The 72089-nt window shown below is 45.0% G+C and overlaps 1 protein-coding gene across 2 annotated transcripts; it reads left to right on the top strand.

Moving 5' to 3' along the window:
* Positions 1-22683: 22683 nt before the first annotated feature.
* Positions 22684-32920, top strand: PCDH18 (protocadherin 18). Of its 2 annotated transcripts, none has more exons than XM_029593181.1 (4): positions 22684-25465; positions 26057-26145; positions 26267-26433; positions 32010-32920. In XM_029593181.1, exons 1-4 carry the CDS (start codon positions 23006-23008, stop codon positions 32675-32677), a joined length of 3384 nt encoding a protein of 1127 aa, XP_029449041.1. In that variant the 5' UTR covers positions 22684-23005; the 3' UTR covers positions 32678-32920. The 2 variants fall into 2 exon arrangements, with proteins under 2 accessions (XP_029449041.1, XP_029449115.1); XM_029593255.1 differs by having other exon boundaries at positions 22685-25465; positions 26060-26145.
* The last annotated feature ends 39169 nt before the right edge of the window (positions 32921-72089 follow it).

Below are 72089 nucleotides of genomic sequence, written 5' to 3'. Positions count from 1 at the left end.
ATAAATGACTGTTCATAAAGCTAATTCTCACTATGACGCAAGACTGGTGCGAGACATAACAGTGGGGTGGGGGGGGGGGGGGGAGCACGCCACAATAGTGATCATAAGAATCAAATTTTACATAATCATTGAAGGGAGTACATTAAGTAAAACTATGAGGATACTAGGAAAAAAAACTATAGGAAACTATAGGAAGTTTGCAAAAGGGAGCGGGTGCAAAATGGTTGCTGCTCAAAAACACCATCTTGGAAGACCAGATCAGATGTATTACATGCATTAGAAAATGTAGAAAGAAGACCAAATGAATGTCAGCAAGGTTAAAGGGCAAAATGAGAGGCTATTAGAGCCAAAAAGATGTTTTTCAAAAACTGGAAGGTGGATCCAACTGAAGAAAAAAGGAAAGAGCATAAGCACTAGCAAGTTACATGTACCGCATTAATAACACAGGCCAAAAAAAGTGAATTTGAAAAAAGCTTGCCAGAGCAGCAAAAACTCAAAATAAATACTTTTTCCAAGTGTATTGAAGCAAGCAGCCTGTGAAGAAATTGGTAGGCCCATTAGATAAGCGAAGGGTTAAAGGAGTGCTAAGAGAAGACAAAGCCATAGGAGATGAACTAAACAAATTCTTTGATTCAGTCTATACTGAGTAGGGTATCAGAGAAGTACTTATACCGAAAGACAGTCTTTGAGGGCAGTGATTCAGAGGAACTGAAGCAAATCATGATGAAGTGGAAAGATATAGTAGTGTAGATTGGCAAACTAAAGAGTAACAAATCACTGGGACCAGATTATACACAGCCCAGAGTTTGAAAGAATTAGAAAATTAAACTGCAGACTTATTACCAATAATTACTAAATTCTCATTCAAATCAGCTACCTACAGACTGGAAGACGGCCAATATAACACTCATTTTAAAAAGGACTCCAGGGATGATTGGAAAACTATAGACCGCTTAGCCTGATTCAGTGCCAAGCAAAATGGTAGAAATTATTCTGAAGAATAAAATGAATGGCCATCTGGATAGACACTGATTAATGGGGCACTGTCAATATGGCATTAGATTTTCTTGATTTTTTTTTTTTGAAAGGGTTAATAAATATAGCAAGAAGGGTGAGTTGGTGTCCCTGAATTTTCAGAAGGCGTTAGATAAAGTCTTCATGAGAAACTCATCAAAAACTTAAAAAGTCATGGGAGAGGAGCAATATCCTATTGCAGATTGAAAACTGGCTAAAAGATAGGATAGGACTAAATAGTCATTTCTCTCAGTTGAGAAAGGTAAATAGTGGGGGTTGTCCCAGGGATCTGTATATTTAAATTTATATGAGCTAGAAAGGGAGCGCCGGGTAGACCATGCACATGAACGCGCTCACTCACCTTTTAAAATCTGCCCCTAAGTGAAGAGATCAAGTTTGCAGATGAAACAAAACTATTCACGGTTGGTAGTTCACACAACAATTGTGAGGAATTGCAAGAGGACCATGCAAGACTTGGGGACTGGAATTTAATATGGACAAGTGCAACGTGATGCATACAGGGAAGAATAATCCGAGCTATAGGTGCACGATGCTGGCATAGGCATAGTCTGGGGGAGTAATGGGGGGGGGCTGTGACCCCCCAAATGTTCTAGGTACTGGTGCTAAATCAGCCGTTCCCCTGCCAATATGACTTCCCCCACCCCAACCCTAAAACTAAATAGGCAAACTACACCTATGGGTGCTGGAGTTCATACAATGATTTCGGACTCGGTATGGACAATACTTTGAAATCCTCAACTTAGTGTGCAGTGGTGGTCAAAAAATGCAAATAGAATTTTAGGTATTGCTAGGAGATGAATGAAAAATATAACAGAGGGTGTCATAATGCCTCGGTACTGATCCATGGCGTGATCTCTCGTGAATACCACGCGCAGTTCTGGTCACCACCATCTAAAAAAAAGATAGAGAAGAACTTGAAATGGTACAGAGAAGGGCAAACAAAGTGATAAAAGGAATGGAACAGCTCCCCTATGATGAAAAGTCAAACTGGTTAGGGTTCTTCAGCTTGGAGGAGGGATATGATAGGGGTGTGTGAGACCTTGGGTGGGGTGGAAAAGTAAATAGGAAAAGTTATTAACGTTTTCAAATAGTACTAGGACTGAGGGCTGCTTCACGAAGCTAATAGCTAGCACATTTAAAACACTGGCGAAAGTATTTTATAATCCTAGCGCACCGTTATACTGTGGAATCTGTCGCCAGAGGATCTGGTGAAAGCAGTTAGTATAGTTGGAATTAAAAAGAGTGTACACAAGTTTCTGGAGGAGAAGCCCGTGAACCATTATTTGCCATGTAGACTTGGGAAAGCTACTGCTTACCCCTGGTGATAATAAGGAGGACTGGATCTGCTCTTTGGGATCCTGATGGGTACTTGTGACCTGGATTGGTCACTGTCGGAGACAGGAGGATGGGCTTAATGGACGTTTGGCATTTCTTATGTTCTTGGCAACATTTGCATTATTTTGAAACATTTGGTTACTCGTATTGTCTAATGCATCTTTTTGTTTCGGCCAATGTACAGGGTCCTTCATTTTCGGTTTAAATCGACTTCCACCCAAAAATTCCTGGATTTTTCCAAAGGTGAAAAAAAGGTCTAAACTGGTTTTCTCCCTAATTCTATGTGACTTGGAGAGCTGCAGATGCAATGCTTCAACAGTTTCCGAAAGCCAGTGCAGGCGGAAAAGCCCGCTGTGTTTAAGGCCCGCTCCCCCCAAGCAGCCAAAATATGCCTCAGACCTTCCCTCGATCGCGGTCGCGCTCTCCCACAGGAGCCTCGCCTCCGTGTGCCGGCTCCCCCAGCGCGCAAAGGTGACATCACACAGAGCTGGACCCTGCGCGGCTTCCTCTTGGGACTCCTTCAGGAGAGCGTGGCTGCCCTCGAGAGTAGGGTCGGGTCGCTGGCATACTGCCAGAAGAGGGTTGGAGCTGAAGCGTCAGCCAGGGCATTGTCCCACAGCCACCCACCCAAAGACAGGCCAGCAGCTGCCTCTCCCACCGGAGAAGCTCCCCCCGTCAGGCGCCCTGTCACTCTGGCCCCCGCACAGACCCAGACGTACGGGAAGCGGGCCTGCGCTGCAGAGCACGGGAACGTGAGCATGCTGCCGAAAATGAAGGGGCAAAGATGAATAATGTTTGGGGGAAAGGAGATTTTGCGATGGAGAAAAAGAGGGAGATTTTTGTGAGGCGAAAGGGGAGAAGGGAGATTCTTGAGGGAGAGGGTGTTTTGGAGGATCTTTGGGATGGGGCAAAAGAGATTTTTGGAAAGAAGGAAAGCAAAGAGTGGAGGGAGAGTGGAAGAAAAAAGGGGAAATGCTGGAGAGAGGGGTAAAGGGATCAGGATCACCTGAAGAATCATTTGAAGGGAGGTTATGCACTGTTGGTGAGTTGGGAGGGAATGGGACGGTGAGAATCTTCTGCCCAACAAAATTAATTCTGATATTCTTGCAAAAAGAAATGATGAATACTTTTTTTTTTTCGCTGATTTGCTCCAGTGTTTTGTTAAAATAAATCCTGATAAATACCTGGGAAAATTAAAAAACTAAAATGAAGGTCCCTCCCTACGAATGTATTGTTAGAACATCTATTAAGGCACGTTAATGGCTGCCATTAATGCGGGCGTTATCTCCTACAGAGTGACGTGTTAAACACCCGATGTACTAATGAGCTTTAAACCTGGTGTATTGTGGGAGTTCAGCATCCCTTTAAGGCTTCTAGGAAAAGTAAAAAGTCATGGGATAGGTGGCGATGTCCTTTCGTGGATTGCAAACTGGCTAAAAGACAGGAAACAGAGAGTAGGATTAAATGGGCAATTTTCTCAGTGGAAGGGAGTGGACAGTGGAGTGCCTCAGGGATCTGTATTGGGACCCTTACTGTTCAATATATTTATAAATGATTTGGAAAGAAATACGACGAGTGAGATAATCAAATTTGCAGATGACACAAAATTGTTCAGAGTAGTTAAATCACAAGCAGATTGTGATAAATTGCAGGAAGACCTTGTGAGACTGGAAAACTGGGCATCCAAATGGCAGATGAAATTTAATGTGGATAAGTGCAAGGTGATGCATATAGGGAAAAATAACCCGTGCTATAATTACACAATGTTGGGATCCATATTAGGTGCTACAACCCAAGAAAGAGATCTAGGTGTCATAGTGGATAACACACTGAAATCGTCGGTGCAGTGTGCTGCGGCAGTCAAAAAAGCAAACAGAATGTTGGGAATTATTAGAAAAGGAATGGTGAATAAAACGGAAAATGTCATAATGCCTCTGTATCGCTCCATGGTGAGACCGCACCTTGAATACTGTGTACAATTCTGGTCGCCGCATCTCAAAAAAGATATAATTGCGATGGAGAAGGTACAGAGAAGGGCTACCAAAATGATAAGGGGAATGGAACAACTTCCCTATGAGGAAAGACTAAAGAGGTTAGGACTTTTCAGCTTGGAGAAGAGACGACTGAGGGGAGATATGATAGAGGTGTTTAAAATCATGAGAGGTCTAGAACGGGTAGATGTGAATCGGTTATTTACTCTTTCGGATAGTAGAAAGACTAGGGGGCACTCCATGAAGTTAGCATGGGGCACATTTAAAACTAATCGGAGAAAGTTCTTTTTTACTCAACGCACAATTAAACTCTGGAATTTGTTGCCAACGAATGTGGTTAGTGCAGTTAGTATAGCTGTGTTTAAAAAAGGATTGGATAAGTTCTTGGAGGAGAAGTCCATTACCTGCTATTAAGTTCACTTAGAGAATAGCCACTGCCATTAGCAATGGTTACATGGAATGGACTTAGTTTTTGGGTACTTGCCAGGTTCTTATGGCCTGGATTGGCCACTGTTGGAAACAGGATGCTGGGCTTGATGGACCCTTGGTCTGACCCAGTATGGCATTTTCTTATGTTCTTATGTAATTAGTATAGTAGCACTATTTTTCTGCTTTTTTTAACATTTGGATTTTCTTTTGAAGTTGAGGGCCAAAAACCGAGCACTGTGATGCCATAATGGTCTGTGAATTCCTTGTACTATATTTAGAATGATATCTTTATTCTTTGCTTCTAACCAATACATGCCAAGCTACCTCCAGGTTTGGCTGCTGCTGCTTGATTTTGCACACTCGTGCCCTCCCAGATTATCAACTAATATAATCTCTTTTTTTACTGGCTAGGGTTAGTAGGTATTGCCGCATTGCTCCTGCCTATTCTTGTGCCCCCAAACATATTGCTCAGCACTTGTCCACAAGGACCGATTGGCCTATCGGGGGATAGGGCATTCCCTGGTAGGCTGGTCACCCTGGTCATGCGGTCTTCATCTCAGCTCCTGCTGAGGGGTGCTGGGTGTGGAAGAAGTCTCAGTGGAGTCGTCACGGAACTGAACCCACCGTGGCCCAAAGAAAGGTCTAAGGGGTCAGAAGAAGGACACATCTGGAAGTTGCAGGGCCACCAGAAGCAATGTCCTCCTCTCACCTCCCCTCCAGCAGGGCCAAGGCCCAGAAAAAAGGAGGCAGTTTGAGAGGTGTGTGTGTATGTGTATGAGAGAGAGCATCTGCATATCTTTGTGGGCACACATGCAGAAAGAGAGCCTGCATGGGTGCATGATAGAGAGTGTGTGTGCGTGTGTGTGTGTGTGTGAGAGCCATATGAGTATAAGAGTGCCTGCATGTGTGTATGCGAGCGAGAGCACCTGCATGTGTGCATGAGAGAGAGAGCCTGCATGTGTGCATAAGAAAGAGCGCTGCATGTATGTGAGAGCTGTGTGTGTATGAGAGAGCCTACATGTGTGTAAGAGAGATAGAATCTGCATGTGTTTGTGAGAGCCTGCATGAATGGATGAGAGAGAGTACCTGCATGTATGTTTGAGAGAATGCATCTGCATGTGTACATTGAGTGTATGAGAGAGAGAGCCTGCGTGTGTGTGAGAGCTACATGTATATGAGAGTGCCTGCTTGTGTATATGAGAGTGAGAACCTGCATGTGTATGAGAAAGAAAGAGATAGTGCTTATGTGTGTGAAGGGGGGAGAGAGAGAGAGTGAGGGGATAAAGATTGTGTGGCCTCCTTCCTCCAAATCCACAACAATCTCTTGGTAACTGGAAATCAAAAGTTCCCAGGTACTTACCGTATTTATTTATTTTATGGTATGGAGAGTTGGAGATTTTTAAATCCTATTTATTTTAAATTTGGGGGGTGTTATTTCATGCGTCTGCTGTTCTAAAATATTTTTTGATGTTTGGGAAATATTAGAACAAATTTATGTGACTTTTAAAATTAGATGTTTGTCAGCTGTTTTGACATATTCTTTTTATTAGTATGTTTTTATTCTTATGAATGATGTTTTATATTTCTTGATTTTATCGCTTGATGTTTTGTGAGGAGTGATGATTCTGTTTTTCCATTGTTGCACTGCATAACACAGTTAGGCTTGTTGTGGTTTCCAGACCAAATATGTGAGTGAGAGCATGGGAGTCTGTGAGTATGTTTGTGAGGGAGAGAGAACGAGTGAGTCAATGAGCATATGTGTGAGCAAAATGACTATTCAAATTGATGGGCCTGTGTGTGAGCATAAAAGAGAGCGAGCGAGCCAGTGAGCATGTGTATGAGCAAGAACAAGTTAGTGAATATGGGCCGGATTTTAAGATTTACACGCGGACGTAGATTTGTGTGCGCAACCTGGCGTGCACAAATCTACGCTCGATTTTATAACATTTGCGTGTAGCCGCACCCATGTTATAAAATATGGGGTCGGCGCGCGCAAGGGGGTGCACAATGGCGCACCTTGTGTGCGCCGAGCCGCGCAGCCTTCCTCCATTCCCTCTGAGGCTGCTGCGAAATCAGAGCCGCCTCGGAGGGAACTTTCCTTCCACCCCCCCCCCCCCCACCTTCCTCTCCCTTCCCCTACCTAACCCGCCCTCCAGCCCTACCTAAACCCCCCCCTTACCTTTAACTTAGAAGTTGCGCCTGTCTCTAGGCAGGTGTAGGTTGTGCGTGCCGGCCGACGACCAGCCCGCGATCCCGGGCATAGCGGCAAATGGCCGCTGTGCCTGGAGGCTCCAGCCCTGCCCCCGGACCACCCACTCCCCGCCCCCTTTTTGAAGCCCCGGGACATACGCGCGTCCTGGGGCTTATGCGCGTCGCCGAGCCTATGCAAAATAGGCTCGGCGCATGCAGGAGGGGTTTAAAAGGGCTACACGCGTATATTACATGCGTAACCCTTTTAAATTCCGCCCCTATGTGTGTAGGTCAGTGAGCATGTATATGAGAAAGCACAAGTGAGCCAGTGAGCATGTGTGTGAGCAAGAACATGAGAGAGTGTCAGGCCGATACAGTACAGTGCACTCCGCACTGTTAACCCGCGGTTGGACGCGTGTTTTCGACGTGCTAGCTTTACTCCTTATTCAGAAAGGGGTAATAGCGCGTAGAAAACGTGCGACCAAGCCCCCAAAACTAATAGCGCCCGCAACATGCAAATGCATGTTGCGGGCGCTATTAGTTATTCCCGCGCGATTCAGAAAGTAAAATGTGCAGCCAAGCCACACATTTTACTTTCATAAATTAGCACCTACCCAAAGGCTGGCGTTAATTTCTGCCGGCACCGGGAAAGTGCACAGAAAAGCAGTAAAAACTGCTTTTCTGTACACCCTCCGACTTAATATCATGGCGATATTAAGTCGGAGGTCCGAAAAGTAAAAAATAATTTAAAATTTAAAATTGGCCCCCAGTTCGCAGGTTGAAAACCGGATGCTCAATTTTGCCGGCGTCCGGTTTCTGAACCCATGGCTGTCAGCAGGTTTGAGAACCGACGTCGGCAAAATTGAGCGTTGGCTGTCAAACCTGCTGACAGCTGCCTCTCCTTTTACCGTGGGCCCTAATTAGCATATTTTTATTTACAGTATCGTGTGCATAGGTCACTGGCCTGTGCGCTCTCCCACGTTTCTTTCTGTATCGGCCTGTGTGTGAGCCAGTGAGCATGAAAGAGAAAGCACAGAGAGCATGCGTGTAAGAGAGAATAAAAGGGCGTTTATGTGAGAATGAACATGTGTATTACAGAGGGGAGAAAGTTTATGCATACCTACTACCCCTTACTAATCCATGACAATCTGCAGGTGACTGGAATCTAAAGTTCCCAGGTGTAGAGAGCAGGGGATTTATTTTAGCTTTAATTTTAATTATTGTTTTGTTTGAGTGTCTGCTATTTTCAAATATTTTATTGATATTTGGGAAATTAAAAAAAAAAACAATGTATATCACTAGATGTTTTATCATCAGCTGTTTTGAAATATTTATTCTTTTTATGAGTTTGGTTTTACTGTCATGATTGATGCTTTATATTTCTTGATGTTATTGTTTGATGTTTAATGAGCAATGGTGTGCTCTACTTCTTAGTTATTGTTGCGTCCGTCGTTTGTAGAAGGCTGTGACCGCTCTGCCTCACCTCTTTTTTGCCCTTCTCCTCCTCCTCCATGGGTAAGCTGGCTGCCTCCGGTGACGAGTGCCGAAACCCTCGGCGTCTCCAACTCAGCATGGGCGTCCCCGTCCGCCATGCTCCTTCCCGTGGCCTCCTAGGGCGCGCGTGTGCACGCTGCCTACGCTTATGTACACGTCATGGCGGGAACCTAGGGGGGCATCCCCACCGCATGACGTCAATACCTCCAGGTATTTAAGCCTCCGCTTCCAACGAACGAGTTAGCAAGGACTTCGGTTTAGCTACTCTGACCGCTTCTAAGCTGCTTGCTTAGACTCCTCGCTACCCTCCGGGGTATCTCGCTCCTGAAGAAGCTCTGGGTACCTGCTCTTCGGGGGCATCTCGCTTCCAACTACCCTTCGGGGTTTCTACTACCTAAGTCAGACAACCGCACCTCAGGGGTCTTTCTTCTCTTATCAGGATCATCTGTGCTCCTAGGTACTCGCTCGAGGGCCTAACCAGCTCAGAGTATCCTGCACCACGGACCTCGGGTCCCACCTTCATATATAGAAACATAGAAACATAGAAACATAGAAAAGACGGCAGAAGAAGACCAAACGGCCCATCCAGTCTGCCCAGCAAGCTTTGCACTTTTCTTTTCCTCATACTTCTGCTACTCTTGGCTCTTAATAACCTTTTGGTTCTATTTCCCTTCCACCCCCACCATTAATGTAGAGAGCAATGTTGGAACTGCATCTAAGTGAAATATCTAGCTTAATTAGTTAGGGGTAGTAAGCGCGGCAATAAGCAAGCTACACCCATGCTTATTTGTTTATCCAGACTACGTATGTAATTCAGTCCTTGTTGGTTGTTGTCTGTATATAGATCCACTTTTCTTCATTCCCCCTGCCGTTGAAGCAGAGAGTTATGCTGGATATGTGTGAAGTATCAGACTTTCTCCCCTGCCGTTGAAGCAGAGAGCTAAAGGATCTTGACCCGTACGGGGATCGAACCCGCAACCTTGGCATTATCAGCACCAGGAGGATTCCTGCACTACTCTTCAGTGAATACCTATATGATGCAGCTCTCCATTTCCACCCACTGGTTCGGCTTATCCCGCTCTGCGGAACACTACCAACCTTGTACATCTGGGTGAGATTCTCCATCTGAGGCTGTCTGAGCGTATTGGCACCTTGCTGGACTTCAGTGCCATCTCTTCCTGCACAATTACCATTTATCTACAGCAGTACAATAAAGCTTTCCATCTCCAGTGTCTGCTCTCTGAGTCTAGCCTATTGCTGTGGTTCCCCACGGGGCCCCTCCCCGTGGGAGGAGTCATCGCCACTGCGACTAAGAGTCCACACTATGCCTCAAACCCAACAGTTATTTAGGAAAAAAGTGAAATTGATTTTGGAGATATTTGGGCTTAATTTTGCCAGGTTCCAGAAATGACTTGGCATGCTTTGGGGAGCTGTTGATGCATGGGCTGCAGAGAAAGTGCACGAGAGAGTCAGATATCCTGTGGGATGGTTTTGAGAAAATCCTTCGAGCTGATATTTTCCTGCAGTTCGCTCCTGCTTGTCCTCATGAAATCCCATTGCCTTCTCTCCTCTCTGTTTATATATGTTCCTCATTGCACCCCGCTCTGAACGTAGGAAGGGTGGGTAATAAGTGCCTCTAAATAAATAAATGCATCTTCCAGTTGTCTGTATCTAGGAACCTTTGCTTTATTTTTAGTTTATTTTTCCCGGGAATTTATCACTGTTTATTATAACAGCCAAAACATGGGAGAATATCCGTGGAAAAAATGACTATTTTTTTTCCTACTAATTTTCTCCCATTTTTGTTTAATAAACACTGGAAAATTCCTGGCAAAAAAATACAATAATAACTGGAAATTAAGTTTCCCTATCTGTATCTAATTCCTTCTGAAAAATCAGTGAATCCTTGCAGTATTTAGCAATATTTCTTCATTGTTAATCTCAGCTTGCTTGATTACTCTCTTACTCTCTGAGTGGCTTGCTCTCTAGTTTTGGAAAGCTTTCTATGTCTCTTTCTCTTTCATCATTTTAAAATTCCTCCCTTTTTCGCACATATTTTCCTGACCTCTTGGCGTAACCTCATACAGTATACCTTTTTATTATATCTCCCATGGGTATACGTACTTTTTGTCAACTATGAAAAATCTTCATAATGCCTGCCATTACCAATAAATTTCTGCTCCCAATTGACCCTGTCCAGAAAATTATGTATAACCTCACCACAGACCCTTTGAAAATGCAGTATCTCAGCGTTAGCTCTGATCTCATACGATACCACGGTGTGGTCACTGTTCTCCGAGTGTCCTGTAACCTGCAGGAAATTCCCAATCCTTCCATCCTGTGTGATTTATACTCTTATTCTTCTTACTCCTCATTTCTACCCATAAGTCCTTCCTCCCTATACCTGAGTCTGCTTAAATATCCATAGGATGGGCTGTGGCCCAGACACTGCCACTTTTACTATGCCAGCAATTTTTTTTTTTCATAAGAGTATATAATTTGCTCTATTTATACAACTCAGCCTTGAGAATGCTTCTACCTAGTCTCGGTGATTCCAGTCATGTTGTATTCATGCCTGGCTGGGATTAATTCTATCTCTGCAGTTTTATCTGTCATGCCTCTGACATTTGCCTACAAAACGTTTAGGTTTTTATTAGAAATGGTAAAGTTTCATTATTCTCGTGTATTTGAGTCTCAGCCCTACCGTCTCCATTTATCCAGAGCATATTGGAAATATGCTAAATTGGTTTCCTTTTTTTTTTTTTTTTCCAACTATGTGCCCAGCCTGTTAGACTGCATTAATGGTAATGCAAGCATTAACGTGCATTGCATGCCTGTGTTCTCTCTCACAAGCTGTTCATGGGCATTAACACTGCTGTGAGCGCACATAGACTGGCTTGCCTTAGTGGTGATCCAAAATCTGTGCTAATGATTAACCTATTTCCTTGTACTGTTCCTGCCATAAAACCTCAGGGTGGCGTACAGCAAAAGTATGCAAAGGAGTTCATTACCCATTAATGGGACAAAAAATGCTCCAAATGTAGCACAGACGCATTAAAAAAAAACCCCAAAACCCTCAACAATTTGGGGAAGTGTAGCTAAGTTTTTGCATTACCATCCATATGGCAATCAGCAGATCCAAACTTTCTCAGCACAGGAAAACTTATCCCGAACAGATACAGGAAAATAAAATAGAACCACAAACAGTAGGGAATTGCAGCAGATTTAAGAAAGAGCCAGACTAAGCAGATGTGATTCATTTCATGAAATCACAGTTTGCATGGGTTTAGCATGAGTGTCTATATTATAAAATTGTAAGGCGCTCTGGGTGAGGATTATGGAATGTGCGTGCACACCCCACAGCGAGGAGGGACAGGGCAGCCTGCCCCCCCCCCCCCCGGGAGGTGTCAGGCAGCAGAATGCGGGCAGGAGGGATCAGTGCCGAGGTGGGAGCAGCAGTGGCGGAAGCAAAAAGGCTGGTGAGGTTTCCCAGTGGTAAGAAGACAGATGCATGAAATGGGAAGGGTTGGGTGAGAGGTGAGTGGAGGGAGAGGGAATCACCTGGTCAGGGGAGGGGGGGGGGAGAGTGAGAGGGTAGGGAAGACAGAGGGGAAGAATGAAGGCAAGGGAGGGGTGAGTAAGAGGGGAGGGGAGGGAAGGGAAGACGGGGAAGAGGGAGTGAGAGGGGAAGGCTGAGTGAAGGAAATGGAAGAGGTTGAATGGGAGGAGCAGGAAAAGAGGTGAGAAGGAAAATGAGAGGAAGGGAAGGGACATGGGGAGGGGTGAGTGAGAGGAGTAGGAGGATAGGGGAAGGGAGGGAGGGAATCAGGAGAGGGGAGGAGTGAGTGGGAGAGTCAGAGGGGATAGAAGACAGGGTGGGGGTAAGTGAGAAGATGAAAGAGAAAGGAGGAGAGGGTTGTGAGAGGAGTGGAAGGAACACAGGAGTGGGGGTGAGTGAAGGGGAGAGCAGAAGAACGGAAGGAGAGAGATAAGAGGTAGGTAATGGGTAGGGGGACAAAGTGTAGGATGGAAGGAGGAAAGAGTGCACGCTGACAGGACTGACCCGCAAAGAAAGCAAGGGAGCAACCACTAGTGCTTTACATCTGTACCCATCTCTCATCTGCAGTATTAATTGCTGAAATATCCAGGAGCTCCTGACAGAATAGACTACAACTGAGATTTAAGAAGGAATACATTTACTCTCTCTCTCTCTCTCTATATATATATCTGCGATCATAAAGAATCCAACATTTCATAATGACCAATGACTGCACTAGGCAATATAATTACTTCACAGTTGAACAAAAATAGCCTGAAACAGCTAATTTAGCATCATGATAAACAAATGTTATTTAATCATTATACCAGAATGCTTATTACTTTTGTACGGTGCTATATATGTACAGTAACACTATAAACATATTAAGTAAAAATAAGTATCAAATGAGATCAAGAGAAAACAATTTACCATTAGATGAGGGGTATATTATTATTAAAACATCATGAAAGGCGATGGATTTTCATAACTAACTTCTAGCTTTGATTCCCCTCTATTATACTTCTACATATTAGGGATGTGAATTGTTTTTGAACGATTAAAATTATCGTCAGATAATTTTAAAATCGTCCTAAATTGTTAGAGTGCATGATACAATACAAATGCCCCCGATTTATCGTCAGGGGCATTTGTATTGTATCGTTAAATAGGGCACGGGAATTATTTGGGGGAGGGCGGGAAAACCGGCACACCAAAACAACCCCTAAACCCACCCCGACCCTTTAAAACCAATTCCTTACCCTCCCCCACCCTCCCGAACCCCCCCAAAATGTTAAGTTACCTGGTGGTCCAGTGGGGGGGGGGGGGGTCCCGGTGCGATCTCCCGCTCTCGGGCCATCGGCGCCATTTTGGCTGCCACTAATTAAAATGGCGCCGATGGCCTGATAAAAAAAAAACCCACCCGACCCTTTAAATCGACCCCCCTTGGGAGGCCCGCGCCGCTAAAAAAAACAACCCACCCGACCCTTTAAATCGACCCCCCCAAAACCTTTTAAAATTACCTGGTGGTCCAGGGGGGCCTCGGGGGGCCTCGGGGAGAGATCCAGGGGGACCTCGGGGAGAGGAGAGATCCAGGGGGGCCTCGGGAAGAGATTTCCCGTTCGCAGGCATCAGCTGTTCTAAAAAAAAATGGCGCCAATGCCCCTTTGCCCTTACCATGTGACAGGGTATCCGTGCCGGCGCCATCTTTAAAGATGGCGCCGGCCATCCAGTGCTCCTACCATGTGACAGGGGCCGGCCAATGGCACGGATACCCTGTCACATGGTAAGGGCAAAGGGGCATCGGCGCCATTTTTTTTTAGAACAGCTGATGCCTGGGAACGGGAAATCTCTTCCCGAGGCCCCCCTGGATCTCTCCTCTCCCCGAGGCCCCCCTGGACCACCAGGTAATTTTAAAAGGTTTTGGGGGGGGTCGATTTAAAGGGTCGGGTGGGTTGTTTTTAGCAGCGCGGGCCTCCCTAAAAAAAAAAAATTAGCGATGTGAATTGGAATCGGAAACGATTCCAATTCACATATCTTAACGATCAGATTTCCCCCTCCCCCAGCCGAATCTGATCGTTAAGACAATCTGGCACACGATTCACATCTCTACTACATATCCTGATATCCAATGGATTCTAAGCTCTTTATCTAATGTGTGTGCATGCATGTGTATATATATATGGCTTGTGCTGGTCAGTCAGTTGTGTCGGTCACATATTCTGTGAAGCCCTGTCTCTCACGCTAACACATGCAGGGACAGGAAGGCATAGGTACACATGCATAGGGGCACACAAGCATGTACAAGCATGCACACAAGTTCGCACAAATTCATGCAAGCGCACACAAGCACACATGCAAACTTGCAGGTGTGCATGCAAGCTTTGTGCTAGCGCACAGAAGTGCGCTGCACAAAGCTCACACAAATGCATACAAGCTCGAACAAGCATGCATGCAATCAAAATCTCATATAAGCTTGCCCACGTGTACAAGTTCGCACAAGCATGCACGCAAGCTCCAGCAAGTGCGCAGAAATACACAGAAGTTGGCAAAAGCGCACACACTCTCCCACTCATGCACAGACTTGCTCACACATGCACAAGCTCACACACTCGTACGAACACACACAGAGGCAGACGCATACATAGGCACAGGCTCCCCAACATATAGGCACAGGCCCCTCCCCCCCCCCCCCCCCCATGCACAGACTACCCAGACACTGAACAGCACTTTTTGCTAGTGTGTGTATATAAAAATAAATCAAATCTCTCTATAGATACATATGAGCATCTTCATGAGTAGTTAATGGTCCTCATAGAGTTGGTTTTGTATAGGTAGCAACATAACTCTGTATAGGTATATAATGTCACTATAGGGGTACTATACAATTATCCTCAAAAGAACAGAGACAGGCAAAAAAGTCATTAGAGAAGTTAGGTAATTTGGTGGAAAGCATGCAGACGTTCCATCTTCAGTCCGGCTTACATTTCTGCAGTCTAACTTTGTCTCTGTTCGTTTTTAACACAGTTTAATTAGTTATTGACAGTCTGGTTCATTAATATATTAATTAACACCTCACTGTTATTTGTCAGGATCCAGAGGCAGCTCGGTTATCTATCTGATCACTGCCACATCGGTCTCAGGACTCAGTAATAAATCTGAGCTGGCTTAACAAGGCTTGGCTTGATTTCCCAGTTTGAATCTGATTTTGCAAATCTCTGGCCACTTACCTTAAGTCTGTTTGCTGCTGAATTAGATAAAAAAAAACCCCCAAAATAAAACACAAGCCCTGTAAATGAGGTGAACGCCGTCAAGGTTAAAATCTGAGAAGAGATATCTGAAGTGGAAACATGAGCCAGCTTAGGTAATAAAAACATGTGAGACCAGGTGAGTTGGATGCACCGAAAAAGGCACCCAGCGCTGAGGTCCAGTGGCGAGCCAGCTGAGAGGGGCGAGAGAGGCAAGGGGAAAGAAAGGCGGTGGCTGGGAGCGTGAGAATGGAGGGAGAAAATGGACGTGGGAGAGAGGAAACGTTAGCAGAGGTAGGAGGACAGAGGAAAAGAAAGGGGGGAAAGAGACACATGTACTCCCGATTTTATAACATGCGCACGCATGTTATAAAACTGGGGGTCAGCGCACGCAAGGGGGTGCGCAATTGTACACCCTGCGCACGCCGAAGCCCGCGGGCTTCCCCCGTTGCCCCTAAACTAACCTTCCCACCCCTTCACTTAACCTTTCCCCCCCAGCCCTACTCTAACCCCCCCAAAAAAAATTATTATACCTTTTGCGCCTGCCTGTAGGCAAGCACTGGTTGAGCGCGCCGGCAGCCTGCCGGCACGCGATCCTCCAACACAGCAGCAAAAGACATTCCCAGTTTTACCATTTAGTCCTCCAGTTTGCCCAGTCTCTCTTGAGGTCATCCAGACCCTTCTGGCTCTTCGGCCTGTCCGCCCCCACAGTTTACCCAGACCCCCTCACTCTGTTGTTTTTTTTGGCCTAAATAGAGATTTCTGCAGACTTGCATCTCACCCAGATCATGAGTAAATATGCGCAGCTAACCGTCCGCTGCGCTGATTTTAAAACACACATTTATGCGCACAACCGTTGGGCCCGCCCCAGAGCACCCCCAACATGCCTTACCTCCGCCCCTTTTCCCCAACGCGTTGGGTGGCTCGCGTACGTGCGTAATTGCACCACTTGCGCTCAGCCCAGATCATATGGATTTTTTTAACTCGAGCAACTCTTTTTGAAAATTCTCCCCCCAGAGGATAACTTTAAAAAATGCATGTCTATGGGTGCGCACAAAGTTGCTACAGTACTTTATAACCTGCGTACAAGCAATATGCACGGGTTTTAAAATATGAGTACATATGCGCACAAACATGCTCGCATGTGTAAAAACTGCAAGCTGCGCAACTTTGGACTTATCCGGATAAGTAGCGGTACTTATCTGAATAAGTCACAATTCATCCGGCTATGTAGCTACTCAACAGCCGGCTAAATAACGCTTGAAGACCTATCTGGCTATCTGTTTTATTCGTCTAAGTAGCGCTTTTTCCCAGCCCTGTCCAGATGTCTTACTTAGCTGGGTAAGTCTGATAAGTGCTACTTAGCTGGATAAATCAAATATAGCTGGCTAAATTTGTGCAAATGATGTACACGCATATCTTTACTTCCAATTTTAAATGAGTTCATAAGTAGATTTTATAATTGTAATTTAGATGCAGTTACCCTCTGTAAGTCGGCTTTTAGACGCGGAGGTTGAGGGATGTTTTTTTTTACCTGCGTAGCAATGAAATAAACAGTTTTACTAATTAGTCTACTGGTTCGTCCAGTCCATCTGCGGCTCGTGAAGACCCTCTTGGCTCTTCAGCCTGAAGGCCTCCCATTTCACCCAGATGCTCCACCCAGTCATTTTTTCACTTTTAAGTTGTTTCCATCACTCCCTGAGAAATCCCCTGTGTTTTAGCCCCTGCTTTCTTGAAATTCAAATAGTTGTATTTAATTCTTTAATTGAATCATTTAATACACATATTCCGCCTTTCAGCACTTCAAGGCAGATTATATTCAGGTACTGCAAGGCCAAGGCTCTCCAATTGGCATCCGGACTTCGGTCGGGTCATGGTGTTAGGCCTGGCTCCAGGCAAAGGCCCAGTGTTGGGTCCTGGCCTTTGGGTTGGGTCCTGGCGTCAGGCCTGGGTCTGGGCTCTGGCTTAGGCCGAGGACCCAGCATCGGATCCACCTTTTGTCCGATACCTGACGGATCAGCTAAATTCAAAAAAGAATTTTTCGGCTGTCATGCACAGGGCTAGGCCGCAACCCCTGCTTTGGACCTCAGCCTATGTCCTAGGCAAGGTCCCAGCTGGGGCCTAGACCTAGGCCCAATGCATTTGTTTAAAATTAAACGAATAAGGTTCGTTTCATTTGGAGGGCCCCAAAATAAAACAAATTAGCCTTATTTGTTGCATTTTGCACTTTTGTTTTAAACAAATGCACATCCCTTCCTCACAATGCCACTTTTGAACTTCCTTCTATGAATAAAATATCTTTACAAAAGTGTCGTTCCTCCCGTTTTACTTATTTGCACTTTTTTCTTCCTTTTTAATTTTTGCATTCCTGACTACTTTCCCAGCTTCTGTTAGCTTTCCCAGATATTGTCGCTTGGCTTTCTCTGTCATCTCTTGTAGCTTATGAACACTAACATTTTCTCCCTCACCTTTTCAGCTACTTTTTCCACTTTCCTAACAAAAACGTTACTTATCCTTATAATTTCTCCTTTTAATTTTACCCATTGCTCTTCTGCCTCCCCTACATTTTCTCATCTAGCGAACGACTCGAGGTACACCCACATTTTAAGAAAGTTAAGTTTTCCTGAAGTCTAAAATCTGCACATCTCTTGAGCTCAGTACTGGACTGCACTAGCCGGTGATCACTGGATCCCAGATCATCATCCGCTACAACCTCAGAGGCACTGTCCCCAGGTCCAGTATCACCCCTCCCGTGTGGGTTCTATTACCAGCTGACAGAATAGCTCTCCCTGCAGAGAATCCAAGATCTCTTCTAGAAGATACTGCAGCTGAAATGTCCCGATCAACATTTGTCGGGTTGAAGTCCCTTTCCAGCAGTTGGATCTTGGGAGGAGTGGAGATTCCAGCTGGGATAATACCAGCTCAAGCTGACCCTTAGATTTCTAGGGGCCAGATTTCTAGGGGTCAGAGTCAAGATTTTAAATCTGATCCTTCCCTCTGTCCCTAGCCGGTGCAGCATTCCAAGGGCATGGGTGGCTCTAGTGCTACGATTTCTACTTGAGATAACCCTTGCCACTACATTTTGTCTGCTATGCAGCTTTTACATTTGTTCAGTTAGTAACCCTATATAAAGGGTGTTTTAATAATCCAGCACCATCAAAACCAGAGACGCTACTACCTTTTTAAAGGCCTCTGGTTCAAATAAAGGCATAGTTCCTTTTCTAGCCGAAACATCACAAATGCTTGCCTTTTTGCTGACTGAAAACCTCTCCTGCCCAACCTAGCCTTTCTCACCTCTAGTTCTCTGATTTTCTCCAAGGGAAAATGCAAGGTCCTCTCAAATGTTAATATGAAGACAACATCTACTGGAGTTGGGGGAAAAAATCGTAAATATCTCTGTTTTGGAGCTATTAAGTTTCAAATTATTGTTTGCTAGTCATGCAGCTACCTCCTGCAAATAACCGCTTAGTATATCTCTCTTTTCTTTTATAATGTCCTTCATGGGTACTGATAGTTGCACATCATTGGCATAAATGTATGCTGTGATCCCATGTCTTCTAATTGTCTGCAACATGGATTTCAAAATCAGGGAAGACAAAGGCAAACCTTCTGCCACAGCCAAAAACCTGTAGATGAAGATGTAACTCCATTTACTGTATATGCCAACATCCACCTTATTCCACAACTGCTCAACTCTGGCCAATTTTTTTACATAACTAAATAGACCTTTCTCCTCGGACTCTAAATCCTGTAGCAGATTCAACGGCCACTGTCCGCCATTATACTCATGGGTCTCTGGTACCTGCTATTTTTATCATGTTTTTTTCTATGCAATAAAATCTTCAGTACTGTAGATGTATAATATTAAAGCGCTCATCATACACGATGGGTAAAGTTTAAGTGCACGCGGTCGTTAAACGTGGACACAGGTGCTGTGCTTCAAATGTTGCTCTTCTTCGGGGTTAATCATCACTACTCTGACTGAGGAGTTTCAAAGCAAACGTGTGCACACGTTAGGTCGCTTTGAAAATACGAGCCAAAGCCCGCGGGCGGTTACAAAATTTTTAATCTCCCCTGCAGTTATTGATTGAAAACTGTTCAATTGTAAAGGCAGGTCAGTCACTGGAGGTGTCGCTGAAGCCACTCTTTGTAAATCGCATCTAACAGTGACTATTTTATTCTCAAAAAAATCTTTCCAACTCTTTGCATCCTGGGCTACCGACATCAAGATCCTGCACTTGCCTTAGCTTTCCCAAACTATTGACCACAAGAAACAACTCCCTTGTGTTATTATCTGCCTGGCAAGTTCTCTTTTTCTTCTGTTAATGATCTGCAGCCACTATAAGCCTTTCATGTCTTATCATATGACTTGAAGCTGTTTTGGTGATCAGCCATTACACAAAGTTGACCTTTGTTATTGCAAATCTCAGATACACATTTGAAAGGATATGCATTCACTTTGTTTCATTACACGCACATAACGAAATACAAATCTCCCCTTTTTGGAGGATTCATTTGCTTTTCTTTATATAGAAGGATTCCTTTTGCTTCTCTTACTTAAAAGTAAAAGCAGTTGAGATAGCCCAGCTTAGTGCATAAGCCTTGTCAACCTTGGGCTGCTTAGGAGTCCATGTGTATTAGGGTAGAAGTAACTGAGATTAGACTCCAGGAGGGGAGCAACACTCTGCTCACGTGCCCAGCCGCCTTCACAATTAAGATGCTCCAGAAGTGCCTGCCTGCCGCACGCGGAACTCTCTCCTTCCTTTTGTCAGTAAAGTCTGCCATGTCAAAGGTGGACCTGGCACATCAAGGGACATTCAGGACAACCAGCGTTCACTAAAGCCAGGAGAAAGGGCAGCAAGACAGAGCAGTTCCCTCTCAGACAGACCTTTGTGTTTTCACCTAAGCCTCAAGTCTATGGAATTGCCACAGAAAGTTTTCTTCTGCAGAATGGTTAGCTGCCGCAAAGCTATTAGATACACACACACAAAGTATTATTCTCCCCATGCATCAAACTGTTCTAATAGCAGTAGTTTCCTTTTGACACAAAGGGGAGCCCCCTTAGGTTCTCTTGTTCACAATTTCCCCCAGCACTTTAGAAATTAACTGCAGTGTTTTGCTGTGATGGATTGTAATTAACCATCAGCATTTTGTGCACTTTTGTGGTGCTTTTGTAATACTAATTTCTTTAATGCACCAATTACATGTTCTCCAAAATGGTTCAGTTACAACAGTCAGGGAGCTATCTTTGGCTCTCAGGAGGTACAGATAATGCAACTTCTCTGGAACAGCAACAAAAAAAAGAAGTTGAGTCTCTGAACACAAAATTGCACTTTATTGCAGGGCACAGAAAAGGCACAGCAAACTTCACACACACAAATAAAAGTGTTTTCTAAAGTCTTCAGACCTACTCCTAAGAACCCATTCCGAAGGGGGATGTATTAATTTGCAAATCGTTTTAAATATTTCAGCATATAACACTGAAACTATTTCTTACCATGAATAATTCATCTCCCACACTCTGCTGAAGAAGCAACAACCGGCCCTTAAACAACAAAACACCCTGACATTAAGGACAGCATTTAAATGAACTCATTTTTCCAATTATGGATAAAAAGAAACTGTGATTGGTGGGGTTTTTTTTTCTTTTTTTTGGTGGGGGCGGTTTTAGGAAGATTTATAAAAAGCTGCCAGAAAAGCTGTCCGTGATCTAATGGAATTAATCTTTGAATCCCACCCCCCCTTTTTTTTTGCTCTTTTGGTGTTTGCAAAAGAAGGTTCACTAAAGCCTGAACTGATATCATTATTGGCTCGGATTGTTGGGAGATTTAGGCCAGATGGCTATAGGTTTCTGAAGTCCCCAGTTGCTTGTGTTAGCTTTTCTACTTTGCCTATAGGGGTTGGGGTGAGGGGGGGCGGGGAGAGATCTGAAAAGGGGCTGCAAACTTGTAAAACTGTGTTATTCATGGGGGCAGAATGTTCAGCGGCGTGACCCAGCGCTAAATACATTCATTATGGGCATTTCTATTCTTCACAATTTGCCACACGGTGCTGGTTTTAGAGGAAAAAAAGAGGGCGAGACAATGGCTTATAAAATGCTTTTGAATGTTTAAAAAGAAGGATTCCTGCTGAGATCTTGCTCTGATTTGGAAGCAAAAAAAAAAAAAAAACGAGAGAGAGAGAGAGAGGGAGAATCTGTCCTCCACCTAAGACTCAGCTTTGCGCAAAAAAAAAAAAAATGGAGAAATCAGCGATTTCGTTTTACATGGGTGGGGTGATTGGAAAAACAGAAGAAGAAATGTGAACCGGCAGGACGATTTAACATAGCCAGTAAGCAGAAAAAAATCAGTAGTCCATACACAAAAAAAAAAAAAGTAAAAATAAAGTAGCCAAAAGATAAACTGGAGAAGGCTTGGAAGAAAAAAAACTCGGCAGAAATAAGTTTTCACGTTCCACAGTTCGTTGTGGCAATGGGAGCTCATCCTATATCCCACAGCAGGAGGTTTTGATGTATACAAATTGACAACCTAAGCATCAGATTGTCACGGTAAATTTGCCAGTAGGAAGTAAAACAAACCCAGTAATAAAACATAGTTTCCACAAGCTGACTTGACACAGTAAAAGAAAAAATAAAAAAAAAAGTATTGCTTGTGAATCGCCTCCTTTGCAATGTCTCTCCGCCTTTTTTTTTTTTTTTAACTGTTTTTAACCCTTAGGCTTGTCTCAACTTTGCAAAGAACATACAAAACTGAATAACAGACTTAAAAAAAAAAAAATTCAGTATTCATTTTTTAAAAAGTCCCCCAGTCTGCGCTGATTCAGCTCAGATGGTTACGAAAGGATGGGAAAACCCAAAAGCTGAATGAGAAAAGTCAAGGATGGGAGGGCGGGGAAGTCTACGACTCCCATTTGGAGCCCGGGCAGAGCAGCTCACCAGAGAGGGAAGAGGATCATCTCCCTTTACTGTGCATGAAGCAAAGTTGAGATCAGGAGCACCAGAGTAGGAGACAAGAGCAAATCCGGCTAGCCTAAGCGCACTCTGCGGAAAAACAAAAAAAGTTTTAGCATCAGCATAAAGGGAACCGGTACACTGCTAAGAGTTGATTGTACGCCGTAGAAGCAAGGTTCATGAAAATGACCAAAACAATGGGAAATAAAGAGGGCGTGAAGCCGATCTAAACTTTTTTTTTGGGGTTTTTTTTTTTTTTTTAAGTTTTCTCTTTCTCTAGCAATTTGTCTCTTCTTTGTGGCCAGCCGGTCCCGGAGAAAGTGGGAGGAGCTGGGTTGTGACCTCACCCGCCTCAGATTTGAGAAGCAGTTGATTGGTTGGAAGGAGTTCAACACATGCCGGGCAAAATCTTTGTCCAAGCTAAAGTGAAGTTGGCTGTACGGAGTTTTTTTTTTTATTATTTTTTTTTTTTTTTAGGCTGCAGTCAGCGATCGGGGCTGTTTAGTCTGCAACTGAGCAGCTCCAGGAGAGGACCGGAACGGAGCGTAGCCTCCCAGTACTGCCAGAGGTGGGAGTGCAGCGTACGAGTCCGGAGCGCCCCCGGTTCCTTCCAGAGCTAAAAAGAAGAAACCAAAAAGAAACCCAAAAAACTTTTCCCGGGAGGATCTGCTGTGCGATCAAGGCGCTTTACAAGTTTCCGAGGACCAAATGCGTGCCGGGCTGAAGAAGTTACCAAAGGCAGCGGGACGAGCCCTCCACCTCCTCTAACTTTTGCATCCGAGACGGACTTGCTGGCGGGATGCGCCTGCTCGCCCTCCTCCCCCTGGCGCTCAGCCTCCTGCTGCACCGCGGCCGGCAGGCGCTGGGCAGCCGCAGCCTGCGCTACCGCGTGCACGAGGAGCAGCGCGTGGGCTCGGTGGTGGGCCGCCTCTCGGAGGACGCCGGGGCGCCGCTGCCGCCCGGCGCCCGCTTCCGGGCCATGCAGCGGGGCGGCGCGCCCCCCCTGCTGGTGGTGCGCGAGGAGGACGGCGAGGTGAGCGTGGCGGCGTGCATCGACCGCGAGCAGCTCTGCCCGCGCAACCCCAACTGCACGCTGGAGTTCGACGTGATCACGCTGCCCACCGAGCAGCTGCAGCTCTTCCACGTGGAGGTGGAGGTGCTGGACATCAACGACCACGCGCCGCAGTTCCCCCGCCCCCTCATCGCCCTCGACATCTCGGAGAGCGCCGCCGTGGGCACGCGCCTGCCGCTGGACGCCGCCTTCGACCCGGACGCGGGCGCCAACGCCCTGCGCACCTACGAGCTCTCGGCCAGCGACTGCTTCGCCCTGGAGGTGCGCGCGCGCACCGACGGCACCCGCTACGCCGAGCTGGTGGTGGCGCGCGAGCTGGACCGCGAGCGCCGCGCCGCCTACGAGCTGCGCCTCACCGCCTGGGACGGCGGCTCGCCGCCGCGCTCCGGCTCGGCCCTGCTGCGCGTCGGCGTGGCGGACTCCAACGACAACAGCCCCGCCTTCGGCAAGGCCTCGCACCTGCTGCAGCTGCCCGAGGACGCGCCCGCCGGCGCCCTGCTCGTCGACCTGAACGCCACCGACCCGGACGAGGGCGCCAACGGCAGGGTGGTGTACGCCTTCAGCAGCCACCTGGCGCCCCGGATCCTGGAGACCTTCCGGGTGGACCCGGAGAGGGGCCACCTCACCCTGCTGCGGCCGGTGGACTACGAGACCACCAAGTCCTACGAGCTGGACGTGCAGGCGCAGGACCTGGGGCCCAACTCCATCCCGGCGCACTGCAAGATCATCATCAAGGTGGTGGACGTGAACGACAACAAGCCCGAGATTAACATCAACCTGATGTCGATCGGCAAGGAAGTGGCCTACATCTCGGAAGGGGTGCCCCTGGACACCTTCGTGGCGCTGGTGCGGGTGCAGGACAAGGACTCGGGGCTCAACGGGGAGATAGTCTGCAAGCTGCACGGCCACGGGCACTTCAAGCTTCAGAAGACCTACGAGAACAACTACCTCATCCTGACCAACGCTACCTTGGATAGGGAAAAGAGGTCCGAGTACAGTTTGACTGTCATAGCAGAGGACAAGGGGACACCAAGCCTCTCCACGGTGAAGCACTTTACTGTCCAAATCAATGATGAAAATGACAATGCGCCTCGCTTCCAGACCAACAGGTACGAAATTGTTGCTATAGAGAACAACTTTCCGGGAGCCTACATCACATCCATAATGGCCGCTGACCCAGATCTCGGAGAAAATGGGCAAGTGACCTACACAATTTTGGAAAGCTCTGTGCAAGGAAGTTCCATCACCACCTACGTGACCATTGACCCGTCCAATGGTGCAATTTACGCCCTTCGAAGCTTTGATCACGAAGAAGTGAGCCAAATAGCCTTTGTGGTGCAGGCTAGGGATGGAGGTACCCAGCAGCTGGCCAGTAATGCCACCGTCGTGCTAACCATCATTGATGAAAATGACAATGCCCCGGTAATAGTGGACCCAGTGCTGCGCAACAACACCGCAGAAATCTCGATTCCTAAAGATGCCGTCAGTGGTCTCCTCGTCACAAAGATACGGGCCACTGACAGGGACTCGAGCATGAACTCTGAGCTGAGCTGTTCCATTACAAGTGGCAATGAAGCTAGTATCTTTATAATGGACCCAAGGTCATGTAACCTTTACATCAATGTTAGCATGGAAACATTCCCTTACACAGAGTGGGAGATTGTTGTGATGGTCCAGGACAAAGGAACCCCCCAACTTAGTACCAAAGCAGTTCTCAAATATGTTGTTTTGGATTCTTTTCCATCGGTATTAAGCACAGAAGCTACCTTTGCAAGCCCAACCTCCCTAGATCTTTCCATGATCATAATTATATCCCTTGGAGCCATTTGTACTGTTTTGGTAGTCATTATGGTCATCTTTGCTACCAGATGCAACCGAGAGAAAAAGGACACCAGATCTTATAACTGTCGGGTGGCAGAATCGACCTACCAGCACCACCCTAAAAGACCATCCAGGCAAATTCACAAAGGGGACATTACCCTGGTGCCCACAGTTAATGGTACTTTGCCCATTAGACCTCATCACAGGTCTTCTCCCCCTTCGTCGCCAACTTTAGAGAGAGGACAGATGAGCAGCAGGCAGAGTCATCACAGCCGTCAGTCCCTCAATAGCCTGGTAACAATCTCATCAAATCATGTGCCAGAGAATTTTGCGCTGGAACTCACCCATGCTACGCCTGCTGTTGAGGTAAGAACATCTGATTTTAATTCATGCATGCACTCCTGTGTATATCAGTACACAGGAACCGGGTCTGAGAAATTGATGTTTATTGGAATATTATTTTTTTTTCTCGTGCACTATTAACTGAACAGTAACTTAAATGAAAAAGAATAGTAAGGATATTAACTATTAGGGAAGAGTTTTGTATATTATAAGTACTGGTACTAACTGTCCCTGATAAACATGCAATGTGAATTTGCTCTTAGTATATTGTACAGGTTATGTAACCCTGTGAAATATGTTATACGTGTGGCAAAAGAGAACTTCCATGTAAAAGAAAGATCCTCTTCCTAGGTTTCAAAGGCTTTAGTTTGTTCACATCTTTTAAAATTAATTTATCTTATTAATATTATACCTACTTAGCATATGAACAATACTTTGTTCCCAAATCCGTGAAGTGCTTTGTGGCGTGCATTATGCTTAGTTCTATTTGTTTTTAATATATGCTCATGGGAAAAGGTCTGTGTACTAGGAGAAGTCTCAACTATGCAAATCATTTTTTCTGAGCCGAATTCTGTACCTCTAGGCTGGGATTTCATGATTTCCCCTTTTCTCTAGCAGGTCTCCCAGCTTCTTTCTATGCTTCATCAGGGCCAGTATCAGCCGAGACCCAGCTTCCGCGGAAACAAGTATTCCAGGAGCTACAGGTGAGAGCCACAGGATATCTTGTCAGCTTCTTGTAAACCTTTGACAATTTCTGATGCTGCTGCTGCATTTAAGATAATCCTGCCATGACCAACATCTCTGGCCTTTCTATCTGCTTTACAGATATGCCCTTCAAGACATGGACAAATTTAGTTTGAAAGACAGTGGGCGTGGCGACAGCGAGGCAGGAGACAGTGATTATGACATGGGGAGAGATTCTCCAATCGACAGACTTCTTGGGGAAGGATTTGGTGACCTTTTTGTCCCAGATGGGCACAGGATTCCAGCAGGTAAGGACACCGGCACTTTGTAGCAGGGTTTACCAGCTGTGCACTGACTGCCAGGTGATCTGGTAAAGGGAAGGCAGAAGGACATTTCTCTCCTCCTCTTTGTCTCTGGCTGTACTTGTCACTCTCTCTCTTGTTCTGTGTGCTGCAACAAATGCACAGCTGGAACAGTCAGAGTATAATGGTCAACATCTGGCTAAAAGCTATTCTTCAGCACTTACTGTTTGTACTTGCAGCAGCTGTCTCTGAAAGCTGGCAGTCCAGGTGTTTATACTTGGCTGATAAGGAGATTGTTTCCTTGTTGCTAAAAGTAGAATGGTGGAAGTGACTTAACATTTATGTTGGGAGTGGAGGATTAGCCTAGCCTAGTGGTTAAAGCAGTGGACTATGAACCAGGAGACCCGGGTTTGAGTTCTGCTGTCGCTCCTTGTGACCTTGACTGAAAAAGTGCAAAAAATGGAATATAAATCTAAAAAAAAAAAAAATGTAAGTGGGATTCAGAAACTGAATTTTTTTTTTTTTTTTGTGGGGAGCTATCTTTGTAGGGTCTAAAATAGGCAGATCAATTCTGAGTGCAGGACTCTGTCCTGACCACTGGTCTGCTATAGGACACTTGTGTCAGTGAAAGTCCTGTTTAATACCAGGGTAGGACTTTCACCGTGATGTACAGTGGCTTGCACATCTGCCCTGGGCACAGTATGGAAGATGCTGGTAAAATTATGTAATGCTCCTTTTGTTGGCTTCGCATTTCCTGGACCATAGGTGGCCTTAACTGTTACCAGAGTGAAAAGGACCTTGTGGCTCTTAGCTTTTCTTCTTGCCCATGCTGTTAGGTAGGGATCCTTTCCTTTCGTATCTTATGTGGTACCTCTATAAGATATGAGAGAAAGTAAAGAAAAGTGGTCACAGTGACTGCTTGAAAATTCCTCAGGGAACCTCCCCTGCTCTCACTTCTTCCCACCCCCCACCTCCTTTGTGAATGCACATATAGCAAAAGCTGAACAACAGTTCTCCAAACTACATTTGCACTTTCCACTGTCATTTGATGTCTCCTTGTATTTTTGAATCCTTCTCCACTCCGGCGTTAGCTTAGCCTCTGTGCCCTGTTCTGAGCAGGGTAAATTTAGAGCAACACCTCCCAGCGTCTCTGCTGTTGCCAGTAGAGTCCAAGTCTGCAGTGCAGATGTTGGGCACTTAAGTCAGTAAAAGGCGCCTTCTGTTAAGCCACTGGTATTTTTCTGTTTCTTTCTCTTTCCTTCCCTTTGTTTCTGTTTCTTTCTCTGTCGTTTTCCTCCCTTCCATCTCCTCCCCCCACGCACTAATGATTGTTTGCAGGTGGTTTAACCTCATTAAGCCAGCGGGCATTCTCTCCCACTGCATGACAAGGGCGCACGAGGGGGGGGGGCCCCAGCCGAGCCACATTAGCGAGGCCGCTGCCACCCTTAGCAGGGGGAGCAGAGCCAAAGAAAGGCCTCAAGATTTATGCTCTTGGGGTAGGGGAAGCAGGAGGAGCGTGGCGACAATGAACCGGAGAAGTGAAATTGTTCTGTGGCAGGAGGAGGTTTGCAAGCACAATTTTGCAGGCATGAAAAGAGGGATGGAGAACAGAGTGAAAAGATCGCCCCGCACAAACTTCTTTTCATGCTGGCTCGCTCTCTTTCAAGCTCCCTTTTGTAGTTCTCTTTTGAACCACTTCAGACTGACGGTGTAAGCGGTTTTGCCATCCAAAGTAAATGTTTCTGCTCTAATTTATGATTGATACACACACAAAAAAAAAAAATACAATCAAAGCAGCCAGGAAAGCATGTCACAGATGTAGAACGTGCTGCTCGGTGGAGTCCCCCCAGATCACGTTTCTTTAATACTTTTGCTGACCAGATAGCTCCGTGTCCAAACTTTAGCCACTCCATGCTTTTCACTGCCCTGCAGATGATGTTCTGATTTCTTTTAGAAACTGGGACAGGTTGTTAGGGATTTTTGGGTCCTTGGCACAGAAACATCCAGGACCCCCCCATCTTCAGGGAATGGGTTTGCAAGCCACCGATTTCCCTTTTTAAAAATAGTTTGCAAGAGGAGGCCGAGAGGGAGGGGTTATGGATTTCTCTTCCAAACCTGCTTCCCATACTCGCCCTACAGCCAGTTGGATTTCAGGGCAACCACAAGGATAAATCGACACATTCTAGCTCTTTTATGCCAATTTATCTTGTACATATTCATTGTAGTTATCCTGAAAAATCTGACTGGCTGTGGAGCCGAATCCCACGCTAAGAGACTGAGAGGCCTGGTTACCATGGTGTTCATTAGCAGGCGTTGAACCCTAAATCTGCAAACCTGTGTTAATAACAAGCTAACGCAGGTTATTGATGATGTGGAAATATTCAGGGCAGTGTGCTGAAAATATGAATGAGGAAATGCATGTAGAGCAGTTCATTAACATTAATGTGGAATGTGTTAGATCTGTGTTGGCTCCACAAGTTTACTACACGTCAAGAAGGCATTGGCTGGCTGATCTCACTAATGCTCTCGGACCACCAACCTGGACCAGTATCAGCCATGGGGTATCTAGCTCCAGGATAACCCCCTCTGCAGAGTTAACTCTCCCTGGCATGCATTTTTCCCCCCAAGAGATCCCCTCTCCCTGCTCCCTGTTATCAAACCCCACCTCACTATCTGACTTTCAACAAAAAAAAAAAAAAAGAGTTCTCTTCCCCCAGACTCGCACCTTGAATCCCCTTAGGTCCCTGCCACAGGAAGGACTGATGCCCCGTAGTTCCTGAACCTCTGACACTGAAATCCAAAACAGTGCTGGCTTACCTGAGACTCTTTTTTTTTTTTTTTTTTTTTTTTTACATTTTTCTCCATTGCAGTCAGGTGCCTGCCAACTCTCATATTACTGCAAACGCAGGATTCCTTAAGGGCTTCATGGCCTTCAGAAAACCCTGCATTAACACACTTTTTAGTAAATAGTCCACTCGGTGAGAACCAAGGAAACACAATGAAGAGAATGGACTGAATAAGCAAGAGACCAGATCGAAAAATGCCGTGAAAGACAGAGCGATGAGCAAGTGAGAGACAAGCAGCACATGGCAGCTCATGAGTTTTTTGCATTTGTTGCTTTCCTCGCCCTCTTTACAAATTCACCTATGCCCATTTCTCTTAAGTGAAATGGCAGAGTGTAGAGAAATGACAGTATGAACTGTTTGTAAAGCATGCTAAACCGTGGTCTTCTGTCCCGTGTCGTCCCCCCCCCCCCCCCCTCATGCAGCCTGTGGGGGCGAAACATGTCAACCATGTCAGGGGACAGCAACCTGTACTACACTGATTTATTTTATCTAAGACTGGAGTTTCTGTGGAATGATAAAGATAAATTACTATAAAGCTGTAAGGACTACTCAGTTTCTATACACTCTCTACTATTTCATTTGATGAACGATTGAGTGTGGACTTATTCTCTGCTTCTTTCTGTGGCTTGCCCGTTTCTCTAAGAACATAAGACACGCTATGCTGGGTCAGACCGAGGGTCCATCGAGCCCAGCATCCTGTCTCCAACCGTGGCCAATCCAGGACACAATTACCTGGCAAGTATCCAAACATTAAATAGATCCCATGCTACGGCAACAAGCAGCGGCTATTCCCTATTGATTAATAGTAGTTTATGGACTTCTCCAGGAACTTATCCCAAGCTTTTGTAAACCCAGATACACTAACTGCCTTAACCACATCCTCTGGCAATGAATTACAGAGCTTAAATCTGTGGTGTGAAAAATAATTTTCTCCCATTAGTTTTAAATTTGCTACTTGCTGACCTCATGGAGTGCCCCCTAGTTCTTATATTATCCAAAAGAGTAATTAACCGTTTCAAATTTACTCATTCAAGTCCTCGGCAACTTCACTTGTGTTTTCAGAAATTGGTGCACAGTCAAGTCCTCTCTTGTTAGCAGCAATCCCAGTCCTTCCTTCTCTACTCTCCTTCCCTTTCTTCCAGTCCCCATCTTTCTCTTGCATCCTCTTTCCAGGTTTCCTTCCCCTTTTAGATCTCCTCCTCTCTCTGTTGCTTCCCTCTTTTCCTTGCCTCCATTTATATCAGGCTCTCCACACCACCAGTCATCTAATTTCCTCTTGTCTCCCCCGTCCCCCCTGCCTTGTTCTCCATTTTCACTAATCCCTCCCATATCCCTCTATCCTCCAAACTTGGCCACTCATGATACAGAGAAGGGTGACCAAAATGATTTTTTCCCTATGAGAAAAAATTAGAGGTTAGAGCTGTTCAGCTTGGAGAAAAGATGGCTAAGGGAGGTTATGAAAGGCTATAAAATCATGAAAAGACTTGAACGGGTAGATGTGATTTGGTTATTTACTCTTTCAGATAATACAAAGAGTAGGGGGGCCCTCTATGAATTTATCAAGTAGCACATTTAAAACAAATTGGAGAAAATTATTTTTCAGTCAGTGCACAATTAGGCTCTGGAATTCATTTCCAGAGGATGTGGTTAAGGCAGTTAGTATAGCTGGGTTTAAAAAAGGTTTGGACAAGTTCCTGGAGAAGTCCAAAAAATACTATTAATTAGGTTGAATTAGGGAATAGCCACTGCTTATTAGTAGCATGGGATCTATTTAATATTTGGATACTTGCCAGGTACTTGTAACCTGGATTGGCCACTGTGGAAGCAGGATGCTGGGCTCGATAGACCTTTGGTCTGACTCAGTATGGCAACTTATTATGTTCTTATTAGCTTGGGGATACAGGAGATCGGTCCACAACTCTTCCTCCTCTTTGTCCAAAATTTATTAGTCAGCTGGACCCAGGGAAAGCCACTGCTTATCTTTGGACATGAGCCACAAGGAATCTGCTGGGTACTTCCCAATAACCCGGATTGGCCATTGTCTGAGACAGAATGCTGGGCTTGATGTTGGACCTTTTATTCTGACCCAGCAAGGCACATCTGATGTGGGGACAACACAACCAGCCCTTCTTATTGTTTCTGTGCTGCACTAAGATGCCATATTTCTACCCCCAGAATGAGCCTGCTATGGGTCTCCCTTATGTTTTGGAAGCCAGGAGACCCAGCAAAGGTGGGAGGGGAGGATTGACAGCCCAGTATTGAATCCCATCTGAGGGAGGCTTCTGGTCTGTGTGTGATATCTGCTGTCCCTTCTTTTCTTGGTGGCAGACCCCCTTTCAGTCAGGGGCCCTCAATCAGTGCTCGAGGAGTATTGGCATTAATCTTGTCCTGCTGATAATGGTAACAAAAACAAAAGTGTGAGCACTTTGCCTATGATATTGTCTCCAGTCTAAGTTTAAATATAACGTTTGAGTGAATAGTTACGATACTATTTCCCTCTCTTATAGTGTTTTACACTGTACTTGTGTGAGTTAACAAAAACAAAACTACATCTCCTTGAATGCATTGGGGTAAAAGCGGGACTGATTTAACCTCTTACCCCTAATTGTAACCTTATGAAGAACTTTGGATATTTTGTATAATCCACATGAAAAAATGTAATTTATGCTGATCTCTCAAGCAAATACTTATTTTTCGGACTAAACAGATTTTTTTTTTTTTTTAATTTTCTTTCAGCAATGAGGCTCTGCACAGAGGAATGTAGGGTTCTTGGGCACTCTGATCAGTGCTGGATGCCACCTCTGCCTTCTCCGTCCTCCGATTATAGAAGTAACATGTTCATTCCTGGGGAAGATCTTCACGCAGAGCAGCAGCCGCCGCCACAGCAGCAGCCGCCACTGGAAGACGAGTCGCAGCCCCTGGACGCCAGCGAAAGTAAGAAGAGCTTCAGAACATTCGGTAAAGACTCGCCGGACGAAGAGGCGGCCGACATCTGCAATTCATCTCTTCTGTCGGAAATGAGCAGCGTCTTCCAGCGCCTCCTGCCTCTGCCGCTGGAGGCCTACACGGAGTGCTGCGAAATGGAGCGTTCAAACTCCTTGGAACGCAGGAAGGGGTCCTCGTCTGCCAAGACTGTGAGCTACCCACAAGGGGTGACGGCGTGGGCAGCCAGCCCTCACTTCCAGAATCCCGCGAACGGCGTCGCGCCGCCCCTGGGGGCTCACTCGAGCGCCCAGCCGTCTTCAAAATGGCTGCCGGCCATGGAGGAGATACCTGAGAATTATGAGGAGGACGATTTTGACAACGTGCTTAGCCACCTCAGTGACAGTAAACATGAACTCATGGATGCTAGTGAGCTGGTAGCAGAAATCAACAAGCTGCTGCAAGATGTAAGGCAGAGCTAGAGATCCTACAAGCTCGTTGTTTTCCATATTTATGGAAGACTGGAATAAAGAGAAGGAACTGGTACTGCCAATGAGTTGCATTTATCATAAATGTGTCTGTGTATGTTGAATATTAAAATACTGTATTTTCATATGTACACAATGCAAGTGTGATTATTTTTATCTGTATTTTAAAAATACATTTGTACCTTATATTTATGTGTAATTTAAAACAAAATAAATACATTTTATTTTTGTACTCCATCTGGCATGAATGTTTTATTAAGTGTATAGACAAAGCAAAAGACATGGCTTTTCCCTTTCCCTTCAAGCACTACGTAGAAAATGAGATTAAGATCCTTGACAAATGTTCCTCACTTGTGCTTTTAGAAGCGTCCAAGGCATCTTGTTTCAATGTTGCATTCCCGAGTTTGCACAATTCTCTCGCCCGAGCTTGATCGTGCCCTGGTAGAGACTCCATCAAGCTCGGGCGAGAGAGAACATTGTAGAAATCTTATCTTAGTTTGACTTTCCTCACTCCAAATCACATCAAATCTTCACCAAGGTCTGCTGTGTTGTTTGTACGTCTCTGGACCACCACCAAAAACCTCACCTGAAGTTACTAGCTGGCCCTCCTATAGTGGTGCAAAGAGTTGACTACTGTGTATGCCACCCCAGAGGCGTGCTGTCCCTCTCCCCAAAAATGCCCGAATGCAATTTTTTTTGCAAATTGCGTTTTGGGCATATCGCACAGCTTGACGCTAGGAAAAAAAGGTGTAGTTATTTCCAGTGTTAAATGTGTGCGATAACGCCCCTCATTTTCATCAATCTCGCCCCTTTTGAATACATATGCCAAATTTACATTCGCGCTGCGATAACCTATCGTGTGCATTATGGCGTTATTGCGGGCGTTAACGCCATAACACATTTTGATGAATGAACCCTGTCTGCTTGTTGATAAGGTTATATTAACATTATTGCATTTCACTTCTGTTTGGTGCCAGTTCAATGGCAGCGCAGGGGTACTGGCAGGCAGGCCTGGTTTTAGGGCAAATGGTGCCCTGGGTGAAAATTGTCAATGGTGACCCCTTTCTCCTCCTTACATTCTTCCTCAGGTATTCTCTCCCTGTTCTTTCCCTTCCCTTCAGGCATTGTCCCCCCTTCTTCCTATATCCATTCTCTTCTCCATTTTTTCCTCCGCCTCCTCCACCTTTCCCCTGCCTCCAGATATTCTCCCAACCATCTAGGCACTCTCTTAAGGTACTTTTTGAGTTACCTCAGCAAAAGCAACACAAATTCTCTGCTACTAGGCGTCCAAACCCAATAGACCGGTAATACATTTATTTATTTATTTATTTTCTTTTATATACCGACATTCGATCGAAATATCACATCGGTTTACAGGAAACTGAGAAATAGGGGGGAGGTCCGCCCTATTTTACATTATAACATGGTATATTATAACTATTTTACATTATAACATGGTAAAAATATACACAATAACATGGTAAACATTCTGTTATGTCTTAAGTAGCAAGAGTGATTAAACATTTGAAGAGAAGAAGGCGGTATAAATAGTTTAACATAAATAGTATATATATACAGGTTTCAGGAATGCTAGAAGGTGGGCAATGGGAAGGGTGGGAGTTGGGGGGGAGTAGGGTCAGGGGTGTAGGGGAGTAGGGACGGGGGGAGATGGGAGTAGGGTCAGGGGGGGAGGGGGGTGTGCGGGTGGGTCTGATGGGGGAGGTGGGATGCAGTCAGGAAGGGTGAGGTGTGTTCGGGCAGGTTAAGAGTCTGGTGGGAAGGCTTTTATAAACAGCCATGTTTTGAGATGTTTTTTAAAGACTTGCGATGAGGGTTCATTTCTGAGTTGGGGGGGGGAGGGAATTCCACAGGGTGGGGCCCGCTATCGATATGGCTCGTTTGCGGTTTGCGTTGAGGTGTGCAGTTTTGCAATTGGGGACAGAGAGAAGGCCAGTGTTGGAGGACCTGAGATTTCTTTGTGTGGGGTATGGGTGAATTGCGGTGTTTAGCCAGTTCATTTCGTTGTTGTTTATTTTTTTGTGTATGAGGGTGAGGGTTTTATATTGGATTCTTTGTGTGATGGGGAGCCAGTGGAGTTCTTTGAGAGTGGGTGTGATATGGGAGGATTTTCTGCTGTTAGTGATGATTCTGGCAGCAGCGTTTTGTAGAACTTGGAGGGGTTTGATGTGGATTTCTGGGAGGCCAAGGAGGAGGGAGTTGCAGTAGTCGAGTTTTGAGAAAATAATTGATTGAAGGACTGTTCGGAAATCGTGCGCTTGGAGTAGGGGTTTAAATTTTTTCAGTGTTTGAAGCTTGAAGAATCCATCCTTAATTGTATTGGAGATGTGGCGTTTGAGGTTAAGTTGGTTGTCGATGGTTACGCCTAGGTTTCTTGTGGCTGGCGTGAGTGAGCTTCCTGGGATGTTTGGGATCGCTGGGTTGTTTGAGTTTCCTGAGTAGTTTGGGGGGGTGATGTTGAGGGGAGATGTGGGACGGTCATAGTGGATGTGAAGGATTTCTGTTTTGGTTTGGTTGAGGCAGAGTGATAGTTGAGATAGCAGGTGGGATAATTTTAAGCTGAGTTTGCTCCATCTTTTCATGGCGTGTTCAATGGACTTGCTTATGGGGAGTAATATTTGTATGTCGTCTGCATAAACGAAGTAGGTGAGGTTTGCATCTGAGAGGTATTTGCAGAGAGGGAGGAGGTAAATGTTGAAGAGGGTTGAGGATAGTGAAGATCCTTGAGGAACACCATGTGTGAGGGGTACTTGGGTGGATTCTGATGTGTTTGTCTTGACGATGTAAGATCTGTTTGAGAGGTAGGACTTGAACCATTTGATTGTAATGTCTCGTAGACCAATTTCTTTGAGTCTGGTGAGGAGGGTTCTGTGGTTGATGGTGTCAAAGGCGGCTGATATATCAAGGAGTATCAGGAGGAAAGATTGGCCTTTGTCACGTCCTCTGAGGATGGTATCGGTGAGAGAGAGGAGAAGGGTTTCGGTGCTGAAGAATTTTCTGAAACCATGTTGTGTTGGCTGGAGAACATTATGAGCGTCAAGGTGATCTGTAAGTTGGTTGTTGACTGTTTTTTCGATGATTTTTGCTAAGAATGGGAGGTTGGAGACTGGTCTGTAGTTTGCTGGGTCAGTTTTGTCGAGTTGAGGTTTTTTGATGATTGGTTTGATGATGGCGTTTTTGAGTTTGTCTGGGAAGATTCCTTGCTCAAGTGATAGGTTAATGATGTAGGTTATTGGTTTGACAATAATCTCTCTAATTAGTTTCAAACCTATTTAGCAAACTTGCTATACCAAAACAGCACTGACTTTCAGGACTCAAAACAGCAAAACTCCTACCTATGAAAGGCGGCAGCACTGCGAATATTACTTTGCACGCTAGCACTCCAAATACACTTCCTGCTAATAAAACAGAATAAGTCAGACTGCCAGAGATCCCTACATAGAAACTAGCACTAGTCAAATAGCTCACTTCTGTCACATGCAGAACATAACGGCTTCCCCACCTCCTACAGAATATGGGACCATAAATTCAAAATAAAATTATGTAGACAGAAATAGAAATGCCAAGGAAGCAGACTCCATATGCAGTGCAATTCCGGAGAAAGAGAAACAAGAATACCCTTCCTCCTATTCTGACATGCACATTTTCCCTAGCTAACATGTTCCAGTCATTAAACTTAAAATGTTTTCTTCTTTTCTTGTCTGGGCATTTAATTTTGTCTAATTAGTTCGGTCCTGGTCTCGTTTTTTTCTGCTTTTACTGCCTTCCTGTTCTTCATTTTCTTTTGCTAGGATCTCCTTTCTGTTTTTTCTTCTCTTCTCTGTTCTGTTTCACTTCCTCTTCTATAAATGTTTGACAGCTTTTCACCTTCCCTAACTCTCCTAGCCCCTCTTTCAGCCCTGCAGGTGCCCTTCACTGATCGCCAGATCTCTGGCTCTGTTGTCTTTATCCCCCCCAACTGCTGCCTGCTTTCTGCGTCCTCCCACGGTCCCGGAGCTGACTCTCAGACCATCCCTTCAAACCATCCTGTATCCATCTCTTTACCTCTCTCGCCCTGCCATTTCTCATCACCTTTCCTCTATCTCTTACCCCATTGTCCTTCCCAGTCTTCACAAGCTCCCTATTTTCATCTCTCGCCTATGTATTAGTTTCTAACTCCCAATCTCTGCCCCTTTTCTAACACTTCCTCACAATTTCCCCCATTCTCCTGTTTCCCCCCTCTCAAGCGCCAGTTGGTTTTTTGGTTGTTTTGTAACAGTGAAGAAAACTGTGCGGTCTTCGTACAAGATTCCTTCTCTTGTTTACATCTCTAGAGATGTGAATCGGAATCTGTTCGGATTCCGGTTCCGATTCACATGTGGTTTTTTTTTCATCTGGCCCAATTGCGGTTTTGTTTATCGGCTGCGCCCGAGCCGGTAAACAAAAAACCCACCCCGACCCTTTAAAACTAATCCCTTTGCTTCCCCCCCCCAAAAAAAACATTTTACATGTACCTGTACTTTGCTTCCCCCACCCTCCCGACTGACCCCCCCCCCAAAAAAAAAACATTTTACATGTACCTGGTGGTCCAATGGGGGTCCTGGGAGCGATCTCCTGCTCTCGGGCTGTCGGCTGCCACTAATAAAAATGGCGCCGATGGCCTTTGCCCTTACCATGTGACAAGGTAATCCTTGCCATTGGCCGGCCCCTGTCACATGGAGGGAGCACTGGATGGCTGGCGCCATCTTTAAAAATGGCGCGGGCCATCCAGTGCTCCTACCATGTGACAGGGGCCGGCCAATGGCATGGATACCCTGTCACATGGTAAGGGCAAAGGCCATCAGCGCCATTTTGATAAGTGGCAGCTGAAGGCCTGGGAGCGGGAGATCGCTCCCGGGACCCCCACTGGACCACTAGGTACCTGTAAAATGTTTTTTGGGAGGTCGGGAGGGTGGGGGAAGCAAAGGGATTAATTTAAAGGGTCGGGGTGGGTTTAGGGTTAGTTTTGTGTGCCGTTTTTCCCGCCCTCCCCCAAAACGATAAGAGAACCCCCACGAACAATATCGTGGGGTTTTCTTATTGTTTCGGGGGAGCCCCTGATTTCAGACGGAGCGAGAAAAGGGGTCTAACATACAATAAACGTGCGGTTTATCCCCTCGTGCGTTTGTATGCAAATATGAGGAGTATTAAAAAGCTAGCTTTTTATGCAAAGGAGGGACTCCTAACGATGCCTGGAATGCCCTTCCGAAGGAAGTGGTGAAGACCAGAACTGTGAAGGACTTCAAAGGGACGTGGGATAAACACTGTGGATCCATAAAGTCAAGAGGCCGTCAATAAAGAGTGGGTGGCTCGCCAGAATGACGGCTACTGCCTGGAGATAATACCCTTATTCAATAAACATACACATGGTTACTGTGACTCCAACATCGCTCTAAGCTTCAACAGCAAGAGGAAATGTGGAAAAAAGGATTTGCACTCACAAAGCGGGGAGTAGCTGGCTTGTTACGGCGGTTACTACCCCAAACCAAATAAGCCTGATACTTCACTTTCAATGCATATCCAGCATAGCTCTCTGCTTCAACGGCAGGGGAGAAGAAAAACTGATACTTCACGCATATCCAGCATAGCTCTCTGCTTCAACGGCAGGGGAGAAGAAAAACTGATACTTCACGCATATCCAGCATAGCTCTCTGCTTCAACGGCAGGGGAGAAGAAAAACTGATACTTCACGCATATCCAGCATAGCTCTGCTTCAACGGCAGGGGAGAAGAAAAACTGATACTTCACGCATATCCCGCATAGCTCTCTGCTTCAACGGCAGGGGAGAAGAAAAGCTGATACTTCACGCATATCCAGCATAGCTCCCTGCTTCAACGGCAGGGGAGAAGAAAAACTGATACTTCACGCATATCCAGCATAGCTCTGCTTCAACGGCAGGGGAGAAGAAAAACTGATACTTCACGCATATCCAGCATAGCTCTCTGCTTCAACGGCAGGGGAGAAGAAAAACTGATACTACACGCATATCCAGCATAGCTCCCTGCTTCAATGGCAGGGGAGAAGAAAAACAACCACTAAGGGCTGAATAACATAGTCTGGGTAAAACAAATAAGCACGGGTGTAGCTTGCTTATTGCGGCGGTTACTACCCCTAACTAATCAAGCTAGATATTTCACTTCACTGCTCTCTACATTAATGGTGGGGGTGGAAGGGAAATAGAACCAAAGAGCTAAGAGAAACAGATAAGTATGAGAAAAAAATGTGTGAAGCTTGCTGGGCAGACTGGATGGGCCGTTTGGTCTTCTTCTGCTGTCATTTCTATGTTTCTATGTCATGAACATTTAACGCATATTAATGTAAGATTTAGCATCGTAAATAACACCTTTTTGATGGTAGAGATGAAAAACATTTTTATCGCGGGATAGCTGCCGTTATCACAGGTCGTGGCTATTATCACGATTGATGACATGAGGGCTTTTCTCACACATATTACAGAGCCCTGCTGGGCCAAAAAGTATCCCTTTTCTTTCCTGCCCTGTCTGCCTAAATCGTCTGTGTGCTAGGGGGAAGTGAAGCAGTAGTGGGATACTGGCTGCTTCCCTGCCCCACTTGCATGATGAAAGTGGGATATGTGTGTACATTTCAAATAGGGCACACATGTACGTGCTTTTAACTTACTTGATACCATGCGCGCATGCACGCGCCTGTGTTATAATGGGTGCTGCCATTGTATCACATAGATGCAAATATACGCGCAAGGAATCAAATAGGCTGAATGCGCGTACATGTGCACTCTATTTGAAATGTTCACGCACGTGTACGCACAAATCCTGTTTCAACCATGTAAGTGGGGAGATTGTTAAGAATAGGATGGGGGTCAAGTGAATTCATTCTGGGCTGAATGGGAGTGGGGGTTGAGAGGAAGGAAGAAGGTGAAAATGCAGGCGTTTCATTCTTTTTCTGATTTGCCTTTGGAGTGCATAAGAGACGTGCAGTCTGGAGGTTTGTGTATTTGGTAACTTTGATTAATAAAAAGTTTCACACTGGACGAAACACACACTGACGCCATTGCCAGTTTCACCAGTTTGTTCCCAGTTCGCCCAAAAAAAGGGGTAAGACTTCCAAACCCCCCCCCCCCAGTTTATTTGTCTTCCTTTCCCCCTGTTAACCCCAACCCGTAATAGCCCGCTGACTAGCCTACATTTTTTCTTTTATGACTTACACACCATCCATAGCAGCAGTAAAGTTACGAGGCAGGGTATCCTGGCGCGTGCCTGGCCACTTAAGTATATATGCGCACAACCATTGGCCTCCTCCTGCCCCTTTTTCGTTGCTTTTCACATGTCCGCAAAGCGGGGAGATACGCACATACTCGGGCGACTTTGAAAACCCGTTCGCTTGCTGGCCCGACTTGTTCGTGTATCTCCCAGTTTGCACTCGCGACGAGCTAATGCGTGGCACACGGCAATACTGCATCCTGCGTCGCAGAAAATCATTGTGGGTTACGATTTTTACCTATGCGATGCAGAATGTCAAAGCTTTTCCAAACCACACCTCTTTTTTTTTTTTATCACGGCCGCTAACGCGCCATATTCCCGCGATAAATATAGCAATTTGATGAATCTAGGCCTAAGTTAGGTGGATGACTTTAAGCCCGCCTCAGAGCAAATCTAGTTACCCGGCCTCGTGTAGCTGAATAACCTAAGACGTAACCAGCTATATTCAAAAGAATAAAGCTGGTTAAGTGGCACTGTGGAAAAACAACCCAAAAATAAAAGAAAAGTGCACTGTGGCCGGATATCCACGCTCCAATATTTCAGAACTGGCCCTGTCGGGCGAGCACTCCCCAAACCCATTCGAAGGGCTTAGAAAAAGGAGTTGTGAGGTCCTCATGTCTACCTCCCCCCTTGCCCTTTAATTTTAAATAGCCCCCCCCCACCCTCTTCTATGCAGAAGCCCCCTGGATCCCTCTCTCGGATGTTGAGAACCTCATCTGGGAACAAGCTCGACTCTTTTAACAGTTAATTTGGTTTGATATGGGAAAACAATGGACATGTGACATGTAGATAATTGAACCGGTGTGCCATGGATATGTTTTTGGCTGGTTTGTCTTCTTGTCAGTTCACCATCAGTAGAGACTCCATCATTGCTCTGATTATTATTATTTTTTTTTCCTACAATTTTGTGGTTTTGGAGCAGGGTGCACCCCTAACAGACTGGTGACATTGGAGTAGATCCGATTTTTTTTTTCTCCCTCCATCGCCTTTCTAAGCCAGCCATAAAAGTATTGTAATCTATCGTATGTAATACTGCACTCTTCTAATAGTACTAGAATTTACTAGTCCATTCTTTGCTACATATAGAGTAGAACCCTACATTATCAGTATGACTTAGTATATGCTTTCAACATAGAGTACGTAAAGAAATATCAAGTAACCACGTTAAGAACTTTTTATTGATTTGATTTCTTTGGACCCATAAGGGAATATTACTTTCTCCGTGCACCTGAACAGTTAAATTGTTTTCTCTGTCGTACCTTTTAAAGCAGATGATTAGCACTGGTAAATTTTGACATCCTGTTTGATATTTTCTGAAAACATTGGCATGATCGAACATTGTATTTGCCAGGAAACATTTTCAAGATCAGATGGATCAAATCCATCTACCCTCCGTCTGGCTCACATTATGACGTTTTTTTTCAGCAGAGCTCCCATCTGTTTAAGTAATAATTTCCAAAGCCTGATAGACATTTGGGAAGCTACTCTATATGCTGTGGTACTAAGACGAGAGGTGCAGGCTCTCTTTCCAACTTAAATATGGCCTGCGGTTGAAATGGAGCAGCCAGTATGTCATAACGTCCCTGCAGAATAAGCAGAGTCTCTAGCACGCGGGGTGAACGTAAGGGGCTCAGCTTTCAAAATATTTTCGCTGTAAATCACACAATCGGGAAAATTGTTTGAAAACGGAGCCCAGAAAAGTTGTTTGAAAAAGGAGAACCCACCTTTGAAATAGTAGAATGTAAAAGTCATACATTATACTTTGTTCCCTACTTGTCTTTTGTCTTTGGAGATTGTAGTTGAAAGATGAAAGAGGGCAGGTCACTTGGCGTAATGTCACTGGAGAATGATAATTGTGGAGCCTTTAATCACATAACCGAGTGTAGGATGCACATATAAAGGGATCCAAGTTTTTGTCTAAACCAGCTATTATGCCTTTCAAGGCATAATCTTTGCCTGCCTTCTCTCTTCTTTGTTCAAATGATGGCGTACGGAGCATAAATACCTCACAGAGCAGTCAGTGTGGGTTATGTCACTTCGTTTCAACAACAGTGGGGTTTTTTTTTTGGACACCACAAAGAAATATTTTTTCCTAACTGAACAATGTTTCCTGACAAACGGTGCTGCAAGCGCCCTGTGTTGCCCCAATACTGTTGTACGCCCCCTCCTGATGCACCAGGTGGCTGTAGGTCAACGCCCCTCCCGAATTTCCTCCGCCCTGGTATGACTGTACAGAAGGAAAGGAGCCTGGGGTTTCTGATTCTAACAAGATGGTGGTACTTCTTGTCGAACGACTCTTCGCTGTGAAAATATGGCATCTGGAGATGGCCAGTGCTATATAATAATCATCATAATGATAATAATAATTATTAATGACATTTCTGGCTAACTTTAGTACAGAGTATTGAGGATGCGGTGAAACGTAGATAATCTAAATAAAAAAAATTAAATAGATAAATACGGAGGGGAAAAATCTCAAGCACCAGGGCACCTAAAATTTAGCACCTCGTGCCCACCATTGAGGAGCTCTTAATGAGAGGAAATGCAGAGAGAGAGAGTATGAAGGGAAGGAGAAAGGGAAGAAGACAGGATCTGCTGAAGTATGGGGAGGAAGAGGCTGAAAGGAGAGAACAATGGAAAGCAAAAAAAAAATATTGCAGAGCAACTCGTATGAGCACTTTATTTTTTTATTTTCCTCCTAACTCCCCCCTCCAAAAAAAGATTGGAAAGCATGTTATTGGTTGGTTTAATTCCAGCCCCACCCCCACCCTTGGGGGAGGGCTGTAGAGCCATCAGGGCCTTGTAGGGCCCCGTGCTACTGTGGGAGGACTGCCCCCCAAACCTCAGACATGGCTTCCCGGGGCCGGAAGGAACACTCTTCAGTCTTCGGCCCTCCAGCATCTCTGGTGGGAGGGGTGGAGGGGGAACAGCAACTGTGGCTGAATCGCCCTGGACCCCTCCCCCCCTAGAGTCAGCGCTGCCCCAGATTTACAGCAACGTAAGAGCTTCCATGCCAAAGAAATTCTTGGTCTTAATATTGAGCAATTACAGTTTTACCGGTTAATTTGTGAGGTGCAATTCCTTTCATGCCGGGTGATGCAAAGACTGATGATTCTCTGCTTTCTTCTTATTGTGTTAATTTTTTTTAATTTTTTTGCAGTTTTGGGCTTGTCGTATTTTTTGTTCATTTTTCTTTTTTAACGTGCAGCTAGATCTATAAATGTAATATAAACTCTTGTACACCAGGGGTCACCTTCCCAGCCTCGGGAAGCATTGTAGTTACTGCCCCGAGATGGGGCAATAAATCTTTGGGGCTGTGAGCTGGGGGCAGGATAAGAACACTCCACATAAACAAAGCACTCTCCAGACTCAAGTTGTGCTCCAAATAAATAAATAGTTTCCTGCAGACTCTTCAGTGACAGTTCAGGGAGATGCAGAAATCAAACAGAATCGCAGCTCCAGAAATCTGAAGTAAGGGTTTCCTCTTACAGCTGCACAGTGATCCTGGGTACTTCGTGTCTCCTCTTCCCTCAGCTTTGGCACTAGAGATGTGCTTCGGGTAAAAATTTCGTGTCGGGCTTCGTTTTGGGGCCCCCTCGTGGGAATTTCGTTTTTCCCACGGTTTGGGGTTTTTTTTTTTTTTTCAGGGGCCCCGATTTTCAGGTTGGTGTGCACTATTGGGAGTTATCGCGCGCTAACTCAAAAATGAATTTTTTCCGAAAATTCGGAAAAAATTCAATCGTTTTTCGGTTCTCCCAAATCATGCCCAATTAGGCAATTTCGTTGACATTTCCTAATTCGTGAAAAATGATTGCACATCCCTATTTGGCACCCCCTATCCTGGTCTTTTCTTTAGTTTCTTAGATAGCAAAATAATTACTCTTAAGAATGTCCTGATCATCTCAAGAAAAATCCCTCTGGTGCAGCACCAGGATCCTCTTAGACCCAAAACAAGTTCTCTGGCACGGATTGGCTTCCTGGCACAGATGAGTTCCTGCCTTGGTTAAATGCAGACTTTATCTTTTAAATTCCAAGTTCCAGGCTGCACTGCCCTCTCTACTTCTCCTCTTCCCTCAAGCCTCTGGGGACTTTTAAGGGAAAAATCCCTGCACTCCTGCTGCTCTCTTCTGAGATCCTGGGTGAGGATCAGAGCCCATCCCACTCTCTGTCTTTGCAATCTGGAACAGTCTCTAACCCAGGAGATTCAGGGTCTTTTATCACCTCTGTATAACCGAGCAGCCCAGGGGATGAAACCCCCTTGTGTGTCAAGAAGGCAGGTTACACCTCCTGACATGTGGCTGACCCAGGGCTCTGGAATAATCCTGTATTGCTTCCAGATTAACCTTTTCCCCTATGCACACTGCTTCCAAATCTTCAAGGCTCCATAAAGAGGAAACCAACCTGTATTTTTACTATTAAACCTTTGGATATTTGGATTTCAGCAAAGCTTTTGATATCATTCCACATAGGAGGCTTATGAACAAAATAGGAAGCTTTGGAGTGAGTGCGAAGGTGGTGGCGTGGATTACAAACTGGTTGACCAATAGGAGACAGCGCATGTAATTGTAAATGGAACCTACTCTGAAGAAAGAATGGTGTTAAGTGGAGTGCCACAAGGATTGGTGTTGGGACCGGTTCTGTTCAACATCTTTGTAAGCAACATTGCAGAAGGGATAGAAGATAAAGTTTGTCTATTTGCGGATGATACCAAGATCTGCAACAGAGTGGACACACCTGAAGGAGTAGAGAGAATGAAAAGTGATTTACGAAGTCTTGAAGAGTTGTTGAAGATTTGGCAGCTGGGATTCCTTGCCAAGAGGTGCAGAGTCATGCATCTGGGGTGTGGTAATCCAAAAGAGCTATATGAGATGGGGGGGGGGGGGGGGGGGGGGAGGCTGATGTTCACAGACCAAGATGTCCTTGTACAAGTCCTTGGTGAGCCCTCACCTGGGGAATTGTGTTCAGTTCTGGAGCCCTTATCTCAAAAGGGATAGAGACAGGATGGAGGCGGTCCAGGGAAGTATCAGCATCAGAAAACCTATGAGGAGAGACTGAAGGATATGAATATGGCACCGTGGTCGAGGCCTCCGGACCAGCCAAAATTATAAAATCTAAGGCAAAATTATAAAATCTAAGGCAAAAATTATAAAATCTAAGGCAAAATTATAAAATCTACCCCTTTCTGTGGCAAGGGTGCCACAGAAATAGAAAATATTCATTTATTTTCTTCTTTACAGGGTCGCATCATTTTGCCTTAGGCTGTTATCGTGCGCATTAGGTCGTTATTTTTCGCATCGCAAGATGCATATGCACATTTTGAAAATTTAGTCAAAGGGGGGAGGAGTTTGGGTGGGGTTTATGAAAACGAGGGGTGTTTAACGTTGTGTGCAATAGCATAAGGCGCGTTATAACTATACCTTTTATTTCCTGGCATTAAGCTGTGCGATATGCTTGAACCAGGATTTGCAATATTGCAAATCTCATTTTGAGCTTGCGAGAGAGAGGGACTCTGGGCAGGCACACATTTGTCATCTATTTATACCACTGTAGGAGGGTCAACTAGTAATTCGAGGTGAGGTTTTGGTGGTGGTTTAGGGGCCAGTTTTACATGCACAGTCAGAGGTACGAATAGCACAGTACATATCAGTGAACATTTGATGTGATTTGGAGTGAGGAAAGGTACAGAAAGATGAGATTTCTATAATACACTCTCACCCTAACTTGATAGCACCTAGGTAGAGAGTGCATCAAGCAAGGTCAATAGTACATTGTAGAAATCTCATCTTTCTGTACCTTTCCTCATTTCAAATCACATCAAATGTTCGCTGACGTGTCCAGTGCTGTTTGCACCTCTGATTGTGCATGTAAAACTGGCCCCTAAACCCTAGACCACCATCAAAACCTCACCTCAAGTTACTGGTTGACCCTCCTACAGTGGTATAAATAGTTGACTAATATGAGAGTGTTATAAAGAGTCTTGCTCTCTCTCCCCCCCCCCACCCTGAAAAAAAAGCAAATTATAAAAGACAATTCTATAGAAATATTTGTTCCTGGTTCCTAAAATGTTTGATTGTTGCATGTTTCATGCCCTGATTATGAAACCATATAAATTGAGACAACCGGGGGCTGGCCTCCGGGTTCAGGTCTTAGTGCTGTACTGACTCTGTTGCCATTTGGAAGTGAAATGCTGAAGTCCAGGGAAGATGCTTGCCACTCCTGTAGCAGGCCCTGAAGAGTGGGGCTTCACAACCTTTCTGATGTCAGGGACCCGTTTGGATGACCCTCCTAATCTGACATGGACCGGCTGCTTGGTAGAGTTGGAGGCAGACTAAAACAGCACAAACTCCCCAAAATTCAAACAATAGTAACTCAGTATGAAAAGGCAACGCTGCACATGCTCTGCCGGGAGAACAGAACAATCTGGATTTCTGCAGATCCCCCATAACAGAAAGCAGCCGGCAGCAGAACATTCACCTCGGTCACTCACACGGAGCACGGTCCCTCCCCAAATACAGAATGAAGGGTCACAAATGAGAAACAACTAAGCAGACACAAACTGAATTCTTTGTTCTTCTATTCATTTCAACTTTACCCAACAGGACCCCTCCCACCCACCCCCTTTCTGTTCTCTGCAAACAAGAGGAGATGAGGGACTGACTTAGGGAGCAGGGAGATTTTTCCTTGCATGCAGGGAATCAGAGGGCTGTTCTTCTCTGCTGCCTGAGAATAGGGGGTATTGGCCAATGCAGTCATCGGGGTAGAGCTCTGTGTGCCTATGCAACGGGACCCTGCTTTGGTTTAAGCTAACATAGAAAAAGATAGGGCAGACTTAGGTATCTGGCTGAGCACAATAAATGAGGACATAACATTTTTGTAAAGTAGCCAAAAGTAAGTTTGGTGAGTATTTTGGCAACCGACTTTAAGTGAATTAATTTTGGAGGCAATCCTGACGAAAGAATTGTGCAGACATTAAAGGCTGGATGTTCAAAGCAACTTATGCGCCACAGAAACCTGGTTTTACGTGCGCAAGTGGCCACTTTGAAAATCCGTCTGGGCGCTGTGCATGTAAAAGTGAGCAGCGTGCACCTCCGTAGCCTTGCTAGGAGGAGGCGTTCTGAGGGCAAAGCTAGAGGTGGGAGCGGACGCGACTTTCCGTGTTTATGTGTGGGCGTGTACAGAGACGATCCACGTGAGTGCACGCTGGAAATTCGGGCTGTTATGAAATGACCCCCCAGGGGTCATTTCCAAGGGTAAAACCGGAAGCCGTGGCCTTTCGCAATATGTGGGTGAGCTTGCGTGTCTGCGTCTTGTTCGTGTCTGCGTTTACCCGGGCCGAGTGGCTGCCTTCCCAGGAGTGAAGCTGGGGGGAGGGGCTTTAACTGAGGCGCGTTATCAAAGGCGCACATAGAAATCTCCCTAAGAGGCGTAACTGCATGCGGGTGAATTGGATGGGATTGTGCCTCTATAAATCCGCTTTCAAAACTTAAAGCGCGTTTTTCACTGTCTAATTTAGTTGGGGGCTATTTGAGAATCCCCACACCCCAAGGGTGCAAATTTCAGGTAGCCCACGTTGCTGCAAAGGTCAGGGGTATTTTGTACTTCTGGGCCCTGTGGCTGGTTTTCAAAGGGAAACGCCGTGGGTAATTTCCCTTTGCAAGATTGGCCCACGAGCTTTGCGGATGCTGCCCGTGGGCTTTCAGGCTGGTAGGAAAATGGCCGGAAAGCAAGGCGCTGAGACTTGAAAATCAGCTCTGCATGTGCCGTTCCCCCGCCCTGTCCTCTCCCCACCTCTCCCAATCTGGCTAATCGTGCTCACGTGCTATGGAAGCTCTCGTCTGCTTTTACCTGGGTTGAGGGTCTCCAGAAGGCAAATCCACCCAGGTCAGGTCTATCCCACACTATCTCCCGTTGAGACGGTGCAAAGAAGAGAGAGAGAGAGAGACAATTTCGGAACGTCGTCGATCAGATTTGAATCAAAATATAATACAGCGTGAATGCATTGCTACGATTTTATCTCTTTTTTTTTTTCTGCTTAGCCCATACTAAAACACAGTGAGTAACACAGGGACTCGAGACCTGCGTCCGTCGCTACCCTTCCCCCTCCTTTTCATAAATAACACAACATAACAACTGTCTGGTGATAAACAAAGGCCGCAGTTTATTAAACTTAACCCGAGCCACTCTTAACAACATTCCAAATCACCCCTCCTCCCCTTCTTGCGCCATATCCCCCCCTTCACTTACACCGCGACCCGGTGATAAGCGATGTTTTTTCCCCTTTTCCTCCCCCCTTTCTTACCCCGCCTCTTCATCAGCGAGGGTAAGCTTGCGGCCTGAGCATCGGCCCCCTCTTGCTCTTTAGGCCTTCCCGTGTAGTGGCCCCAAGCTACACGGGCATTCCTCCCCCCCCTCCGAAACAGTCGATTACATTACAATATACAAACAACATCTGGCTCGGGTTTTCCGCCGCCACTGCGACATACACAACACACCCCACACTTGTACACAGCGCCAGCTACCGGGAGGGAGGGCGGGTAGCAAGAACTCCTGCTGTCTCGCTGCCTGGTTCCCAACTGCCTTACTCCCTGCTCTATCCTACTTTTTTGCCCTATGCTCTCCCAATGGCGAGGCAGCGTTTGATTCCGCTGCCTCCCATTGGTGCCCCTCTCCATCTCTCCCCTCCCCCCCCCCCCCCGGCCCGCCTACTGCTAACTCCTGGGCTCGAGCCTGTGTTACCGGCGGCGTGCCCGGACACGCCCGGCTCGCCTTCCTTAATCGCTGCTAACTCATAGTATTTTAGTAATTAAGTTCCTTCTACTTGCTGCTGGCACAGGACTCTTGTAAATCAAGCCGGCTGCAGGAATGAATGTATTTGTCGGGTGCCCAACTCATTCGTTCAAGTGTTGGAACAGAGGGGAGAATCATTCAAGGTCCCATAAAATAGAAATTGGAATTGCGAACTCTCCACCAAGCTTTCAGAATATAGTTACAGATTTCGGTCTTGCTCAAATAAATCAAGCCCTCCTGCAGGACTCAGCACTATAATTGGAGATCCATTGATTTCATAAATTATCTGATTGCAACCCACATGCTGAGTGCTAGCACATTCTTCCACTTACCATCAGATGATATATTGCAGCAAAGACCTTACAACAGAAAGGAAAGAGAAAGCGAGGATGAGCTATTGCCTTAACCCTTGAGAATTATCTTTCAGAAATGTCAGGAAGGGTTTGTGTCTACGATGTTAATGCCACAGTTCTGAAGTCGCTTTTGAAATAGGTAGAAGATTTACAGTAAAACAAAACAAATATATATATATATATATATATATATATATATATATATATATACAGAGAGAGAGAGTCAGAGAGAGAGAAAGAGAGATTGATATGGAGATCCTCCCTTGCATAGTCTGGCTGAAAGAAGGCCTGAAGTTCCTCTAGTTGATAGGAACATAAGAAGTGCCACACTGTGTGTCAGACCAAAGGTCCATTGAGCCCAGCATCCTGTCTCTGACAGTGGCCAATCTGAGGGCCAGATTCATTAATGCTTTTCTCCCATTTTGTTGTCTATGGGAAAGCCTTTAGTGAATCAGGCACTGAGTTACTTGGGCTTATGTACCCAACACGTTCTGATAGAGAGGTCCATTTCCTGTTTTTCACCTCCAGCTCAGAGCGGTGAGAGCTGGCTTTCCCCAAGCCCACCTGGCTAACGGTTATCAATGGACCTGTCTTCCACAAAGTTGTGCAGGACTTTTTTAAAACCCAGCAGTAATACTAGCTTGAGATGTGGCAACACATTTCACAACTTAATTGTGATACTGAATGAAAAAAAAAATGCTTTCCTAAATCTGTTTCATGGAGTGATTTCTAGTCCTCGAGCTGTTTGAAAGGGTAAGTAAGCATTCTCCTAGCATATAAGGGATGTGGTCTCCACCGAGACCTGCAGAGCGGTAATATTACTAGTGATGTGCTTCGTTTTTCCTGAATTAGGCACTCGGTATGGTTCGGGGGAACCGAAAAACAGAATACATTTTTCTGAAATTTCGGAAAAATTCATTTTTCGTGTTAGTGCGCGTTAACTCCCATTAGCGAGCATTAACTTTGTCCCGTTAGTGCGCACTCTCAAGGTCAAGAATACATTTATGAAAGTGAAAAACTAATAGTCATCGACTAGGAGAGAGACCTGCATTGGGGTTGGGGGGTAGGGGTCGTCACCAAGGTCGCCAGACATTGTGAAAAGGCATTTGGCAAAGCAAAGAGCATGCATCACTAATAGAAAGAGGGAGGGAATATTTAGAGATGTGCTTTGTTAAGCCCTATCGTCTCGGGCTTCGTTTCGGGGATCCTCCACGGGAAATTTCATATTTCCTGCGGTTCGGGTTTTTTTTTTTCCGAGGCCCCTAACACCTGATAGTGCGCACTAACATGAAAATAATACAAATATGAAATTTGGCGCCCCTCCGAAAAAAACCCCCAAACTGCGGGAAATATGAAATTTCCCGTGGAGGGCCCCCGAAACAAAGCCCGAGACAATAGAGCTTAACGAAGCACATCTCTAAATATTCCCTCCCTCTTTCTATTAGTGATGCATGCTCTTTGCTTTGCCAAATGCCTTTTCACAATGTCTGGTGACCTTGCTGATGACCCCTACCCCCCCAACCCCAATGCAGGTCTCTCTCCTAGTCGGTGACTATTAGTTGTTCACTTTTATAAATGTATTCTTGACCTTGAATTTCTGCATGTTTCATTATTTTGGATTAAAGGGTACTTGCCAGAACTGTGACCATTTTCCCAATTTGTCTTTATCTCTTGCTTGCCTACTCTGTTGGAGATATGCATCTCATCTGTAAACAGGCACACGTTCCCCTCTAAATCCGCCACCATGCCACTTATAAAGTAAGACACTGAAGAGCACTCGACCCGGCCCTGCCCCAGAATGGAAGTACCACTCTCTTAGTTTTGTTGCTCAGCTCATTTTTGTCGCCCAATTGTCTTGGATCCTCTCCTGTTTCAGGTTATAAGCTGAAAAGAGCTGGAACGGGCACAGTCGGTGCCTTCTTTAGCGCCTTCAGTATTCTGGGATTTACCTTCTTTCTGTCCAGATTTGCCAGTACGTTGAACACTACCTCCTCCGTGAATGGCAATGCGTTCACCTTGGTCCATAGCCCTCCCTTTCATGTTTGAGTACCAGGCAAAAGTATTGGTTTAAGACATCTGCTTCTTGGCACTAAATCATCCCCCCTTTAATTCTTACCATCCCCCCATTGTGTCCTTTTTTGGTTTTATATTGACCCCCTACTTTTACTGTTAGGGCCTTCGCCTGTCCAGTGTCTAATTATCTTTCCCGTCTCCCCTTCTTTCTCCTGGCAATTTTGCCTCTCCTCCTCCATCTGTGTCTGTCTATTTATTTATTTCAGGATTTTTATATACCGGCATTCGAGAACGCAGTCCCATCATGCTGGTTCACATAAAACAGGGGTGTATCGTAAACATCAACTAAAACAATGGTGCAGAAAAGGCAGTTACATATAACAGGGTGATTAGAACTTGGCGGAGAAAGAAGAGAAAGGACAGGTTAAATAATCTATATTTCCTGAATGCTACTTAATCTCATTTAACAGTGATCTTCAATTAAATATGCCTTCGGGTGCGGATATGAGTGGGGACGAGAACAGATTAAATGCACATCTAGCTGAAGCGGTGAACTGGACTAAGAATAATTTTTTTTAAAATGCAGCAATGGGTTTCAAGCTTGTGTAGGCTTCACGTCCCTAGTAGAAATCTTTTTTCCGCTGATCAGGGTTTGTTCACAATCCCCTCGATAAGAACAGTTCGTCTATGCAACGCACGAAACAAAGCCATTTCTGTAGCAGGCCCTAAAATCTGGAATTCACTGCCAGCCACCTTACGCACTCAACCGAACCCCAAGATATTCAGAACGAACTTAAGAACCTGGTTATTCACTAAAGCATTTGAAAAGTCGCAATAAGATAACATCCAAACAACACACAACATACTCCCGCCCAGTATGAACCTTTTAATCATCATCTTATCTTCTTTTATTTTTGCTTGTAACAAGTAATATATCTTGTTTTATTTTGTAATATGTTTTTTATTTAGTGTTTCTTATTGTTGAGTTTCGCAGACCCTTAAGCCGGCTCGGACAGGTGATGGTGCACTGTGTGAAGACCCACAGTGGAGGTCGAAGCCGGGAGGCGGCACAGGACAGGAGACCGGTCAAATCTTCACCACTGGAAGCCCGAGGTCCCCCCAGGAGGAGCCCGTGAGGACTCGAGCCGCTTGGGCTTAGGCGAGACCTCCTGGACATAGCGGGATAGGACACCGAGAGCAAGTTGAGGTCATGGACCAGGAACCAAAGCTGAAATCAGAAGCCAGGAACAAACCTGAAGTCAGAAGCCAGGGACGAAGCTGAAGTCAGAAGCCTGGGACGAAGCTGAAGTCAGAAGCAACTAGCAACCTCTGGGGATCAGAGAGAACCTCGTTACAAGGCAAAGAATCAGGCAGGCCGCAGGGCTTAAATCTCTGCCGGAGTCTGACATCGTTTGGGGGCGGAGCTCCAGTTTCCCGCGCTGGTCCCTTTAAACTTCGTGCCCCAGCGCGCGTGCCTAGAGGGAGCGGAGCCAGCGACTGACGTCAGCAGCGTCTCTGTGGCAGAGGGCATGCCGCGCGAAGAAGCGAGCCAGGCCTGAACAGGCCTCATGAACGCCGCTGCCGCTGCGAGACGTCCCGGGGTAGGTGGGGGACCGGTCCGCGGACCTCCGCGGGTCGGGCACACAACACTTATATAATTCATTTTTTTTTTAAAAATCTTTTATGCAAATATTTGTATTTCTTGTTTCTATGATATTTGTGAACCGTTATGATGGCTTGTCTGAATGACGGTATATAAAAAATCAATCAATCAATCAATCAATAAATAGGAAAACTGTGGGTAATGTTTCAGCCTGGTTTGAATCCTGCAGTTACTGAGGACAATGTGAAAACCCACTAACTTTAAAAGTTCATAGGTCGAGAGTCAAGCTAGACTTCATTCTCAGTATGAAAGCACAGATTGGTACAGTAATTAGATCAACTTTCTTTCCAGCTTTGATAAGACAGATTCATTTTTATTTAGATCAAGGTGGAAAAGCTACTTAACTCAGGGCACTGGTCATGCCCACATCGAACTATGACCCAGGGCTTAATCTGTAGAGAAAAATGAAGTGCTAACTCCCATTAGTGCATGCTAACTCCTGATAGTGCGTGCTAACCCGAAAATCGGGGACTCCCGGAAAAAAAAATCACGAACCACGGGAAAAAACAAAATTCCCGCGGGGATGGGGGGGGGGGGCCCCCGAAACGAAACCCAAGACAAAATTTTTACCCGAAGCACCTCTCTACAAAGCACTACTATATTTACTTACTTACACTACGCCTACTTACAGTACATCCCTAGCTAACTCAGGCATTTCATAGTAATAAATGATGGCAGATAAAAACTAAACGGCCCATCCCAGTTTGTCTTCCTCTCTGGTTCTCTGCCATGTTAGGTAGATAAGCATATACATTTCCATACTTAACTGACCGCAGCTTCTCCCTGCAGATGCCTTTCATCCAACGTCTCACCCTTGTTCCACTTGCTGCCCCTCTATATTTGTCTCAGGTTTAAATTCCATTACAGAGATGGCCTCTGCCACTATGGCCAGTAAAGCTATTTCAGGACCTGTCCTTTCCTTCAGTGCTTTTTATGAGACCCGAGCTTAACCCAAGCCCTTTCCCAATCCTGCTGTACAGTGTTTTAGTAATCCACTCAGTCGTCAAAACTAGCGAGGCTGTTGTCTGAATCCCACCCCCACACCTGTTGCTCTTGTTAGGTTTGTAGCCACAGTCTCTCCGTGCAGCTCCACTCACAAGTCTTGGAAAACCAATGCAGATGGAGCTCTTATGCAACGACCGTGCCTTCAACACCCGTGACTTTCTCAACCGTGTCAGGGATCGGCTTTCAATGGAACTAGAACAGGAAATCTCCGGTGAAATTTTGTTACTTCCATTTTTAAAAAGATTTTAAATAAAAATTGCCTATTTAAAAAAATAATGTGTCAAATAAGCCCTTTGCAATTTGACAAATTTTCCAGAAAACTCAGTTAGTGGTCATCGGTAAAGGAACTCTGTTAATTTCATTACTAACAAATTATGAAGTAAATAAAATTATGAAAACTTACTTTAGGAAATATCCAATTGTATATTACGATTCCAATGTTAAGATATTTCCAGATTTAGGGCCTCATTTTCTAAAGTATCGCAGGTCAGCGATACTTTAGGGAATGAGGGGCGGGGGGGCCGAAACGGGGGGCGGGCCTGCGCTAGCCGGCAGCGATCGCACCGTCGCGGTGCGATCGCTGCCGGTTTCGCACCCAATAGCGCCACCATAGGAAGTGTAGCTATTGGGAGCGAAACAAGCAGCGAAAAGGCACCTCCCTTTTCGCTGTCCGTGGTGTCGGCGCAGAGTCGGCCCCGGTGATGCTCCAACTCCTCCTCTTCTGGGGCCGACTCCGCCCCCATCCTGGTATTGCACACGATAAGGGACTTTTCGCGTGCAAAAGGTCCCTTATTGCGTGCGAGCGGCTTGGAAAATGAGGTCCTTAGCTCTGGCAACGCAGCAAAGGTGGAAACAATTCCTAAATCTCCGTTCAGAAGTAATAGCTTTAGGATATACCTTTCTGTTGCGTTTCCCATGTAAGTGTTTAGTGAAAAGAAGAGGCGAATGCAATATTTTCTTTTTACCAGAACAACTGGCAGGGTTTATTGATTTAAAAAAACAACCCACGTCATCCCCAGAGACTTAAATTAGAAATTAGTGGGTGAATCATGCCGCCAAATTCTTATACCTTTTCTTTCTTTTTTGAAATGTGATTGGTTAAAAATTCTCCCTTCTTCTGCCCGAATTAGAATCAGAATTAGAATCATTGACTGGTTTTTTTTTTGTAAGAAGTCATATATAATAACTTTTCCTTTTGGCTTTGTTATTTCATAAGTTCTTTTACTAATTGTATTGACATCTGCGATTTCTGTTATGAATCTTTTGATTTGTAAAACTTTAAAAGCTATAAATAAAGAATTTAAAAAAAAAAAAAAAAGATATTGCTCTACCCACCAACCTCTGGACCACTAAGTTATTCATTTTGAGAGAGAGAGAGAGAGAGAGAGAGAGAGAGAGAGAGAGAGAGAGAGAGAGAGAGAGAGACTGGCCATAATAGCATGTCCCGTAGATAGGTATTTGTATCCCTAGGATAGGCCCACCTAGTAACTCGAGGTGGGGATTAGTAGGAGTGTAGGGGGTTAGGGGCCACTTTCACATTCTACATGAGACGTACGAACAGAACAGTGGTCTCTTGTGAAGATTTGCTCGCCTTCGGAGTGAGGAAACTCACTCCAAGATGAGATTTGGGCAAGGGTCTCTCAACCTAGCTTGATGTTACCCAGGTAGAGAGTCCATGCGGTGGTTGAATGTTGAATGCAGGAATTACATCGGGTTTGGCCCTTATCGCAGTATATGAAATGGTATCGCACTGTGCACTAACTTAGCTCTTCGCACAGGTAATTATCGCAAAATGCGATAAATACTATATTAGCATAAACCACGCCCCTTTTGCTATCGCATGCGGTACTTACCGCATTTTGATAAATCCAGGCCAGAGTTCGGTACAATCTGCAGGGTACAGAGCGATGAATATGGCTGATTTCAGAGTGGAAGGCGCACGGGGTTAGTCAGGGTAGGCCTGTTGAAATAGCCATGTTTTTAGTTTCTTTTATAAATTTGAAGGGGCAAGGTTCAAGGCGGAGGTTTGTAGGCAGGAAGTTCCATTGTGTGGGACTGGCAGTTGAGAAAGCCCGGTCCCTTGTGGATGAAAGGTGAGCTTTTTTAAGGGAAGGCACATGGAGGTTGTGGCTTATGGTGTCGAAACGCTCCTGAGGGTCTCCTAGGGTGCGCGTGCGCACGCCACCCACATCTTTATCCCCGTCATGGTGGGAACCTCGGGGGCGTCCCCCTCGAGTGACATCACGCCATCCGGGTATTTAGCCTGCCCTTCGTTTGCTATCAAATAGAGTTAGCAAGGATTGGATTTGCCTCTGGTCTAAGCTACTCTGCCGCTTCTGTGCTGCCACTGGAAGCTCTCTCTGCCCTTCGGGGTATTTCACTTAACCTGGGTACCTGCTCCTCGGGGGCCCTTTGCTTTCTTTCAGGTGCCTTACTGGGATCAGGTACTCGCTCCTCGAGGGCCTGCTCTCCCTGCCTCTGTGCCTGTATTCAACTACTTCTGCCTGCAGGGATCTCCATTTATACAGTTACCAACTTAGTGAGTAATCTAACATTGTCAGTCTGTCTCATCTACAGATCAGCACTGGGAGCCTGCATCCTGCACTCCCTATACTATCACTGCGAGTCAGGTCTCCTCTGCCGAGGGCCCCTGAACTGCTACCTATGGATCACCTCACTACTGCCATTTCTACTGTATAATAAAAGACAAATCTCTGTCAGGCCGATACAGTTCAGTGCGCTCCAGTGGAGCGCACTGTTAACCCGCGATTTGACGCACGTTTTCGACGCGCTAGCTTTACCCAGCTTTATTCAGTAAGGGGTAATAACGCATCGAAAATGCGTGTCCAACCCCCCGAAACTAATAGCGCCCGCAGCATGCAAATGCATGTTGATGGCCCTATTAGGTATTCCTGCGCGATACAGAAAGCAAAATGTGCAGCCAATCCGCAAATTTTACTTTAAGAAATTAGTGCCTACCCAAAGGTAGGCGTTAATTTCTGCCGGCACCGGGGAAGTGCACAGAAAAGCAGTAAAAACTGCTTTTCTGTGCACCCTCTGACTTAATATCATAGTGATATTAAATCGGAGGCCCCAAAAGTTAAAAAAAGTAAAAAATAAAAAAAAAAATGTAAAATGAGCCCGTGGCTCGCGGGATGAAAACCGGATGCTCAATTTTGCTGGCGTCCGGTTTCCAAACTCGTGGCTGTCAGCGGGCTTGAGAACCGACGCCGGCAAAATTGAGCATCGGCTGTCAAACCCGCTGACAGCTGACGCTCCTGTCCAAAAAGAGGCGCTAGGGACGCGTTAGTGTCCCTAGTGCCTCTTTTTGCCGCGGACCCTAATTTAAATAAATTACTTTACTGTATCGCGCGCACAGGAGAGCTCGCCCGCTCTCCCGCGATTTTTACTGTATTGGCCCGTGTGTTTGTGTGTCTAGAGTCTAGCCTAGTACTCCCCGTGGGAGTGGCCATCACCACAGTACCCAAGAATCCACTCCAACACCTCAAAACCTTAACAGTCCTAGTTCTGCTCTGCACCTTTTGTTGAGGGAGCGTCTGTGAACGCAGAGTATTGTAGAACTTGAGGTGTAGGGTTTATATTGGGATTCTGTCCTATCCTGTATAGACACCAGACTTTAGGGATGTGCAGCAGATCCCATTCGGCATTCGTATTCGTGGGGAGCCAAATCCATTGCATCCGTTCTCGGGGACCCCGATCCGTTCGTTAGTTACGTATGTATTCATTTCTCAAAAACCCCCCACATCCCAACCCTTTAAATTTAATTAACTACAACCCCCCACCCTCCTGACCCCCACAAGACTTACCAAATGTCCCTGGTGGTCCAGCGGGGGTCCTGGCGTGATCTCCTGCACTCGGGCCGTCGGCTGCCGGTATTCAAAATGGCGCCGATAGCCTTTGCCCTCACTATGTCACAGGGGCTACCGGTGCCATTGGTCGGCCCCTGTCACATGGTAGGAGCAATGCGTCAATGATATTTATTTGCTTAGTTAACTGTTAAACATGCTGTTTGTACTTTTTTTCTTTTATTATTTTTGCTCCGTTTAATATTTGATTGTAAAGCCTGTTGCTGCATTACTGTTTGCTGTAAACCGAGGTGATGTGCTGCACGTGCCGCGGTACATAAAAAAATCTCTAAATAAATAAAAATAAATATAGGATGACTCCATGGGAATGTAGAATAGGATTATTTATAATTAAATATTTCAAAGTGTGATTTTCCAATTATGTGTTTTTACAGGATTGTTCAGGATTGATCAAAATCTCCTGGGGGGGCGTGGCTTATGGGTCTATGTCCCGGATCTTTTAGGTACCTAGCAATGCCTCCCTGCAATACCTTCTTACTATGCAGACAAAAAAACTTGCATGTTATACGTACACACTTCAAGTTGGCCTAAAAATTCACTTACCCAGATATGGCTGACTTAAGCAGGTTAATTCTATTTTTACCTGTGTAAAAAGCGCTTAGACCTTTGAAAATGTAGCCCGATATTGTTTCTTGGGAAAAAGACAAGAGCAGTATCATGGATGCATGCAAGTGACACACGGACTAAGCACATTTTCCTTGCTGCCTCTATTCTTAGGTGAATTTTCGTCTTTCAGAGCAGGTTCCCTTATGTTGTGGATTACTGCTAAAGGGGAATCTATTGATGTGGAGAGGTTACGACTCTCAGGAGGAATGAAAGAAGAGCCCTGTCCCAAGGACACATGAAGGCTTAGAGACACAGAGTGCCGAGATTGTTCTTTTGTGGGCACGTCACTCTTTGATCTTGGACACTGAACGTGTCTCCTCTTTGTGAGGCTTCCTCAGAGAAAAGCGCTGGTAAGAAGCGTACCCCAGGGTCAGCTTTGTTGAGCATTTTACTGCTCCTGCCGTCTGGTTTTAATGGTTGAATTATTTTACCCTGGGAGCATTCCCCATTTCCTTTGGTATATTGCCTGGAGCATGGTGTTCTCTGTGCAGAGAAGTGCACCGTTGAAGCAGAATACTAATCCAGGGGAGCAGTTGGTGGTTTAGACAGTTTTATGCTGCATGCAATGCAGTCTATCTTGTCAAAAGTCGAAGACGTATATGTGCAGTGCTGTAGCCTTTGGAGACTCCAAACGTCATTATTCTGAAAGTAAAATCTGGAACAACATTATAACAAGCTGAAAATATGCTGCATAAGGGAGAGCAAAGCAACAAAGGATGTGGTGACAAATAATGACAGCAAACCCTGTCTAGTCTGCACAGGTTCCCCTTCTATCTGCAATATCGCAGGCCCTACTGGATGTCCCTCCTCACTCTCAATTCCTCCTTAATCTACTCTCCTTGTCCCATGCGTGCTTGAAATCTGACACTATTTCTGTCTTCACTACCTTCATTTCGAAGCTGTCCCATGAATTTACTACTCTTTCTATGAAGAAATGTGCTTTGGTATTACTCCCGAGTTTACCCCTTTTACAGTCTGCAAGACAAAGCAGATTGAATTAGATGCAAACAGTCCTGAACTCGGCGAGGTTGTCTGAATTGACTGTAAAAAGCCGGGACGCTTCTAGCCCTGACTCAAATTGACGTGAATAGGATCCAACCCATATTTTCCCCAAATCAAAAATAATATGAGACAATCGCATTGCTTTGCTTTCCATATTTGTTCTGTTCTGGCCAGCTGGGACAACCAGAGCTCACGAGTCAAAACTTTTCCTTCCAGCTCACTGTGACACCCCCCCCCCCCCCCCCCCCCCCACACACACACACACACAAAGGATCAGCCACTCGTAAGTGAGGTAGGAAGCCTACATACCGAAAGGAGCTGCAGACAACTCAAGTTATCATTTTGAAAGCTAATGAGGGCAAAAGAAGGTGGATAACAGCTTCAGCTGAGAAGGTGTTGCCTTAACATCCTACACCCCTACCAAAGTTCTGCTAATTGTTTCCGCTTGGCACTGTTTGGAAACTTCCTGAATTTCCGCTCCACCACATTCTCCACATACGAAGGCTTTCTTCTCCAGCTCCACAGTCACATCTAATATTGTAACATAATAACGAGGGCAGAAAAAGTCCAGGTGGTCCATCCAGTCTACCCAGCAGTTTGCTTATGGAGGTAACCGCTGCCCTATGCAGGTTACGTCCATGTGTTCTGGTATTACCAGTTACTAGTATTACCAGTTAAACTATAATATTTATTTATCACTATGTTAAATTATCATCTAGTTATATTGTTCCATATGTTCTACTGTTCTATGTAAAGCTCCGCTCTCTGTTGGGCAGTTCATTGTTTTATGTAAACCGGAGTGATTTGTAGTCCCTACAAGAACTTCGGTATATAAAAATTAAAAATAAATAAATAATAAATAAGCTCTGAAGAAGAGAACTGTGTGAACCGAGTAGTTCACGTGCTACAACTTGGATTTAGGCCTGTCGTTTGTGGTTGGCCAAACTTAAAAACTCAGTGCTGGTTAGCTATACCAGGGGGCGCCCGCCAGGGGTGCATTTGAGGGCCACCATTTTGTTTTGACTGGCCCAATTTGGCCGACTAGAGAATTTGGTCAGCCCAAATTTGGCCACACTGCAGGAGGGTGACATTTTTCATCCCACTAGATCCGGTTGGCTAAGTCCTTCTTTGGCCAGCTAGAACCTATTGCAATCAGCCCCTCTGTATTGGATGCTTCCAAAAGGGACTTTGTGTCTGCTGTTTTGGGCAGTCAATTAGGAGGGGAGAAATAGTGCCCGTGCTTGCCAAAATGTCATGTCTATGTGCCATTCTCCTTCCCTGACCTAAAAGCACACCTTTTAGAAGGCCTCCTCACAGTCTGCCTATAGAAGCACTCGCCATGGAAGACCTCACATGGGAGGGCAGTTTTCACTCAACTGAGCCATTTTACCCTGATAAATAACTATTTATTTATTTGCTATTTTTATAATTCACAATATCCAACATTGTTAATCTATGCGGCTTACAGTGTAAAACATACATAAACTTTATCATACCACAAACATAGTACAGTATTTAACAATTTTAATATTACACTGTATAAACTTGTTTAAAAAATTTCGGTTTTAAAATTTTCCAAAAAAATTTTCACTCCTCCATTTTCCTCAAATCAGGAGAATTATTATTCCACATTTTAGGGCCTTTAATAGAAAAGGTTCTATTTCGCATTTCCTGATATTTGTAATTCTTAAAATTCGGTTCCCTTAAAAGATTTTGTTCCAAAGAACGTAAAATCCGAGTTCAACCAGCTTAGACAATGAATAGTTTTCAACATGCCATGCTTGAAACAACAGCAACAACATTTTGAAGTTAATTCGTTCTTCTTTCCCCGGCAACCAGTATAATTGGTGCAGGATAGGAGCTATATGCTCTTGGGGGGGGGGTTCCCATAATCATTCTTGCTGCACCATTCGTAACCAATTGTAACCCCCTTACTAGCTTCTGTGGTAACCCCACATACAAAGCATTGCAATGATCGCTTTTTCTTATCATTAAAGACTGTGCTATGGTTCTAAAAGCAGGCATAGATAAAAACAGCTTCAACTGTCGAACCAAACGTAACCTCGAAAATGCAGCCTTGGCTACCTCCTGTATTTGTGGCTTCATAGAGAACCTTGAAACTAGAACCATAGCCAAATTACAGGCCTCGTCCACTATTGGTATGGTTACTCCTCCAATGCAAAATTCTTATCATGCATCTTTGCTAAAATTTCTACTAACTTTTAAAACCACATTTTTTTTTTAACATTCAATACCAAATGCATAACCTCTTTTGTATCTCTTCTAAACACTCTTCAAACTTTTCCACAGGGAGCGCTTTATCCAAACTATAGGATAAATAAAACTGCAAATTATCCACGCATATTAAATATCGTACACCTAACTTCTGAAAAAGTTTGCCAATAGGCAAAAAGGAAGACAAGGAGGCACCCCTGATTTTATTACTCACCGTGATGAACGCTATCTCCTATCCTTAAGCTTTGGGTTCTATAGGACAAAAAGGATGTAAACCATGCCAATACTGTATTAGAAGTCCCTATCCTTTGAAGTTGGTTCAATAATAACTCATGATTCACAGAGTCATAAGCTGCTGATATATCCAACTGCACCAATAATATTGAGTTTCCTCTGTCCATTTCTCGTTACAGAAAATCAAAAACAGACACCAACAGAGGTTCTGTCCCACCGTATGGACGAAACCCCAGTTAGTAATCATCTAAAATCCTATTAGCCTCTAAATATTTGTCTAATTGCAAGGCAACCCATTTTTCCAAAATCTTCCCAACAGTAGATACATTTGAAATTGGGCAGAAGTTAGACATCTCTAGTTGTGAAACTGATGAATCTTTAATAATGGGACAAACCACTGCTTCTTTTAAGGTTTTCATAATATACTTTCAGTTAATGATTTATTCAAAAGTCTGGAGGACAAATCCATACAGTTCCGTAGATATCATGCAAACAAAGCTCTCTTGACCATTCCCTCGGTCAAGACAGCGAGACTAACACAGGTAAGAGAGAGGGCATTGTCTTTAGCAGGACCCACACTCTGGAACACAATGCCTTTGGAAATCAGATTACAGAGACCCCAAAACATTCAAGAGAAGTCTAAAGACATGGCTTTTTAAACAAGCGTTTTATAAAGAGACCGGAGAATAGAAAATACACTGGAATAAACAGAAGAGCACCGGCACACAGCACTATTCTCATAAATGTGCATTTCAATATTTTAACATATTGAGTACACAATGAATGTAATAAGATAACACAGTAAATGTGATTTTTTGTGACCTGTAAAAGTACCTTCTAGGTACACCTGGCCAGAACCTACATCACTAAACATTTATACGTATTTTTATGATTTAATGTAACCAAAACTTAATGGCACCGATTAGAATGTACTATAGTACACTTACTCTAAACTTACTTATGTGCCTACTTGTAAACCGTTGCGATGGTATATAACTTAGCGACGGTATAGAAAAGACTATAAATAAATAAATAAATAAATTAAAAAAAAAAAGCTGTTATCTTGATATTTGCAGTGCATTTGAATTGCGTTTTGTTGCAATTACAATGTATCCAGTGATGGCTTGTCAAATTTAAAATATTATCAATACAATTATTATATTTTGAATAAAATTTATTTTTTATCACAGACTGAGCCTTGCTGAGGACACTGTCATGTGAAAGTGAAGACTTTTAAAGTGCTTTGTATAAAGTGTGGATTGAGGGAAGTTGGAGACCATGCTTTTCCGGGAATGGGATCCAGCTTCTGACTCAGTCCCCTTCCTCACCAGGACAAGCCTCATCAAACATTACGCTTGGTGGCCCCCAACACACTCATCTGCATCAGCTTTTTCTCACGCGGGATGCCACCTACATCAGGGCTTTGGCACACTGATCAGCCCGGCACAGGACGCCACCAACCACTGCTCCTCCCATAGGTGCGCGTGTGCCTGGCAGCCCCATGTTTAAAGGGCCCGCGGTGGGAAATAGCCATGGCACCCTCTGATGATGTCATCAGGCTTCGCCTATTTAAAGCTCCTCCACAGGATCCCTGGATGCCTCAGCCTTGTATCCAGTGCATGTTGCTAGTCCGTGTTCTGTTCCTTGCTTTGCTCCTTGTCTTCTTTCTTGTGCTTGCCTTGCCCGTGTCCTTGTCTTGATTTCCCTGTTTGTCTTGTCTATGCTGTGTGTCTTTGGCTTGATTCCTGGATTTGACCTCGGCTTGGACTCTGACTCTCCTTGGACACTGCCGGACCTGACCCTCTGCTTTGGACCCATCTACTCTGATGTCTGCTGCCTGCCCTGACCTCTAGCTTGATATCCATATCTGCTGTCTTCTGCCTGCCCCAACCTTCGCTTGGATTTGGATGCTCACTTTGGATAGCCTTAGGGACCCACTTAAGACCTGCCGGCCACCTTAACCCAAGGGCTCAACCTGTGGGGGAGATGGCTGGTATAGGCGAAGCTCCAGCTGGTCCCACTTAAGAGCTTCTCTGTCAGCTGCCAGTGTGAACCTAGTGGGTTCACTTGTTAGGCTGCATCAATCACACTGCAGCACCAAGTATCCAGTTCCTCAGTCAGTGTTGCATCAAGATTGTTGCAGTAGGGTTTGGGGGAGATTAATTAATCCTGAAGCACTGAGGAGAAACTTGCAACAGGGAATCGGAAACTGGGACTAAGGAGATTGAGAAAGGTGCTTATAGGAGGCAAGGTCCTATGCTCAGGAAAGAGGCTCTCCCCATGCTATAGTATGCAGCATAGGCATGGACCTCTTGGGCAGTCTTGTCCAGCATCATCACCAGGGAACTCCAAGGTGGACCATGTAACATAGGAAGTTTTTTTCAAGGAACACATGAAGGCAGGGAAATTAGGGTTTGTTTTTTTTTTTGTAATACAATTTTTATTGAGTGATCCTCAGACACAATATGAAACTTTGCCGATAACAGACAAGCAAACATAATACAGCAAACGATATTGATGACACAAATCACAGAACCATGAGGAAAAACTCCTCAATTTTCCCCCTTCCAGATATCTATAACTGTGTCTAAGACATCTCTAGAGCCACCCTAGAGAATACTCATGTCACCAACAAACTAGGAGAGGCTGCACTCTGATTACCTCCTGCAGTAAAGCTTACGTAGTATAGGGGGTCACCTATTTCGGTGCTTTATCCTTGATTAGGGGTGCTATGAGTCCGGGTTCAGGCCCGGACAGGGAGGAAGACTTCTCTTACAGGGCCCCTGGTGCTGTTGGTCACAATCTCAGTGACCACATCACAATCTGGATCAAATAGTTCCAGGAGGTGCCAAATAGTAAATAGAAGTAAGAGCAGGGAAGTGAAAATCAATATAGCCGGAAGAAACCAAGCATCACACAAGGGTCCATCCATCCCTCTATACGTCCACATGGGGAACACTCAGAGAAAACTCTGGAGTCCATAGTTGGGGTTCAAATAAAAGATAGTCTTTACTGTAACTTAAAGACGAGGATACAGGTCAAGATGACAAAAATAAGAATCAATGTACATCCAATGATCAATAAAAAGCAAATAGTTTCTCTGTCCATCCCACTCCTGTTTACTTCCCTTCCTGCTCTTGCACTTTCATCCTAATTGAAAATATCCTTACCAGTAACAGTGGGAAAACTAGAGTGTAGTTTCAGCTCTGGCATGAACTGGGCTGGAAGAAAAAATGTCCCCAAGCAAAATTCCAACCGGGTTCCAAAATGTCAAACTCTTTAACTGCAATTTAACCATCAAAAATGCAGGTCTTGAGTTAATGGCTTAAAAGGCAAGTTCCTTCTCTTCACCCCATTAGGGGTAAAAAGATCTCTGCTCCCAATCCTTTAGGATACTTTGCACAGGCACTGGTCACTCAGAATCCCCAAAAAAATCTCACAAAGTACATTTGGTTTGATATTAAATGGCTGAAGCGCGTAAAAAATGGGGGTAACGTGCATGGCCGGGCCTTGTGCACACCGCGCGTGTTTTAAAAGGGGCCCGGCCGCGCGTGTAACCCTTGTTACGCGCACAAGAGCCAGGCTGAAGAAAAGTGGCGGTCCAGGGGGCGGGGCAGGGCGGAGTTGGAAGCAGCCGGTACAGTGGCCCATTTGCCTCTGTGCCGGCCCGCGCAACTTACACCAGCTCAGGAGCTGGTGTAAGTTCTAAAACAAAGAAGAAAAAAAAAAAAGGTAGGGCATTTTAAGGGGTAGAGGGGGTAGGAAAGTTCCCTCCCAGTCCGCTCCAATTAAGGAGGGAACTGGGGAAGGCCCGATCTTGTTGCCACGGGTAAATAACATTTTTCAAACACCCCCCCCCCCCCCCCCGTTGCGCGCACCGCCCTGGATTTTATAAAATGCACGTGCCGGCGCACGCATGTGATAAAATCGCCTGGCCATGTGCGCAGACGGACGCAAACTCGAATGTTTTAAAAATCTACCCCTTTGTGAACAACCACGTCACCAAACTGCTTGAATCGCCTTCTGTGAGATCCAGGGGGGGGGGGGGGGGGGGGGGGGGGCGGAATCTCCAGCTCTCCAGTCCTCTCTTGATTAAAAACCTAGGGAGGTATCAGCTCTTAACTCTTCCTCTCACCAATCCTCTTGTTTTGAGATCCAGGGGCGATCTCTAGCTTCCTTCTTTCCTCCTTAGCTCCCGACCCACTAACCCACTGAAGCATGGGGCATGCTCCAAAGGTCTTTTTACCCCAAAAAACCTATCCCCCCCAAAAAAAAACCCCTGTGGGTTTATAGCAATGGGAGGAATCAAAAATATATCAAAGCCCCTCCTACTGCCCCAGAAAGAAAAATCACATAGGGATAATGTTAGTGACTGGCATAGCCCCGTCATGCTAGCATATTGAGAAGGACACAGTATCTGGCGAGCTCCTTTCATATGTGAATGATAGATAATATGGAGGCAAAGGGGATATTTCTAGGGCAGCATTCTTAGACTGCAGACATGCAGCACAGCTTCTGTTGCCTACTTTAAACCTAGTTTGCAAGCTGTTTTTTTTAGCCTCTTTGGTGAGTGTTATTGCTTGTTTCTCAGCTTGGTGGTCTATGCACTGAGTAAGATGCTTTCCATTACTACAGGAAGGGCAATTTTATTATTGTGAGGGTAGGGATAAAATCTGTGTTTTGAGATGTTGTACACAGCTTTGGATAACTTTGGCCAGGGAAGTGGTCTGGAACTTAAGATTGTAAGCCCTCTGAGGTCAAGAAATCACCTCCAGTACCTGAATGCATTTGTAATGCACTTTAGTGGCTGAGCAAGTGAGAAAGGTGGAATATAAATCAAAAATTAAAATTAAATTAAAATTTTGTTGGAGAGGAGAAGAAAGATGCGAAGGGAAGAGTGGTTCTGTAATGATTGTTTTTATAATTATATCGTTATTAAACTTTTAATTTAAAAAGGTGTTATTGCAGAAAAGCAATAATAGCTTTCCAAATAAACAGAAAAAAACAATACCACTCTGCAAAAATCTCATCTAAGATATAATAGGGGGAGTAGTTCAGGAAAGTAAAGTATGTGTACAGAGAAAAAACAAAACAAAACCCAGAGGCAAGTAGTACCTGATTACTTCTAATTATAGCCTAATTAACCTCTCCAAAAGCCAAACTTCCAACCCACTCTCAACATTTTTATTCAATATAAATGTTTCCAAGTGCAAAGGGTCTGCATAAATACATTTATTAGCTTGAAAAGTAATGAAATACTTACATGGAAACTTAAAAAAAAAAAAAAGAAGCTCCAAGAGCCTGCACTTTACTCTTCAATGAAAGGAAATGTCTTCTCTGAGCTTTAGTAGGACGGAGACATCGGGGAAATGCAGAAATCTTCTGCCCACAACGAGAAATATCCTTATTTTTGAAATATTTAAAGAAAACCAGATCTTTATCCTGTTCAGCACAGAACAAAATAATTAAAGCAGCCCTATTGATATTAAATCTAAAGATTCTTCCGAAAATATTGTAATACCTGGGCTAGCTGGAGAAGGCTGCCTTCCTTGAGCATCATTATCTAAGCTCTTCTGCTTAGGTAAATGGAATAGTTTAGAAATAGATGGTAAATTATCCTTTTCAATTTCTTTCAGATATTTTTTTTAAACATTTCATTTGCAGACAGTAAGTTGCTGCATGGAAAAATTAATAAACCTCTAGTTTTTAATTCTAGATACATTTTCCAGTACCTCAGTTTCAAGGCTAGGCTGCCTTTAATATGAGCTGACTCTGCATTCAAATGCTGACTCTGACTCTCCGAGCTCAAAGCGGTGGTAGATTTTTCAAGTTCTTGCAGTCTCCTCACCTGTGAGTCAAGGGAGGATCTGGACTCAACTGCAAAGGAATTGAATTGTGAAACAGACTGAGACACGTTGTCAAGTTTAACAATTCCTTTCCAAAGATCTGATAGCGTTACGTTGGAGGGCCGGGTATATCTTTACCTCTGCCCAATGTAACAAGTCCTGTTGTTGTATGGAGACTTTCAGATTCACTTGGAAAAGAAACAGGTGCTACAGTAGTCAAAATGGGACATACTGCCTCTCATGGCCAGTTCTCCCCAGGTCTCCCACTACTGCCTCTACACCTTGCAGAGTTGGAGGCTTTAAAATAAAATAAGCCTGACATCACAGGAGGAGGAACCCACTGGTTGGGGAGGTGGTTGGCTGGAGCCAGGACTCAAGGAGGCACCCCAAGATGAGCCCCTGCTGCAGTCACTAATAGGCAATCGCCCATCCATTGCAGGTGATTATCCATGGGGCCTCAAACCACAGTTGGATTTTCTTTTCCTCCCCATCAGAGCAAAGCCGCACGTGTTCGGCAGCACACCAGCTGCTGCGCCATGGGCCTCAGGTTTTCTTGGAGCAGTTGGGCCCTCTTTGATGATGTCACCATCAGCGTCCCCGGCTGGAGAGGGGCGTCACCACAATCTTCACGCAGCTGGTCCGTATAGTCAAATTTCGCCCACAGGATCTTGAGAGGTACTCCTTGTCTAGGAGAGCTCCCTACTTACTGCTGCAGGCCTCAGATTTTATTGGAGTAGTCGGGGCCCTCTTTGATGAGATCACAGCATCCCCAGATGGGGAGGGGCGTTGCCATGATCTTCATGCAGCTGGTCCAGATAGTCAAATTTCGCCCACAGGATCTTGAGAGGTACTCCTCGTTCAGGAGAGCTCCCCCTGTTTCTGTAATAATTTGATTACTGTGGTATCCTTTGTCTATCTCTTTTTTTTTTCCCCTTGTATTGTTTCCCTTCTGATTGTCTTGCATTTGTCTAGTGGAGTGAAAGCTTTTGTGAAAGTGATTTGCCAGTCTTGCTTCTGTTTCATTGTTTTTAAGAACAGGACAGAGAAGCGCACAGAGGTGTGCCAGGAAGCGAGGACTGTGAATGTCAGAGAAGCATGTGGGTGTGAAGGGAGTATGCCAGATGTGAGACAGGCTAGGACCAGGAGTTGAGGAGGGCCAAAAGAGGTGGGGGGAGGACTTTTGTGAGGGACAAGCAGATGCACCGAGGAAACGATAAACAGGCAGGTAGGCAACATCAGTGAGAGGTGGAGGTAGATGAAGAGATGTGAGATGTTGGAGAAGCAATGACATGTGAATGGAACCAGGTTCGTATATACTGGCTAAAAGTGTAAATAGCTTCTCCCACCAACAGGAGTCTCTATAACCTACTGTGGAAGGTTAGGCAATCAGATTTGTTTTTCACCCCTTTTCTGAAGTGATTTCTTCCTTTTGGTTCAACTTTAATGCTCTGCTTTATAGCTTAGCAAGTTTGGTTGCACTTGTTAACAAGTCACGTATAAGTGTGCCTCATTTTGCAGTGAATCTGAGTAGGCTGCTTTTAACATGCTGCTAGGTCACACTTCTGCTTTTTTTATTTTTTTCACTTTTTTTTGCAAAGTATATCCTCTGTGTTTATCTCATGCCTACTTGAACTCTGTTACTGTTTTAGCCTCCATCACCTGCTCCAGGAGGCTCCACACGTCATCCATCACCCAGAGGCTTGAAGCAAGCTTGAAGTGAGAAAATGTAATGAACTCAATAGTTTGACAAGGCCAGGCATGACACAAGACATGCCTGTTAGAGGAATAATGTCATCTATATGGTTCTCTTGTAAACTCATAATGGTCATTGAGCTCACCTGGTATCCTCTTACCACTTCCTCTTCTAGAAGAACCAGCATGGAAAAAGTGCTGATCCTGCTGCCTGTGTATTCCCCTGTGGCTTCCAGGCTGTAGGTTCCTCTCATACTACTCTTCCTCTTCCTTCTTCTCCATGACTCCATAGCCAATATCTCCTCTCTCCTGCTTCTGACACAATGTGGCTACAAGTTTCTTTCAACTTGCATTCAACATTCCACCAATTCACCCAACCTTCACTACTCAACTCACATCCACCCCCTCTGCGTCCTCATGATATTTTTCACTTTGACTCATTCTGCTTTCTCCAGAGAATTCTTCTTCTCCTTATTTTCCCTTGACCCGCCTCCTCTTTTTTCCTTCCCCCCTTCCCTTTTCTTCAAGGCATATTTCTTTTGTTGTAAAATGTTTTGTTAAAATTAGCTACCTAGGTAGCTATATACCATTTTATGTATTTTATTTTGTTGATTTTATATTTTTCTGTAAACCGTTTTGACAAAACTTTATTTTTAAAGCGGTATATAAATACTTTAAAATAAAAAAATAAAAATAAATAAAGTTCTACAGCAAAAATTCTGCGTAAACCATGTGGCATACTTATGTGGACACTTCAACGTTGTCGCCTTAGCTGTGTGGTTCCCTGCCTGCTGTCAGTGCACACTTATTCATGCACAAAACCTTACACCTCCAGAGGAGTAGTTAAGTTCTCTGTTAATGAGGACACATTAAGCCTGGTAGAATTGAACTTGTATTATGAAATCTCATATTAGAGTGTAATGAGTTGATTAACATATATTTGCATCATATCAACGTGGATGTTGGCATTACTTTTTAACGCAGACCCATTTTAGAGTTAGTTCAAACTCTGTTGCGGTACACAGCAGGGCTCTGCAGACTTGTATGTTTCCTAATATGCCCATTAACACAGTACATTTTAATATTAGGGCTGACGCACACCTTAGTGCATGACCTTAGTGTCGTCAATAACGTGCTGTAAGTAACCACCTCCAGGAACGGTGGTATCTGCTGACATCTCTGTTTAGAAAAGTTGGTTTCTCTCTGTCCTGCTCCCATGAAAGGAGTGCGGTGCCTTTCCCCTGGAGCTGCTGATTGGCTTGGGGGGGGGGGGGCCCGTGCATGTTGTTTGTGGATTGCTCTTCTAATGGCTCTCTATCTGGCTGCCAGCACCCTAGTGGCCCGATGGAGCTGAACGCCGGGGGTTTCTCGGCACCGTAGACCACCGCAGCGGTCCTTCCCACCACCTCTCTCCTTGTTACTGCTGATGTGTACGGCTGAAACAATCTCCCGGGTCACCCACCGAAGCCGTGCTTGGCCCGATACTGCCTCGCCTCCACTGCATAGGTCGGAGCCTGCTGGGATAGTGAAGCCTAACTGAGAGCTCCAGCTCCTGCTAGGAAGTCAGACCCTGTGCTTGTACGTTAGGGTTGCCAGCCGGCTCCAGATTTTCGGGACAGGTTGATCCAGTCCTGGTTTTACCCCGTCGCATTCAGGGGGCTTGCTCTCATTTCCCTAGTGCGTTCCATAAGAAAAAAAAAAACAAGACTTAACAAGTCTTTGCATGCAGGGGAGTAAAACCAGGACTGGATCTACTTGTCCTGAAAATCTGGATCCAGCTGGTAACCCTAGTGCATGTGGGGGAGGGAGAGAGAGGTTGTGGTGTGATCCAGCTTGAGGGGTTGGAGAGAGAGAACAGTGGATATTTCAGACTCTGAAATCCTGTCATTTTTGAGTGGCATTCGATCTCGTTTTCTGTTATTAAAGCTGATGAGAAAGTGGAAATGTTCATCAGAGCAGAACGTATCAAACTTCTCAGCTTCGGATGGTGAAGCCTTGTCTTCATTGCTATGGAGGAAACAATAAGATCAATATTGCATTTGCAGTAGCACTGATAGATCGTAGGCCCTAAATGGTGTTCAATCAAACGCTTTATTCATCCTGTGTATCATGGGCTCCTTGCAGGTGTTTGCGGCATTTGGATTCAAGGTAAATACAAATCTTTTGAGCGAGGCCTGCTTCAAAGTTACCAACCTATTCCTTCAAGGACGCTTCACAAACGGAAGGCAGCTGTTAATTTTTGGATCCTTAACAAATGTCTTTAAAAACAAAAAAGGAAGCTGAATAAAAAGAGCACAGGGAGGATGCAATTTAGCAGAAATACGATACCCATTGCCGGGCACTTTATTTTAATTAGCTTTCCAGTTCTTCGGTTCTTCAAAACGTCTGTTTAAAGAGCTAATCTGCAGCCAAATAGCAAAAAACCAACAGCAAAACGTCTTCTCGTGTCATAAGAGAATGTGCACTAAGATCAAGCAGCACCGGGATTATGCAGCAGTGGAACAAAATGAAGGCAAATACTAAGAACACAATTTTGAACGCACTAGCTTGCTCCACTCCAGACAGAGAAACCTTTGAAAGATACATTACTTTTTATTCTCCAGAGGGTCGAATGACCCATATTATTTTTCACATCTGGAAGGTGGATGGAGCCAAGACTCCAAGGCTAACTGTTATAAAGGCTTACATTCAGGAGGTATTCTTTAAAAAAATAATAAATCAGCATAGATTGAACATGATATTTGTAGCACAGAGGAAGGGGGTCATCCTAGAAGTTCTACTAATAGATTTCACTCACTGTCAGCCCCAT

This window comes from Rhinatrema bivittatum, chromosome 1 (genome assembly GCF_901001135.1).
Source record: "Rhinatrema bivittatum chromosome 1, aRhiBiv1.1, whole genome shotgun sequence".
Lineage (NCBI taxonomy): Eukaryota > Metazoa > Chordata > Amphibia > Gymnophiona > Rhinatrematidae > Rhinatrema > Rhinatrema bivittatum.
Note: the sequence above shows the minus strand (reverse complement) of the source record. Positions and strands in the feature narration are given on the sequence as shown.

Excerpts from the sequence above, each read along its gene's own strand:
- PCDH18 (XM_029593181.1), top strand. The coding sequence starts at position 23,006 with ATGCGCCTGCTCGCCCTCCTCCCCCTGGCGCTCAGCCTCCTGCTGCAC. Across the intron at positions 25,466-26,056 it reads ATGCTACGCCTGCTGTTGAG|CAGGTCTCCCAGCTTCTTTC; the intron begins GTAAGAACATCT and ends CCTTTTCTCTAG. Across the intron at positions 26,434-32,009 it reads TGGGCACAGGATTCCAGCAG|CAATGAGGCTCTGCACAGAG; the intron begins GTAAGGACACCG and ends ATTTTCTTTCAG.